Raw genomic sequence first — 72089 nt, forward strand, 5'->3', positions numbered from 1 at the left:
ACATTCAATTTAAGTCAATCTTCTGAACTTACACAGGATAAGCCTAATCTCTCAACTAAATGCTAGTTTATCAAGTATAAGAGACAGCTATCAAAAATAGGTATGAAAGGCCCTTAAATTGTGTCCTTTCCAGTCTAAGCACATTATTTTTAAATATATCACTGTTTCCAGACATAACTATCCTAGTTAGTCTCCTAGACCCTCTGAATTTGTGATGCCAGAATACAATTTAGTGATATAGGCAGACTTTGACTAGGAAAAAAAAAGGAAGGGGATATAGAATTACACAAATCTTTCCCTTAAATATAAAGCTGTAATAAGTATCTTACAGTACATTATTTATTTTAGCAGTCATATCATATTGTTTGATTCTTATATAACACATTTATTAATTGCTTTTTCTCTGATCCCCAATAATTTTCACATTACTAAAACCGATGAAACCAATTAGACCATTTCTTGTTTTATCCTGTTATGGGTTGAATTGTGCCCCCCACCAAAATATATGGAAATCCTAACCTCAGTAATTGTGAACATAACCTTATTTGGAAATAGTCATTGCAGATGCAATCAAGTCATGTTGAAATCATACTGAGTTAGGTTGGATCCTAATCAAAAAGATTGGTGTCCTTATAAAAAGGGAAGAGTCACACACACACACACACACACACACACAAGACCATTTGATAATAGAGGAAGACATTGGACTGATGCATCTACAAGTTAACGTACACCAAGGATTGCCAGCAACACCAGAAACAAAGAAAAAGGCACGGAGCAAATCCTCCTCTAAAGACTTTAGAGAGAACATAGTCCTGACTATACCTGGGTTTTGCACCTTTAGCCTCTAGAAATTCTCGATAATAAAATCTTTTGTTGTGAGCTACATAGTTTATTGTAACTTGTTACGGCAGCCATGGGAAACTAATACAGATTTTGGTACTGGGAAGTGAGGTACCTCTGTAAAAAATACCTAAAAACATAAAAGTGGCCTTGGGATAGAGTAAATGAGTAGAGGCTGGAAGAATTTTTTAGTGTTTATTTATTTATTTATTTATTTAGAGAGGAAGCGAGCAGGAGAGTGGCAGAGAGACGGAGAGGGAGAATCCCAAGCTCAGTGCAGAGACAGATGCATGGTTCGATCTCACGAACCTTGAGATCATGACCTGAGCCGAAATCAAGAGTCAGACCCTTAACTGACTGAGCTACCCAGGTGCCCTAAGGCTGGAAAATTTTTGGAGGACAAGATAGAATGTCTTAATTGCCTTGAAGAGAGTATTAATAGGAAATATGAATGCTAAAAGTCCTGGTGAGGTCTCAGATGGAAATGAGGAACATGATTTTGGAAATGCCTTTGGAAAGACTACTCTTATTATAAATTGGAAGAAAACTTGGCTGAATTGTGTACTGCTGTTGGGGGAAAGTAGAACTTGCAGGTGATTAAAGGGGATATTTAGCTGAGGGAATTTCCAACTATAGTGTGGATGGCGCAGCTTCGTTTCTCCTTGCCGCTTATAATAAAATACAAGAGTAAAGAAAGAAATTAAAGAAGAAACTATAAAGAAAATAGGAACTACTAAAGATTTGAAAGGTCACAGCCCATCCAATTGCAAAAAAAAAAAAAAAAAAAGATAGAGCATACTGTGAGAGAACACCAAGGGTAGGGCTGCACTAACTTTTGCTGAAGAGTTTAGACATGTGATTCACGGGGTCAGTTAACCATCTCCGTAGAAACACTGCAAACTTGAACTGAAAGGGGCAGAGATGGGAAGAAATGAAACCAGGGTGCTGGAATTCTAGGATTCAATAAGCAGCAAATGGCCAGTAGGACTCTTTGGTTACAAACATGTGTCAACCTTCAAGAAAAAGAAAGAATAACTCCAAGGATGACAAGAACTGATTTCACCTTGATTTAGGACTTCTAGCACTCAGAACTGTGACCCCAAAACTTTTGTTTTTTTAAGCCACCCAGTTTGTGGTAATTTCTTATGGCATTCCCAAGAAACTAATATAACCTCTCAGCAGCTTTTGACAGCGCTTAATACTATCACAAAAATCTTCACCATAACTTCTATTCCACCAAGGTTTTAACTGGTGTCCCTACATCTACTATTGCCCACTTCCAATGCACTTTCTATCTTGTGGCAAGTGTGTCCTTTTAACTGCCATCATACTAGTTATTCTAGTCATGTGATACTCCTGTATGGCTGTCTTTAAAGAAATATTTCAAAGACCCATGTGCCTTGCATCCTATGGTTCCTCCATTCTCTAGAACCTCACGGGGAAATGCATGAACAGGGAATAAAGAGTGAGAATAAGGAATCATGTACTGAAAAGTTTTATGGGCTTGACCTAGAAGTGGTGCACATTTGTCTTCTCACATTCCATGGACTAGAATCCAGTGACATCACCACACCTAGCTACAATAAAGACTGGAAAATAAAATCTAATCATATGGACTGGAGGAAGAAGGGTTTTGTAGCACTTAGAGGAGTCTCTTCTACAGCTCACTGTATTTTTTAAATGTTTATTTTTTAATTTATTTTGAGAGAGAGAGAGAGAGAGAGAGAGAGACAGAGGGAGAGAGAGAGTGGCAGAGAGAGAGGGAGAGGATCCCAAGGAGGTTCTGAATTGTCAGTGCAGAGCTCGACACAGGGCTCCAATCTCACAAACCATGAGATCATGACCTGAGCCACAGTCAAGAGTTGGACACTCATCTGACTGAGCCCCCCAGGTGCCCCAGCCCACTGTATTTTTCATTTACTATGCATTTTATTTATTCTCACACATTTGAAACACTCATTGCTTCCCCAAGTGAGACAATACCAAGTATTTCCAGTGACAATATACAATTCAAAATTCAGAAAACTCTATCAGGATTTTTCAGGTACAAGAACCTGTGCACAAAACAGACAATTTATTTCCATCCCTGACACACACACTCAGACACAGAAGCTGGGACACAATAACATCAATAATAACTTCCATATGCAATGGAAAGAATGGGAGACATCCTGATGGTCAGACCTTATTAAGACCTCTTACCCTAAGTGTAGGGGAAAATTTATTTAGATAATGATTATTCTACATGGGAAGTAATTTTTCCATTATTTTCAGGGCACCAAGTCTATTTTCTGGAAGATTCTTTCTTGCCCTCTACTCCTTACAGTTATATCACCAGCATGTGTTGGGGAAACAGGTTCCTGAGGTCTGAAGAGATGTTGCATGGTATCCCCTAATGGTAAAAACGTAGAGTTTCAAATAATAGTTTACAGCTTCTTTCAAGTATAGTCCCTTCAAAACTTAGTTGATCTCTAATCTATTTATTTCCACTCAGATCTACATCCCAGTAACTACATCTCATTTTTCTAGACATAATTCCCAAGTCTGATTCACTTGCCTTTCCTTTTCACGTGACTCCCTTCTCTCAGATTAAGGCTAGCTATCGTAAGGATACCCGAGACGACCAATCACTTTGTTGTTAAAGTAAAACCTTCACTATGATATTTGTTATTAGGCTCGGCCAATTTGTATAATGAGAAGTCTAGCTGGGACTTTGTCACTGAAGACGTTTCTGGCCTTTTCCTTCATAACCAGAGTTCTAAAACAGCTTTTTTTTTTTTTTTTTAACAATTTGAGGCCCATCATTTCTGAATTTTCTCCATTAACTTTCATCTGTCCCTGAAATCAGCTGAATCTTGAATGAATTTACCTATTCTCTGTACCACCTTTGTCAATGCAGCAAGTAGTATTCAGCACACGTTAAAATTCTAAAGCCTTCAAACTACTTTCCATAGACTATAGACTTAATAAGCATGCTATTCTGCCATCACAGTTATTGAGGGGCCTCGTTTGCCATATATTTCTTCACAGAATAACAAAATTATGTATTCCTATCAGTCTACTATATTTAATTTCTCATTGTCTTACCTTACATGACAAAGCCACTGCTATATGTCTTAAAATTTAATTTTGGTAGTACTCTACCCACCTTTTCTTACACCAAAATCTCTATCAATCGGGATTTAGTTAGGAAAACAGAAATGCATTTAATTTAGGGGTTTATTGGGGCGCCTGGGTGGCGCAGTCGGTTAAGCGTCCGACTTCAGCCAGGTCACGATCTCGCGGTCCGTGAGTTCGAGCCCCGCGTCGGGCTCTGGGCTGATGGCTCAGAGCCTGGAGCCTGTTTCCAATTCTGTGTCTCCCTCTCTCTCTGCCCCTCCCCCATTCATGCTCTGTCTCTCTCTGTCCCAAAAATAAAATAAAACGTTGAAAAAAAAAGAAAAAAAATTTTTAAAAAAATTTAGGGGTTTATGTAATTAAATATCAAGGTAAACTACATAAATCAAAAGTCTGCTTGATATTAGGGAATCAAAAAGTTGCCAGAAGCACAGAAAACTGCCAGCAGTGATCATAAATACCCTCAACATCAAAGTGGAATGGAAGTCCACAAAGCCACCTTGAAATCACCTTTCTGACAAAACCCACTTGTCTACCAGAAGGAAAAATAATAATAACTTCTATTTCTCCTCTACCTTTCAAAAGTTAAACAATCGCTGCTGAGTTGTAGATCTGATCCAGATCCTTACTGTAGGAATCCTGAAATATATAATGCTATGATATCTAGCCCCTCAAATAAAGGAAAATAATAGAATAAAATGGTCAACTTGCCAATAGTCTGAATTTCAGCTGCCAACACATTCTGAAATCTTCAATCTCCGTTCAAGATCCTCTGAGATCTGTCAATTTCTCACAGTCACTGTTTTTCAATGCTAAGCCTCAGTCATTCTATATTTCTGACCTGAAACATGCCATGTATCCCCTCAAGTATAGAATTTGCTTTTTTTTCTTTTTGGAATATTCTCTCATTCACTCTCCCATTTCTCAGCTAACTTCTACTCTTTCCTCAAATATCACATTAAATATTATTTTCTCGGCCTTTTTGTGAATCCCTAATATAGTTTAAATCACATCATTACATGTTTATATTGTACCGTGTCCTTTAAATTTCTTTATTCTTAATGTGTATCACACTTAATAAATAATTTTTTCTCTTTTCCCCCACTAAATTTGAATCTCCATAAATTTATGGACTACCTTTATCTTATTTACCATTTCCCCAGAAATGTTCTCTCATATGTTAACTAAATCTATTTTAAAATTATTTTGTTGTATTGTTTAAAATTATTATTTGTTGTATCTTTTAAAAAGATTCTTAAATGGTTAGCTTAAATTCATTATTACATTTCTTTCATATTTCAAAAGGAGAAATTAAAGTTAGTCTAGCATAACTTTTGAGTAATTATTGTTTTAAAAAATCAAGTTAAAATCAATTACCTGAAAACTAAATGCATTGTATTTTGGTACATGTCTTAGCAAAGAAATGGACAACATAGTCTGATTAAATGGCATTTATTAAATGTGTACCACTGAAGGTGTCTCTACTCATTCATTGCTGTAGAAAAGCAAAGATAAGCCAAAAAACAAACAAACAAACAAACAACAACAACAACAAACTTCCTTCAAGGGAAGTAGGATACAAATAAGAAAAATACACAAATAATTGCAATATTGAGCAATTTCATTAATTGTCATTTTATCCAACTACCATTTAGAATGGATTTTATAAGATTACTTTGTCAAGTGCATTATATTGAGGTCTGCATGTTTTGTATAAAACTTTTTTGTGGACAGTTTTTCTTCTTCTGTTGTTTTGCTGTTGTTGTTGTTGTTGTTGTTGTTGTGTTGTTATTTGGCTGTAGGTTATCTAATCAAAGAGTGGGGCTCCATCTTTAATTAACAAAACAAATATTAGTAATCCAGGACCTTTAAATAGACAGTGGTGCAGTTCTTGCCAAATGTTCATTTGAGACATCTGATACTTGAAAGAGGCTTTCTTTTGGACTGGTTAATTATCTCTTCCTCCAGATTTGGTAGGTAGGCTCAATCTGTTTTAAGTTAGGTTTTCAGGATGCAGCATATGTGGACTTCATTATCTCAGTGTCCCATAAAAAAGGTCTTCATTGAATTACTTCTCATGTTAAACTTGTAGCTTTTATAGCTGAACAATGTCCACATTTTTCATAAAAATGTGTGAAGACATCTTCCATTATGTTCTTCAGTGTCCCGAAACATAAGAAACCACATGTTAAAGTCTTCCTTCAATTATGAGCCAAGAAAATGTTTGTGTCTGAAGACAACCTTGGGAGAACCACATTTTTCCTTTTTGCTTTGACTGCCAAGATGAACAGACATAAATTCAGTGTTTATCTACAGTGATTGACTCATCACAGGTGCCTGATAATAGCAATTCTTCTCTTCCCTTAAAGTGCTTTTTTTCTTGGCAGGCCCTGGAAGGAATGTTTAACAGAATTGCTTTGCACTGTATTGAAGCTGATTCAAATTCCTTAGAAAACAACAAACCAAAAACAAAAGCTCTAAGTATAAATAGTAAATAATCAAATAAACATGATAATTACTTAATCATGTTAACCAATGCATGATGCATTAAATATCAGTAACAGCTTACCTTAGTTTTTATAACACAAAGGTAGTTACTTCATTTTTATACATTCCTCTTATTATGACAAGAAAAAAAAATCCATGTGTAATAATGTTCTGAACAGCCTTCTCTTTTTTTCTTTAAGGAAAACAATCTATTCATTCAAATTTCTTTATATATCTATATTGAATTATAAATTTTGAACAACTATGCACTAGTTAGTATATTTGAAATTGATTATAAGTGTATTAATCTTAGAGAAATAAAAATATAAGAAATGTTTATTCTAATGTAAATTATTATACCTCACCATTATATTTACCAAAAGACCAAAATTTCTCAGGACAAAGAATTATGAATCAAATGTTAATTGAAGAATTACATTATTATAGTAATGGCTATGAAGTAAATATATAAACTTTGAGAGATTAACATGTAAGAATACATTCTTAAAAAACAGTAATTTTACTGTTTCACTCATGGACCAATCTGTAGAGTTGTGCAGAGTTTTGACCACCCATAATAAAACCATAATAATCCATTTTGCTCCTCATAAGAATTTTCTTTCTATATTGCAAGAGCCATTAGAATCTTGGTCGTTTTAAAATGATTTTTAAAACATGAGGATCTATAAAACATATAATTTTGCTAAAAACAGAAAAACCCATGTTATTTGAATTACTGGTTATAATTTTGGAAAAAATTGCTTTAGTATATAAGGTAACATTTATGAAGCTTTTTATTTGGTGTTTTCTTTGTTGTTTTGAATAACAGTACAGATTGTGAAAAGCAAGCATAATAAATCATTTTCTGGTCTTTTTGAAATAATAGGGCAAACAAGAAAAAAGTTTTCTTAATATGTTTTATTCATTTGAATGCCTATGTAATTTTAGTCATCTTGTAAATTCACATATCAGTAAGAGCTGTTTTTGTCTTGCTTTTTGAAGAAAAAGAACAGATTCATGAAGTATAGCCCTGATCATTAAAAGCATTAGAATATCCTTTTAGCCAAAACCAAATAACTAATATTCCTGTCACTTCTGAGCTAGACCTTATTCATGTAACATTATTCTTATACAGTTTAACACTGGAAAGCCTGGTTATTACCAAATGAAATGTAGAGTGACCAAAGAGTGGTCATTCAGAAGTTTTATACAGCTTCGTTTCCAGTATGTGTCCATGATATATACTTTTCCCAACCAGGGACGTAGCAGGTGGAAAAAGACTTTTCATACAAACTTCAATTTAAAAATGCAGGAGTAGGGGCGCCTGGGTGGCTCAGTCGGTTCAGCCTCCAACTTTGGCTCAGGTCGTGATCTCGCGTTCCGTGAGCTCGAGCCCTGCGTCGGGCTCTGTACTGACAGCTCAGAGCCTGGAGCCTGTTTCAGATTCTGTGTCTCCCTCTCTCTCTGACCCTCCCCCGTTCATGCTCTGTCTCTCTCTGTCTCAAAAATAAATAAACGTTAAAAAAATTTAAAAATGCAGGAGTAGATATAGTAATATTAGATAAAGTTCAGCGCAAAGCAAATCACCAGAAACAAACAAACAAAGAGTGCCCAATGATAAAAGGGTCAATACACCAAGAAATTATAGCCACCCTAAATGTTTACGGGTCAAATAAGAGAACTGTAAAATACGTGAAACAATAACCATTAACACTAAAAGGAGAAACAGACAAATCCACAATTATAGTTGCATCCATCAACACCCATTTCTCAATTGGTAGAATAACTGGACAAAAATCATCAAGAGTATGAGGAAGCTCAACACCGTCAATTAGCAACACCTACCTGACATTTATAGAATACTTCATTCAGCAATAGAGGAAAGATGTGCTTTTCAAGCATCCATGAAATGTATAAAAGATAGCTGTATCCTGGATCATAAAACAAACCTTGGCAACTTGAAATTAATTAAAATCACACAGAATGTTCTCTGATCAAAATGGAATTAAAGGAATTAGTGCTAGAGAGATAACAAGATAATTTCCAAACCCTTGGAAACTAAACAACATATTTCTAAATAATCCATGTGTCAAACAGGTATTCTCAAGAGAAATTTTAAAAATTACATATTTGAATGGAACCAAAATGAAAATATATCAAAATTTGTGGACACACTAAAATAGTGCTGAATACACTATTAGATGCATACTAAAAAAGAGAAGAGTTTCAAATCAATAATTTTATCTTTCACCTCGAGAACATTAAAAAAAAAGAATAAAATAAACTCCAGCAAGTAAAAGAAATAATAAAGATAAGACTAGAACATCAACAAAATTTTTTTAAAAAATAGAGAAAACTCAATAAAACAAAAAGCTGGCTTTCGTTTTTTAAAGAAAAGATCAATAGAACTGGCAAACCTCTACAAATACTGACAAAGAACAAAAGAAGACACAAATTATAAATATCAGAAATGAAACAGAGGATATCACTACAGATGTACAAATATCAAAAGGAAAATAAAGACAAACTATGAGTAAACACAAAATTTTGACAACTTATATTAAATGGACAACTACCACAACTCACCAAATGTGAAACAGGTAGTTCAAATAGTCCTCTACCTATCAAGGAATTGAATTTGCTTTTTAAATTTTTTTAAGTTTATTTATTTATTTTGAAAGAGATGGCATGAGTGGGGCAGGGGCAGAGAGAGAGGGAGAGAGAGAGAGAATCCCAAGCAGCCTCCTCACTGTTGGTGCAGAGCCCAACATGGGACTCGAACTCACAAAACCATGAGATCATCATGGTTCATCAGTGTCATGGTATTGAATCTGCAGACATCAAAATTCAAATAAAGCATCTTTAAAATTACTCAAAAAAAATATGGTGGTATAAACCAAACAAACATGTACAGGAGTTATAAGTTGAAAATTTCAAGACTTTGATGAAACAAATCAAAGAAGATCTAAAAAATGGAGAGACATGTTATGTTCATGGACTGGAAGACTCAGCATAGTAAAGATGTCAGTTATTCCAAAATTGATATACAGGTTTCATATGATTACTATTAAAATCCCAGTGAAATTTTATATGGAAAGGGAAAGAAACTGAAATAGCTAGAAAATTTTCAAAAATACACAATAAACTAGAATAATACCAGTCTACCTAAATATACTTATTTAAAAAAAATTAGAGAGAGAGAGTGGGTGAGAGGGAAGAGGGAGAGAGAGAAAATCCCAAGCAGGCTCTACACTCAGTGAGGAGTCCAAAGTAGGGCTCGATCTCAGAATCATAAGATCATGACCTGAGCCCAAGTCAAGAGTCCAATGCTCAAGCAACTGAGCCACCCAGGTGCCTGAAATTTAAATCTTATTATATAGCTATAGTAAAGAGAGGTGTGTAGTATTGAAATAAAAATAAACACAAAGATCAATGGAATATAATAGAAAAGCCAAGGTCTGACAAAATAATGCCCAATTTATTCCTAAGAAATTTACAATAGCAATTTAATAGAGGAAAGATAATAATGTCAACAAATGGTGTGATAGCAACGGTCATCCAGAAGCAAAAAGTAAATAAGCAAGGGAAGGAAGGAAGGAAGGAAGGAAAGAAGGAAGGAAGGAAGGAAGGAAAGAAAGAAAGAAAGAAAGAAAGTTCAACCTAAGTCTCTATACTTATATATAGTATATAACTTTGTATAAAACTAAGGCAAATAGACCACAAAATTAAATGTGAAACATAAAACAACAACAAAACGTCACTGGAATCTCGGGCTAGGAAAAGAGTTCTTTTAGACTTGACAGCAAAACTAAAATCAATAAAAAGGGAAAGGAAAAAGTGGACTGAATCAAAATTAAAAACATTTTCTCTAAGTAATATATTAAGACAATACAAATACAAGGTAAATACCAGAAGAAAATATTTTCTAATCACATCTGACAAAGGACTAATACTAAAATATATAAAGAACTTTCAAACTCAACAGAAAGTGGGAAAAAAAGACATAAAGAAACATTTCATTGAAAAGGATATCAGACGGTAAAAAAGCACATGAAAAGGTCATCAACATCATTAGCAATTAAGGAAGGCTAAATTAAAATCACCATTAAAATAATGGTGATATATCACTATATACCTATCAGAATGGCTAAAAAGTAAATAAAAAAAAGAGACACCAATTGCTGATGAATTTGTGGAAAAACCACTCATATAAGATATAAGATATATTCAAGTGATATGTTCAGAGTGCTGAATGAGAGTAATCTGGTCAGTCTCTCATTTAAAAATCCTGTAGAGATTCATCCCAGGGATAGGTACAAATCAGAAATAGACTATTACCCAAACAATAAACTTTCCTCAGCTCAGCTCACTGCTATATCAAACTTGAAATGTCTATGAAGGAAGAAAACAACATTTGAATTCTTAACCATTATATTTTTTTAACTGTTTTAATACAAGGTCGAGGATTCAGTTATTAGACGTTATGATGAGCAGAAACATTTGGACAACAAAGAAAGAAAGAGTGAGAGAATCTAAAGGTCCTGATAAGTGACACAGATATTGGAGTTTTCAGATTAACAATTTAAATAATTGTTGTAAATATATTTCATAAAACAGGGAGGATAACATGGAACATGATAGACGAAAATGGAGAAATGCGTAAGATATTTAGAGTCTATCTTAAGAATCAAACAGAAAATCTACACCTGAGAAATGTATTGTCTGAAATTTAAGAACTCATTAGATGACTTCAAGAGGAGATTAGACATTACAAAAAATTATGCTAATGAAGTGAAAGACAGGACAATGGAAATGTACTTTATCTAAAGTAAAGCAGAGAGAGAAGTAATTGAAGATAAAGCTAGGTGCCTAAGAGATATGTGCATTACAGTATAGAAAGATACAATATATGCCTAACTGGAGTTCCAGAAGGAAAGAAAAAGAATAGGAAAGGAGAAAAAAATGAAGAGAGGACGGCTAAGAATATTTCAAACTCATAGTTCCAGGAAACCTAGAAAACCTTGTAAATGCATTATTTACAATCCAAAGAGAGCAAAGTTTTTTTAAGATATATCTTAGTCAAACTTCTGAAAAGAAAAAATCTTGAAAATAGCTCCTTCAAAACAAAACAAAAAACAGAAACCAGAAGAAAATGGAATGTCATATTGGCAGAAGTGAAAACTTGGTTTCCATGTCTGTTGAAAATACCCTTCAAAGATGAAAACAAAAAAAAAATGCCATTTTTAGATAAGACAAATCTGAGATAATTTGTCATTAGCAAATCTGAAAAAACAAAATTCTAAATGGAAAATGTATACATAATTGTATATTGATGGTACAAAACATTAAACCACATTCAATAGCAGTTAACACAGAAGCTATAATCTGCAGAATTGGTTGTTTTTATATTCAAATTTTCTAGAGATTATACATTCGGTTTAAAAGTGCTTGTTTGTTTAGATGGAAAATTTAAATGAAGAAAGTAAACTCCTCTATTCATAATATAAATATAAAATGAAGATCACATATAAGTCAAATAAAATACGTATATTGAGAACCAAGAAGTTTATTTACTGAAGCTGCTATTCTTGTATCTCACATAGTGTTCTTCTTATCCATAAAATCTACTGCTAAACTATAAAAGGATTGAGATTTTAAAACTATGCCTTGCACAAAATGAGTAAGCTGTAAATATTTCCTGGAGGTAGTCTTTAGAGATATGAAGTTGATGATTCCATCAGTATAATTCTAATTAATACCATATTATAAGTTAATCAAACTGAAAATGAATGAAAATGCACAAATATCAAAGGCATATAGCAGTATCAGAAGGCTTGCCTTGGAAAGTAAATTGAAAATCAACCAGGGCTCAGTCTAGTGGCATTTAGCATTCCTATCACCCATAAGCTATATGTGATATAATTATTATCAGCATTTATCCTGGAAACAGTTAATCCATTACTTAATATGTATTTGGAATTGAGTCAAGGAAAATATCAGATAGAAAGAAGTTATTTGGCGATTTGCAGTCTTTGTGAGTAACTCATGCTTGTAAACCCGGCTGTATGATTGCCTCCATTTAATCCGTCTTTTTCATTTTTAAAAAGCCACCATTTATCTTGAAAAAAATAAAATAAAATCAGCCTCTTTTTCAAAGATAGAAAATTGTATCTTAGTGTAGAGGTACATAATGCACTGATGCTGATAACAAAATGGAATAAAGAAAAATTAAAGACATTTAGAGCCTAGCTCTTACAAGATGCATTTGTGTTCCTCAAGCTGACTTTATGTAAGTGAACACAAAAGAAATAGCACCATCCAAAAGGCAAAGAAAGAATATGGCAGGAAGCCTGAGTTAGGGAAAAATGTGGAAGGAGGACGAGTGGTACTGAGCCCAAGACAGGAAAGTCATAAGCTGGCAGGGGGATCAGAACAAAATGAGCATAGAGGGACAGAGACGTGTGACTTTGGCATTGGCACACAGCACTCCGATGCTGTGTTTGGTATGTAGGTTATGTTCAGTTAGCTGTTTGTAGATTTTCAAAATTCGGAGACCATGTAAAGTTCCCACTAAGATGGATATGTGAGAGGTGCGAAACAGACTGGCAGGCTTCTATCCCACATTTTCCTTAAAATTCGCTATACACACATTACAAAAAAAAAAAAAAAAGGGAGAGTCTGAATATATTGTAGAATACAAAAGAAGCATGTGGCATGGTCATGTTGCCAGGGCCTCAGAAATGTGTTCTACAAATTCTTCCTTCAGTGATACAATAAGACCGATATGTATCATGTTCCAAATTGTTATCTGATGGAGGAATCAAGTCTTGTTTCTCCCATTATGAAAATCTACAATGAGTATTGCGGTCATTTAAAAAAAATAAATCTTTATTTATTTTTTAGACAGAGAGGGAGAGAGGGAGAGAGAGAGAGAGAGAGAGAGAGAGAGAGAGAGAGCACAAGCAGTGGAGAGGCAGAGAGAAAGGGAAACAGAGGGGATCCAAAGTGGGCTCTGGGCTGGCAGCAGAGAGCCCTATGTGGGGCTCGAACTCACAAATGGCAACATCATGACCTGAGCCAAAGTCAGATACTTAACCTACTGAGCCACCCAGGTGCCCCAGAGTATTGGGGCCATTTTTAAAAGTTGGGTTAAATGTACATTTTCCCTCAAGGTCATTACATGTTTCTTCACTCACTTTTATGCAAATGTACACAAATGAAATAAGACCATCCACAAGGCAAGAGATATTAGAGTAGAACAGATTTGGTATTAGGCAAAGAGAAATTAATGTATAAGAAAGAGGACCATGTTATTTCCCTGCTAAAAACCCAAGATACATTCATTATAATAAAATGAAAACAAATAACTTTTACTGAATACCGACTACATGCTAAGAACTCTTAAGTATTATATATGTTAACTCGTTTTAATTCTCAATCATACTTAGAGATAGGCATCAGTATTATTTCTACTGTATCGAAAAATAAATTGACGCATTGAGATGTTAAGTTATTTGTCCAGATTTACATTTCTAATAAATGGCAGAGCCAGAATCCAATCCCAGGCTCTCTGCAATTCCCAAGTGTGGCACCTATCTCTGACTTCAGAAGCTTGAACATAAAGCATCCCTCCTGGATGGTCCTATAGCACACCGTAGGCTTACTCCCATTATGTAAGATAGTTGTATCTTCCCCTTTCCACTTCTTATTCATCTTCCCACTAGAGTGTAACTTTTTACAGAATATAACTCGACATGCATTTTGTTCATCACTATATTCCCATCATCAAAATAAGCCTTGTTATTTGGAGCTCAGTGATTGTTTGCCACAAACGAATGAGGGTGTTCATATTGACAACTGACTCTGTGCTACATATAATGTTGGATCCTTCCTAATTGTCCCAGTGAGTAATGCTGAAGAAATTAATGAGTGAGAACTCAACTGAGTGGCCAAGTCACTTGCAATGTGATGTGACTAGAAATGAGCTAAAGCCACAAATTAGAATTCCTGCTGCTTTTTGATGACATTTAAAATTTTCGTTAGTAGACTTATGTCTTTAAGTTAGAAAGTGTTTCCAAAAATAATTTACCTGGGAGTACTGGATCATTATTTATCATTTGAGTTCTTTCTCTGTCCCTCCATCCCTCCTGCCCCAGTAGTCATAAAGAGAGTACATTGGTGTGGAAGTGGTTATGACACTTGGTTCTTGGCCTCATTAAATTATTCCTGTGTTCAGATGGGAGTGGGATCTCACTCCCTAGAATTTTAGAGGAGTTGCATATAATATCCCTATGCTCCTGAGGAGTCTAAAAAATACCAACTCCCATCTGGAATGATCTCTTCTCTTCTCTATCTCCTACAATCCTGTATCCCTTTATTCCTGCCTCCCTCTTTTCATGGGATTTTTCACTCCTCTCTACTAAAAGGATCATGTGCCAGTTGCTCCTGGGTTGAAACGACAAAATAAAAAAATGAGTCTGGTTCAGGGTTTGTAGATCCATTATTGGGAAGGGGAGAAGGGGGATATTTTACCACTTGGGCCCGGGGTGGGGGGGGGGAGGAAATGGGTTGGGTTCCTCTTTTGTTATCAGTCTGCTAGGACTGCTATGACAACATCCCACAGACTGGGTGGCTTAAGCACAGATACTTTTCTCTCAGTGTTTCTACAGGCTGATGGTGCAAGAGCACAGTGTCGACACGTTTGGTTTCTCCTGAAGTCTCTCTCCTTGCCTTGCAGATGGTTTTCCTCATTGTGTCCTCACATGGTCTTCTCTCTATAAGTGTGTAGTCCTACTGTCTGTCTCTTCCTTTCCTTATAAAGACACCAGTCCTGTTGGGTTAAGGTCCCACCTTTGTGACTTAATTTAACCTCAATTATACATTTTAAAGCCCTATCTCCAGCACAATCATGTCAGACTTTAATGCTTCAGCATGTGAATTTTGGGGCACACAACTCAGACCATAGTACTTTCCTTTTCATATGTGAATTCCTCCTAAAATATTTATAAATGCCTGCACCTTACAGGAAGGAGTAGAATTTCAGAGAGTTCTTGACTCTTGTGAGATGAGATGCAGAGTCCTCCTATCAATATGACTTTTACTTTTTTTTTATTTTCTGAGCTTACATTTATGCCCTTTATATACTTCATTTCAATTATTCAAAAATAATTTTTATTCTTCTCCTTCAGTGTGGTGCAATACATATTCAGGGAATAATTAATTTTGCAGGGTTGCCAAATTGTCCAGAGAATTCGTTGTATTTTTACATCAGGCCATTTCTATATTGATGTAGTAACCTTTTCCTTCTTCACTTAGTTCTGTACCCAGGGAAGCTGTTGACCTCTGGGGTATTAGTGTAAGTATTTACATACACAGAAGATCCTACCTTGTTGAGTGTTCAAACAGTCCGTTATTAAAATATGTTCTGGAAAGTTAGGATGCATATTAAACACATAAGAGAAATACTCATATATACTTTTTAAGAATATGTCACAAATATCTCAAACTGGTAGTTCGGAAATACAGCTTCCTACAAAAATTTGTTTCACACCCTGTCTTTTGTTTGGTTTTGTTTCTAACTGGCATAGAATGCTTTGGGGTGAGGATAATCCTTGCCTTTTGGTCAAGGACAAATTTCACCACATTAACCACTATTTCTACTAGCTCTATTATACCACCTTCCCAGCCACAAGAGACATGCAAGGTTTGCATTCTCTGTTTTAAAAGGCAGGCAATCTGCGACATACGAACATTTATAGAATGTAAATTATTTTTTTACTGCCAGAAACTCAGAAACATTAGGGTGGATGATTGGGTAGAAGCAACATAAGGTGAACACTAAATTTTAGACGTCTATTATTTTTATGGGGATGAATAAATTATTTGCCTATTTTAAGTATTTGTATCAAAAACCATAGACTATTAAGAAATGGCCTACATGATACAGTTTATAAAATAATAAACAATATGAATTGCCAATAATTCGATTTTAGAAGACTTCATATTAAAATTCATACTTTTTTTTAAAGATCAGAAAAACTAATAAAATTGTGGAATGAATTCCTACAATCAGCATAGCAAAGTAATGGTGTTCACTGTCCCTGTTACTTCTTATGGCTTTATTGCCTACTCAGTTTCTCAACTTTTATATATGTGACGTTACTGGTCCCCAGAGGTTTTGAATTTGTGACTACTACTTTATTTTCCCACTTAGCCTGCTGAAAAATGAAAAAAAAAAAAAACCCACATCTAACCAGTTTAAGCAAAACAAATGAGTTTATTTGCTCACATAACTGAAAAGTTCAGGGATGAGTTCTCTTAAGGAACACCAGAATGCAGAGATTCCAGGAGTTGTGTTTCAGCTCTGATACCCTTTGCTTTTCATTAGACTATTCTTTCCTTTGGCTCCGTTCTCAGTTTAAACAATATTTAACCTAAATTGTTTGCACAGCTACAGATTTCAGAGACAGGGGAACATCTCTTGCAAATATCTTCAACAGATCTCAGGGATAACTTTTATTGGCTTCAATGAAGCCATGATTAGCTTTCTGACTAAATACTGTGGCTAGTGTTTGGAGTTCTCCAATTAGGCTTTGGTCATATTCCCAGCCCTAGATTTCATGCAGCAATGGAACAACATGGACTGACTGGGGGCTGTGCTTGTGAATTAGGTCAGACAGAACAGAATATTTATTAATCTCTACTGCCTGACATTCCCATCTTTTCTTCAACTTAGGTAATCTTAAAGCATCTTTTCTTAACATGGTACAACTATACCATAAACTAATTCAGACACATTTCAAAGCCTTCTTAGTATGGGATTACCTAATATCTCATGCACTTCTTGTGTAAAACTCCTAGTCTAAGATATCTGGTAAACTAATAAGCCTTTCTCTTGTCTAGGATCAGAGTGACTGCTTATGGTCTGGAACTCAGCCTCATCATGCTCAATACACTGTTGCAGTGAGTAAGGAGGACATCTTCAGTAAAAACTTTATTTGGATAGGGAAAATAGAGAAAGGGTATATAGTATTCATCTTTCCACACCAGGCACAATGTCCTTTTTGTACACGTGGCAAAGACTCCCTGCTCTGCAGTGAAGAGAGTTCTCTGATCAACCAACCTTCCTGTTCCTGCTTCTTTTTGGAAGTTTTCACAGTTTCATTTTCCTATAATATCATATTTGAGAAAGAGATTTAGAAAAATACCTTTCTGGCAATTGTTGTGGTTTCGCCTTGCCTTCCCATTGGTACGGATTTGGATCATAGTGTCTGGGGATTGCTTTAGGAGTTAAATAATTGTAAGACTTTGTTTCCCAAACTTGGGAATTTATCAAGCAATACAACTAATTCCATTGAAACCTATGTTGGCCTCCCATAAATCTGCATTCAATCTACTCCATGGGGTAATCAACAGAGCCAAGGATCTAGAGGTTTTACTCTTTATTTTTTAAAAAAAATTTTTTTTTCAACGTTTATTTATTTATTTATTTTTGGGACAGAGAGAGCCAGAGCATGAACGGGGGAGGGGCAGAGAGAGAGGGAGACACAGAATCAGAAACAGGCTCCAGGCTCTGAGCCATCAGCCCAGAGCCTGACGCGGGGCTCGAACTCACGGACCGTGAGATCGTAACCTGGCTGAAGTAACCGACTGCGCCACCCAGGTGCCCCCGAGGTTTTACTCTTTAATCCCAGCATAGGTATTTGTTTTTTGGCAACTGCCCTTGAAAATATTTTGCTCATAACTCTTGTCTTTAGAATAATGGTTCTCCATCTTCTCTCTGGATCTCCACCTCTAAAACAATAAAGTGAACCTATCCCTGCCTCAGTGAATCCCAGTATATTTCTCTTTATTTATATTATTTTTTAAAGTGTGGATTTTTTTTTCTTTTTCTTTTCTTTTTACTTTTTTTTTTTTTTTTTTTTTTTTTTTTTTTTTTTTTTTTTACTATGCATAGGCAGTCTGTAAATCAAAAGATACTCGGGGCGTATTGATGGCCACGTCAAGCTCCGTCTTGCAGCTTTTCTTATCTCCTGTTTTCTTTTCTTTTCTTTTTTTTTTTTCTTTAGTACAGTGCTTGGGATGTGGGTTTTTCAGCACTAAAATGTACATGACTCTCTTATAATCAGATTTCTTGGAATGTTGAACCCTGGACAGAAATATATTTTCTAAGTCAAGCTGTTTTTCCTTCCTTCAATCTGCTCGAGTCAGATTATTTCGTTTGTAAGAATTTACTTAAGATCAGATATAATAATTAGCCAACTGACTTAAATATCCTTATTTTATATACATCCCAACCTACATAAACACATGGCCTGAGTTGCAGTATCCAACAATTTACCATGGGAGAAAGGTTGACCCTTTATAAACTGAGGCATACCATGTACTATCTCAGTGTCTATAATGTCATATTTTACCAAATGTCATTTGCAAAAACCTACATTCTTAATTTTTGTATTACTATATATCAGTGTTTCTATTGGACCAATTTTTCTAATTCTAACAAATTTGAAACTGAGATTTATTGTGCACTTAATGTTAAACTGACAACTTTTATGTTTTTCTTTCCTGGCTAGCACATAAAATACTGTAATATTATTCCTTACAAGTGATGTCATTTAAACATGGATAGTATTGAGTAATCAAAACCCCCTTACAAGTGACAAAAAACAACTAAGTATTAACTGGATAAGGGGATGTATTGCCAACATACTAAAAACCATGTGGGAAACACTTGTTTCCAAAGACTCGAATTATACCACTGGGAATCTTTCAAAATTCAGTTCTCAGCTCTACTTCCATTGGTTGGTTTCATTGACAGTCAATTTTTTTTTTAATTTGTAGTACAGATGTCCATCTTCTTCTGTCTTTATTACCTAACCTAAAAGATATGAATCTCTTTGGCTTGCTTTAGGTCATGGACCCCTCACTGTGTCCCTCCTCTGCATACATACAATTAGATGAAATATATTGGATGGCCAGACCTGATATATGGTTCCCATCTATGTTGCTGGACGATGATATATATCTCATTCAAATCCTTGGGCTGAAATCAGGAGGGATCTACCAAAAGTAAATAGGAAGGATAGACAATTGTCTAGTATTGACTACACTATTTTTTTCTCAAAAATAAAAAGAAAATTACATTAACAGCACAAGTTTAAAAAAAAATAACACCAACTCCTTTTAGTGTATGAAAGTAATTAGGACAGTGATTACATTATGTCTTGTAATTACTGAAAAACTGAAATGAAAAGCAATTGATTCAATTGATAAAAGCATGTTTGGGTAAGAAAAACAAATGGCTACATAAATGCACGTTACATTAGGACAGGAACAACAAAATTGACATCATAAATTTTCTTTCACAAAAGTATATTTCTTCGTGGATTAAAGTCAGTTACATTTTTTAAATACGCACCCATTCCTTCTACCACATCACTCACTCAAATCTGGGGGTATCTTGTTACAAAGACTTAATGTTGGTTTCACAACATTAAACAGGAACACCTCCTTCCCTCCACCCCTCCCCCCATTTTTGGTATTGACTACGTGCCCTAACCAACTGAGATTAACTGACTAGCTTTATTAAAAATAGGTTAGCATTCACTAATGTCAGGAAAGAGTTTAAAGTAAGATAAATACACTCTTAAGCATAAAACAGTTAATTCTACAAGGGAAAATGTTTGACAAAGTGCAGCATAGTATTTAAGCATTTTAAACAGTGTAAAAATACAGATTAGGAAATTGCTTTTGAAGTGTCTTATAATGGTCGAATTAGTTCAGGAAGAGCACTCTGCTATTAGCTGCAGTGGTTTTTGACCTCAATAGTCTGTTCTTTTAATAAAGAACCATGTAGGTCAATGTTAAAATGAATTTAAGGCATAGGGTTTCACAAATATATAACTTATGCTCGTGGTTTTCAACCCTGTTGCATATTTGAATCTCCTGGGCTCAAGCCCAACACAGGGAGATTTCTATTCAAGTAGTCTGGGGTATTTAAAGCTTCTCTGGTAATTCTAACACTCAGACAGAGTTAAATACACTGATTTTGGTGAAATTCACCATTTCATGCTTAAGAAATTCACATTTGCTAACGACAATGCATCATCTTAAGATTAGAGAGGGTAGAACTTCTGAGTAAATGAGCAATGTGTTTATTACCCATGTACAAACTTATTTTATATGACTTTCGTTAAAACACACAAGAAGATTTTCTGGTAATACATTGCTGAATGGTTATATCATTATTTTCATAATCAAATTATTTTTAGTTGGAAATACCACTTTCTTTCCAAAGGGAAAGGAACTTGAATTCAAAGAGTTCAATAAATCAGTCCCCTTTAAATTTACTGAGAACTGGGTAGCTATGGTTTATAGACATTAATTTAAAAATCAGAGATACAGTGGGAATCTGAAATTAATTGCTTTGCTTTGGGGATCACTGAGAAAAAAAGTTCTAATACATTCAGTACTTAGAAAAGACTAAGAGAGAAGTAACATGTGAGATTAATGAAATATACATAAAGGTGAACACAAAGATTATTTGAAATAAAAAGAGAGACTTATCTATATAGATACAAAATGTATCAGATAATAACAGGAGAAAATTGTGAGCAATGTTAGCCAGTATATCTTAAAATGTAGACAAACTGGAGAAATTCTTAGTAAAATGTAGATCATTCAACTTATTAAAATAAGTCAAAATTTGAATAGTCTGAAACTATTGCAAGAATTAAATTCATAATTATAAATATATTCCCAGACACCAAAGCCAGTTAAGCAAAACAAAAACAATAAATCCCCACTAGTCTCAGTTCATTTAAAAGGCAGACAAAAGAAAATGTTCATGAAAATGGAAAATTTACAGGCCAATCTCACTTATGAGCTTGGATGCAAAAATTAAAAACATTAAGATATAGAATCACCAATGTATAAAAATAGGTATATATAATGGTGAAGGTGGGTTTACACCAGAAATGCTACTATAATTTAAGATTAGATAATCTATATAGGTTATTCATTACGTTAGGACACTAACAACGAAAAATATTATAGTAATAGATTCAACAATAAAGAAAGCATTCAATAAGATCATCCGTATATGTTTTAAACTTTTTATTTTTTTTTCAACGTTTATTTATTTTTGGGACAGAGAGAGCCAGAGCATGAACGGGGGAGGGGCAGAGAGAGAGGGAGACACAGAATCAGAAACAGGCTCCAGGCTCTGAGCCATCAGCCCAGAGCCCGATGCGGGGCTCGAACTCACGGACCCCGAGATCGTGACCTGGCTGAAGTCGGACGCTTAACCGACTAAGCCACCCAGGCGCCCCCATCCGTATATGTTTTAAAAAACACTGCTATGGCACTCTAAGTTCATCTCCAAAACCTGAAGAGATGACTTCAACAAAAATGTATATGAAAATAATGTAACTATTACTACTTCTTTTGAAATGGTATTGGAGGTCATGGTCAGAAAAATAAGACAAATAATAAAAACACAAAATATCAAGCTTTTTTTAAAGGAAAAACTTATCTACATTAAATTTCAAAATAATTTATATAAATTACTAGACTTATTTGAGACTATATTGACATTGCTGAGTAAAATGCCAAAACCCAAGGACAACTGTTTTTATACACACTGATAAAAAAGAGTAATTTTAATTCAGGAAAAGATGGCAGTTGCTAGAGCAATAAGAAATAATATAAAGACCCAGTAGTAAACACAAATGTGCTTTACTTTCACGGAGAAAATTATAAAACTCTACAGTAAGAGTTTAAGACAGACATTAATGGAGAGATATACCACACTCATAGATAAAATATCACTATCATGAAGATGTCAATTCTCATACTCAATGCCCAACTAAACAAAATCCCGTGTGTGTGTGTGTGTGTGTGTGTGTGTGTCTGTGTGCACAAAGTCATAAGTCATCAAGAAGCTCCTGATGAAAAAATCCAGTGGTTTAATATGAATTATAGTATTATAGATTATTATAGAGTTATTTTAAGGCAACAGGAGACCATATTAGATAAGAAAGTATTAAGCAATGAAATAATAATAAAAATATTTTTAAAAATTTATGCATATGCATAAATTTGGCATATAAGAGATGCATCATTGAAGATTACTGGACTGATGGGCTAATGAATTACGTTTTCTGGAACAACTGGTTATCTTTATGGAAGGAAAATGGATCCTTACTTAGCACTCATGTAAAAATAACTTCATGGTGATAAAAAATGTTAAAAATAAAAACCTGGAATCCTTAGAATAAAAAATCATAATGTATTTTCATGTTATCAAAGAAGTGTTTTCAAAACAAGGTAAAAAAATCTTTCCCTAACCCTATCTCGAACCCTAATCCTAGATGTGAGGGAGAAAAAGAAAAAAAAAAGGTAGAAGTGGTATACATATAGAATGGAATATTATTCAGCCATTAAAAGAATGAAATCTTGCCATTTGCAACAACATGGATGGAGCTAGAGCGTATTATGCTAAGTGAAATAAGCCAGTTGGAGAAACACATATACATATGATTTCACTCATCTGTGGAATTTAAGAAGTAATACTAATGGGTAAAGGGATTAAAATACGTTGAACACAGGGTGTTGTATGGAAGTGTTAAATCATACATTGTAAAAATGAAACTAATGCTACACTGTATGATAACTGGAATAAAAGTAAAACCTTAAAAACAATTCTTCAAACCATAAGAGAAGGAGATGATGAGTTCAACTCTATTGAAATAAAAAAAAAAAAAACTCCAATGAATCAAAACACATTGTAAAAAGGACAAAAAGACAAGCTATACACTGGATATAATATTGGCCACACATTTAACCAAGAAATGATAAGCATAGAGATCCATCATAATTCAAATAAAAGAAAAAAAGGCAACAACAATTAAAAAAAAAATCCTCCACCAAGAGAGACAATGAATCCAATTCTAAAATGGAATTTATAAGAAGTTCATAGAATAGGAAGTACAAATATCTTATAAAATTAGAAAAATACGTACAACTACCATTTAAATTATGGAAAAGCAAATTAAATTCACAATGAGACAATATTTTACACTCACTACATTGGCAAAATTTTTGAAAAATCAGACAATTCCAGGTGTTTTGAAAAATTGGAACAATGGGAGCTCATTTAAGTGTTGGTAAAACTGGGAATTGGTGTAAGCATGTTAGAAAAATATGCAGGATTATCTGATAAGCTTGAAGATTTACAATATATGACCCAGTAATTCTTTTCCTTCACATATAGTCTATACCAGTGTTTTTTGCAACTGATGTGCATCAGATTCACCCACACAGATTGCTTAGACTGCTGGGCCCCACTGCCACCCAGAATTTCTAATTTTGCAGGTATGTAGTGGGGATGCAGAATTTGCATATCTAACAAGTTCCAAGATGATGTTGCTGGTTAGGCAGGATAACACATTTTGGGAACCAAGACTATAAAATACATTTGTATTTGTGCAAATAGAGTCATACACAAAACTGGAAACACATTTCCACCAGAAGAGTGGGTATATAAAATACACCAGAATACAGTACTGTAGTGATTGTGTTAGATGAATGGATGAATATCTGAGCTAAAACAGCAAGTAGCAGAGGAGTATATATAATATATGTACAGGGGCACCTGGGTGGCTCAGTCAGTTAAGCTCAACTTCATCTCAGGTCATGATCTCACAGTTCGTGGGTTTGAGCACCCACCCGCCCCGATCCCCCCACCCACCCACCCCTGCCCCGTCAGGCTCTGTGCTGACAGCTCAGAGCCTGGGTTCTGCTTCAGATTCTGTCTCCCTCTCTCTCTCTGCCCCTCCCCCACTCATGCTCTGTGTGTGACTCTCTCTCTCTCAAAAATAAACACTAAAAAAGTATAATATATGTATAAAATATATACACAAAAATGAATTTGTATAGATATCAAAGCATGCAAAACATATACAGACCTGTTGGTAAAACTATACATAAAACCAAGGGGAAGTTACATATTAAATTAAGAATAGTGATTATCTCTCCTAGGGAATGGGGGATATAAATGAAACTGAGCATACAGTAGTTTAAATGTATGTTTTAGGTTGGATAGTATGGAAATGAGCTATTCCTTTTTTTTGTAATTCTTTTCAATTCACTTACATTTTGAATTCCAATGTACTAAGTATTCATTAGTAAGAAAAAACAATCCTAATTGCTATTAACCTTAATTCAGGCTGCTAATCTCTACTTTCATTGTCCTTCATAACTGCTTTTTTTTTTTTCTTTTAAGACTGTCTACTTAGTGAAATTTCCTAAAACAATTTCTAGAGAGAGAGAGGTTTTTTTCTTATCTCATAAACCTCCAAAGAGTCTGAGCTTTTCAGTGTTTAGGTCTACATTTCTTTGTGGAATGATCACAAATTCTTACTGCCAGCTAGACAGACCATTTCTCTGTGACCTGCCTTGAAAACTACTCTTTCAACCAGATACTTCCAATATCCTGCTTCCTCAGCCATGAATAATTTTATAGAAATCCAAAGCCTTAATATTTTGAACTGGGATTCAAAGTTATCTAGTCTAACCATATACTTTTTGTGTGGATTTGTCTTGTAGTGACATCAGAAGATGTCATTATTGAATCATATTGAATCTCATATTGAATCATATTATTGTAGAAAATTCAATAATTAATAAAAACCATTTAAAAATATATGTAATTTCAAAACCAAAAGTAAAAGTACACTATTTGGAGAAAAAAAATGTCCTTCATTATGGATCCCCAGACTTCTATAACCTAAATACAACTTCTGGATAAAACTTTGGAAGTACACAGAGTAAGTCTGAACTAAAAATTATGTCAAAGTCTTTCAAGTATTTAAAATAGTTTTTACTTTCCTGTTAAATATCCTTCCCTCTAATCTAGGTATTGCCACATCCTTTTTTGTGTTAGTTATTTCATCTTTGGACATACTCAAATTTATCAATACATCTCTCAACTTATGAAAGTCCCACATATCATTATTATAAAATGAAATCTTAATTAATATATCCAATACTTTTAATTCATTTTAGTGAAAATATAACATTGTTAATGTGTGTTCAGGTTACCTGAAGTTAATGTCCATTAGTCTTTTGATAAAGCTTCCCAATAATTCTCTTTGTTTACATCTAAGCTTGATTCACAATGTATCTAAAAGCTTTTTTTTAACATCGAGATTTAAATTAACTTTTATTTCATCAGGTTTCTTTTATTAATCTACTATGTTAAGATACTTTTGAGATATTAGATACAATATATATCATTTCCCTCCAAACTTTCTATAACCCACACATATTACTAACTTATTTTCTAAATCCTCATCCAAAATGTTGAAAAAAGAATTTGAATTAGGATCAAGAATAAAACCTTAAACTCTTTCTTTCACATCAATATTGACCCCTTAATGAACATTTTTCTGATAAATTTATTTAAGAAATTACCATGAGTAAAATAGTTAAGTACAAATTTCATCATGTCATTCAGTAATTTGAAAGATTTTAAGCGCAGTGCATCTCTAAAGCCTTTTCACTTATCAATCTAGACATCCTATCAAAAATGTAAAAGAAGATAGTTTGATATGTCCACTTTTCATTTCAGAGAACATTTAATGACGTCTCTTAAATATTTATTTTTTAATGTCCACAAAACACTTGTAAGCCAATCTGTATAAGACCAGTAGCAACTTCATGTGTTTTTGGTGTCCAGAATCCCTCTCTTTCTATGGGATGGTTATTTGATTTCTGTATTAATTGAGTTGATACCTCTTTCATCATTTTTCTGGTAACAGAATCTTATTTTTTTTTTCACAATGGAATCCATAGTATGTGTTTTGGGAGGAATTTTCCAAGTCTCCCTTGTGACTAGCTAGTCTAACTAGCTCTTAGAATAGGCACACCACAAGAGCTGGGTCAATGTTAGGACTTTAAAAAATGAAACCATTCTGTTTCTTTTGAGGTTCCTGAGATAACAACATGTATCTTTATTGGGGTGACTAATTTGAGAGTGATGGGGGTTATCTTTTTCAGGAGGTGGAACTGTACTGTAGAAAGAAGTTATATTCAGAGATAAGCAGAACTGAGAGATACAGAAAGAGGTCTCTGATAACATTGCTTGTGTCCCAGAATCTCTCAAATCAGCTGCATACTAATGTTTCCTTGTGATATGAAGCAACCAATTCTGACAGTCTGAGTATGATATTATGTTCTTGAATTTATCCAAAACTTTTGGGTGCCTATAGCAACAGGTGGAGGGAGTCCTTATAAATAATAATATCACTGCTTTGGAAAATCAAGGGATTTGGCTATTCCTTCGCTTTATAGGCAAGTCTTCTGATTTCTAAATACCTCTTGTGTTTCTACGCTGGCTCAAAGGAGACAGTGAAGAGTTGAGTAATGCCCTTACATAAGTCAACATTTTACTCGTTTTGCATTTATTGCTGTGCAATTCTCTCTTTCCTGCTTTCTGCTTTCCTATGCATTCACAAGAATTTGCGTATGAACTTTAGGCATATGTGCCAATAGTTTACTTTGAATTCCCTAATTTTTAAGGGAAATTTATCTAAAGTAGCTTTTAAAATACTATTTGCATTTTAAAAATAAACTATAGTAATATTCATATAAAAACAATTACACACCAGCATGTTTTTCTCTCCTACTATATAACAGCATTCAAATAAAATTGGCTTATTAGTTGTCACATGATCTGTAACCTGAAAACATACTTTAAGTCTGATTATTATTATAAACTTAGTTTCATAAAGCCTGTCAAACATTTGAAAGAACTGGTTTGAATAGGGCAGAACTTGCCTTCTTATTATTCTTTTATGTTTTTTAACTTGTATTCATGGAAAATTAATCTCTAAACTTTCACATTTGCTCTGCTAAATATTTAATATTATCAATTACAAGGATTTGGTTTTTATATATGGTCCTTTGATGTGTCTTTCTCCTACAAACACTGAGAAAACTCACTGCAATTTGAAAGGCATAAGGTCTCCCTTTAGACTTTCTTCGATTAAGGCTGTTTTCTAAAGTATCCAAGACCTTTATTTAAAAAAAAAAATGGACTTCTAGGCATTCTAAGTGAGAAAACCATTTGGAAAATGAACCAATGAACTATTGCAATTTAGAGGGTGTCATCAGTCTGTGACAGTGACACCGGGAGAGGTACAAAGTTCCCACATCCATCTCAATGGACTAATTATGGTCACTTAAGTGTCAGTGTTGTTAACTTGTTTCACTGCAATGAAAAGAGCTCACTACTGTGCTTTTCTAGGGCAGTTGAACACCCACCCTAGCAGGAGATGGCATTCATTTGAAATAATGTGCAATAGGGAGAGCCTTTACGAACTAGATGTGCAGAAACTTGAATATTATTTTGATTAATTGGTTAATTGAAGTGCTGCTACTACTGTCCTTAAAATTAGAATAAAAGTAATGGTGGCCGTGTTGTCAGCTAAAAAGTGGCAGGACTCCAGCCGTGAAGTTTATAGGATTTTGTATTTTTTCTATAAAGTATCATCCACCGGCAGGGAAGACAGTTTACCTTAATAAGGTAATAAATATTTTCGCACATCTCTGTGTCTTATAGTACTACCTGATGTGAAAACCCAAAGAAGATCCAAATAAAGTAACAAGCAATGATGAATCCTTACTCCCTTTCAAAGGATATTTGCAAGTTTCATGTTTTAAATTGTGTTCATTACCATCTTCTCTAGGCTGATGTTAAGCCTTGGAGTACACACACTAAAGTGCCACCAGTAATTAGGGCAAAGAGACATTCTGAAACTAGCAGAAAATATTGAACTGCTCTTAATCAGTTGAACATTTCTATCTCAGTGCAAATACATCAAGGGCCATCATCATCTGGGATATATGTCCTAATATGTTACATGTTGTAATTAAAACATGTCTCTTTACAAAATATGTATATTGTATAGTATAACATATCACATTTATGGGATATGTTGTGATTAAACATATACTATATGTTGTAATTAAAAGAGAACACGACAACTTTAATTTGTTGATATGATGTGATTATTTTTAAACTTAAAAAGAAAAAGAAAGAAAGCTTTGTCACAAAACAAATTTCATTTTGATTTCAGGTTGACACGTTCCACCTACCAAAACCCTAAAATCAAACTATATGTTTACATTACCATAGAACAAAGCAAAACACTGTATACATCATATTTGGAAATGTGCATCCTATGTGCAAACCTCCCACTATAATTTTGTGCAAAATAGGATTACTTCTTTCAAAAGCATATTCAGTAAGGTGTTATGCTCTAATATCCTGTTAAACAAAACACTTTATTCCCAATAATTATTTTTAAAGCAATTTTAATTAAATAAAGGAGAAGTCTGGGACCATAAAACAATCTTTGCTTTGTTACTCTAAATTACTGCCTCTGAGTTTCTAATTTAAAAATAGATTAGAAATATATGAATTCAATAGACTGCCTTTTTAATCATTCATCATTCATGAGTATAATGAAACAAATGTCTGTAATTATAATCAGTTAGGCCTTTAAAATCCTAAATCTTGATATCAAAAGAACAACACTTCAAGGAGAGTCTTTTATACAAAAAAGTTTCTTTTTGGCTACTTATTCTAGGCATGTTAAGGCTACTGGATTAGTTTTCTTTTCCAAATTTCAATACAGAGAATAGGCAGGAGATTGATGGCTTTTAGAGCTACACTCAGCAACTAATACAACTACTGTCAAAAAATCAATTGATCATGTCTGTGAATAAAATCTAAGAAATGTAGTCATAGTAATATGGTAAATCTAAAAATTATGTGGAGACATATTCATATATAATATGCACTGTTTAGATACATATGCATATACAATGCCATTCTAAAGCAGTAGAATGATAAACACAAAATCCAGAATAGAGGAGAAATAAAGTTATTGGACAGGAATAAATAAGGAGTTTCAATGGCTTTGGCAATGAATTATTTCTTAACTGGGGTAGTAAGTTCACTGACAGTGACACCTTATTTTATTTTTATATGTGTCAAATACTTTATATCAGAATGTAATTATAAAATAATTTGATTGGTGGGCTTAATTACTGTCAAATATTATACTTTTAAAAATCTTATAATTTCAAAGGCTAAAAGCAATTACATTTTATTTTTCTCACACCTGTGTCTGCTAATTCTAGACTATTCTCAATGTAGTTGGTAGAATCACAAAAGAACAGGTCAAAGCAAGCAAGTTCAGTTCAAGTCTGCTTATTTCACATCTACTCACACTCCTTTGACTAAAGGCAATTTCTATGTTAAACTGAAGTCGGTGTCACTGTGTTATAAATCTTGCCTATGGTAGAGGCAGGCACTGCAAAACCACTTGACAAAGGACGTGGAGGTGTAATTTAATTATAGGGAGGGGGTGAAGGATTGGTAAAGATAATCCATCTGCTACACTATAAAAGAAAAGCCTGGTGAGTTAAAAGACAAAGACTAGAAGTTATCAGGAAAGTTCCAGAAGTTATCAGGAAAGAACAAAAAGGGTGGCAGCATTAAGAGTTCTGAAACAAGATTTCAGAGGATTCCATTATAACTTTAACTAACAGGGACATATGTCAGAATAATAAAAATAAGGTCAATAATTTAAAAACTGTAACTTTTACATATATAAATATATATGTGTATATATATATACATATATATATATATACATCAGCTTTCATATATATATATATCAGTTTTATAATTTAGGGGAAATAATATAAGAAAAAGCATATAAACAATAACATACATAACAAATAACATGTATATTTCCTGTTTGTAATTAATTATATATTTGTTCAGGTTGCTTATGTCTTCATGATTAAATCACTGTGGATTTCTGTTTCTAGTAATTTATACATTTCTTCTAGATGATTCAATTTGTTGGTATATAATTGCTCATAGTAGTCTCTTAAGATTCTTTTTATTTCTGGGACACAGATATAATCTCTCCCCTCACTTGTTCTGTCTGATGTTTTTTACTTGAGTCTTGTCTCCTTTTTCTTAGGCTACCTAAGGGTTTGTCTATTTTGTTTATCTTGTCAATAAACCAAGTCCTAGTTTTGTTGATGTTTTCTGTTACCTATTTCATTTATTTCTGCTCTAATTTTAACACTGCCTTCCTTCTTCAATACTTGTACTTCTTCTTTGGGCTTATGTTGTTCTAGTTCCTTGAGGTAAAAGGTTGCTGATATGAGATCTTTCTTATGGGTGCTTCCTACTATAAACTTTTCTCTTAGTCCTATTTTTTCTGTATCTCATATGTTTTGGCATATTGTGTTTTCATTTTTATTTGACTCAAGATACTTTCTAATTTCCTTTCTGAGTTTCTCTTTGACCCTATCGTTGTTCAAGAGTGTGTTGTTTAATTTCCACATATTTGCAAATTTTTCACTTTTCCTTATCCATTGAATTCTAGTTTCACTCCATTTTGGTTGAAAAAGATACTTGATATGATTTCAATCTTTTTTAAATTTATTAAGACTTGTCTTGTGGCCTACCTTGTGATCTATTTTGGAGAATGTTTCTTGTAATTAACACTCTTAGTGTAAGCAAACACAAGAATATCTAAATGCAGGTCTGCTATATGTCAATTATAGTAGTTAGACAATAATCACCTGATTAAAACTAAAGTTGAGATAAAAAAGAACTAGTGAAGAGATGGACACAGATTAATGAAATTTAAAACAATTTCAAAATTGGGAAAGAATCAACATAATAAGTCAGAATATACTAGAAAGGGAGATCAATATAATTACGAAAAATAGTACAATTGGCTAACGCACAAGAAAGCACTTTTGAAACATTGTTGTCTTCAGAACACTAAATAGGAATAATATGGTAAATCAAAGATAAGATTCAGGCTTGTTTTTTTTGTTTTGTTTTTTTTCCTTCACAGCCTCAACTGGAAATAGTATGCTTTATACTTTGATTTTAGTTTTGCCACTTATTAGGTTATTAACTACAGCAACAAGTTAGCTAATTAATCTCTCTGTGTCCTAATTTCTCATCTGCAAAATGGTATACATGTGTGTGTACATGCACATTTAAGAGTGAGATAGTGACGGAGATGGGGGTAGGGAGAGAGTGAGAAAGATAATGGGGTTTGGCTTAATACCCCAAAGCATTTACAACTAAGCAAACATAGGTGCATAACAAATGTTGGCTCTTAGTTGCTTAATCCAGTGGAAGAAATATCAATCCTCTAACCAGATGAATGTGTTTGAGCCTCAGATCACCTAAGTGTAAGGTGTTGGCTTTGGCAAGCCTGTGAGACTTCTTTCATAATCCATAAAAGAGTAATGTCATTACCTACACTAGAGTTGTTTTAATGAGATAATGTGTGTGGGAGTGCTTAAAAAGAAATTCTAATTCATAATCCAATTTATTCATCTTTAATCCTTCTTTAAGAATTATTTCTGACCTTTGTATGAAAATGAAATAAAACAGTTCTTATAATGAGTCTTCATTTTTTGGAGGGGATATGAATATTGACATTATAAAAAACTAATACTAGACAAGAAAAATAAATTAGTCAGGTAGATAAATTCTTTTGTATGATTTGCTACATTACAATTCACCATGTCATTTCCTTCTACTTAGAAAAATTACTTCAAAATAAAAATATGACATTAGAACAAAAACTGAATTATTAAAAAGAATAAAACAAGACTAATGCATAGTGCCATTGGTGACACAATTTGCTGAAACGTTAACTGTAATAATATCAAATGGATTGATTTGTAGTCCATAATCCAGTTATATAAGTAACAATCCATATCTTTGGAAATCGAGTTTTGTTTGCAAATAAAATAAGACTTAGGAAATAAAAATTTGATGATGTTGTACAAATTAGGTTAAACGTTTCATATACTTTAAAAAATATAAAAGGATTAGAAAAACAATTTGTTTATATGGCACAACTTCAGAATACAAGACATACAATGCTCTGGAGACTAGGGATTGGATTTATTCAATATTAAAAATGTCACTAAAGAAATCTTAACCAGAGATTTCAATTTTTTAAGAAGTGAAATAATAAAAATAAGACGTTTGAGCTTGTTGCATAGGAACATATTTTAGTTTTACATGGAAATTGAATATATAAGTTTAGAAGAGGTGAATTTTTTAGGGAGGTACAAAGGTACACCAACATTGCAACTCTCCATTATTCTCTGGGGAACTCCATTTACTTTTGAACCGTCTCAACAAATTCAACTGTGATGTCTTCAAATAATATGAAATATTCCGGGAATATTAAGTAGAAATCAGAATAAAAACTGTTTTTCTTTTATTGTACTGTATATTTTAATGATTTTGAATGTGTGACTGGAGTTTTCACTTATATTACTAGATAAGGTAAGTCTATAATACCTTAAGACGGTTAAGTATTTTATATTCCAAGTTCTGCACATTTAGTAAAGCTTATTATACTAACCATATTGACTCAGTTTAAGTGATGAAATCTGTGATAGAATGCACCCTGCTTGTTTATATCTAGGTTACAGTTTATCACCTTGTAACCTGAAATTTATTTTAACCTGAAAACTAATAGCAAAAACACTGTGATCGATTTATCTTACTCCTGATGAATGATGGCTACATTGTTCTTGAGTCATAGAAACAAGTCAGCTGATTGTTCAAAGGCACAAAAGAATTTAAGGATAATTCAGTTCATTGTTCTAATAGAAATACATTATTATGATGATTTTGTATAGTCTGTTAAATATCATTTCAAATGACTTAAAAATAAAATATCTGTATTTATGAAAAGAAACTGAAGCACAAATTTACAAAAAAAAAACATATTCCCTGGTAAATGAGCCATAGCTTTGCTTTCAAGGTCAGTGATTATTCTATCTCATTATGATTTTGTTTGGGTCAAGCAGTGTAGGTCTCCTTTATAGGTTATCCTCTCCATTCTTCACTTAAAAAAAAATCAACACCAACCACACAAACCAAACAAACCAAATCCCCTAGTAATTCTTATTTGATCAAATAAGAATTGATCAAATCCATTATTTGGATCTCATGTATATAGTTTCTGGTAGTTGTTGCATTTATAAATATGTATAAATATGTCTGATTTGTGTTTTTTATATCTACTCATAAACCAGCAGTCTTTCAATTCACATTATTTAAATAATTTTCTTTATTCATCTTTATACTGTCGGCCCTGGTCATAGTCTCTCCTTAGACAATTGGTTGCCCTAAAGAGAAAGTAAAAGTATGATCTGGAAGAGACATTTTGTGAAGTCATTATTAGCTATTAATTATTGTGTAGAAACTAACTTCTTAGATTACCCATCAAGCCAGAATTGGATACTGAATAATGTTCAGAGCCAAGTAGAACTGAATTTGTAGCCCAAATATGGCAAATGCCAGCTCTGTGGCTTGGCTGTTTGTCTTAATTTCAAGGTCTATAATAAGGGAGAAAATTGTACCTATCTTTCAGGATTATTTTAAGGATTGGTAATAAAATATGTAAACTGATATGTTTGATGCTCAGTAAATGGCAACTCTAATTAAATGTTGAGTTAGAATTTCCTTGTTTCTGGGAGTCCAAGAGAGGTCCTAGATATATTTAGGGCAAAAGTAATACATTGAGCCTAGGTGAAAACAAGATGGAGGGAGGGACTTCTAAAAGTCTTCTTTCCAAGGAGGATACTGAGTGAGACAGGCAGGAGACAAACACACCCACGTGCAAATGCACACACACACACACACACAGAGTATAAAGTATTATCACAGTCAGGTCCAGAATGAAGATGCCCAAGTCATTTGTGTGAAATTTCCTTTGCACATGACCATCTGAGTACCTGCCAAACTTCCCAAAATCAAAGATTTTACCAATCTCAACTGTGGATTCCAAAGTCTGTCTAACCACAAAGCAAAATACATACATACATACATACATACAGAAACAAACAAACAAAAAACAAATAAGCAAACACAAAGTAGAAGCAATAACAAGCTGATGAAAATGAAAGTGTTTATAGCTAGTGATCTTGTTGCTGAATGAGTTATGTAGCAAAACACTGAGTTTCAAGAAGATTTAGAGGAAGTGTTTCTTTTTTATAATGTTTATTCTAGTAGGCACATGTTTTCATATTGGAGAACCTTAACATTAAATTTCATTACTATATTACAAATTTGCTCCTATAAAGTTATCATATAAAAACTGCACAGTTTAGCCAAGTAATACAGAATGACTATTCAAGTTCAGATAAGAACACTTCATAGGTAGCTTCATAAATGACCTTTAATTATTTGGGAATCTATAACCAAACTTTTTTTTCCCCAACTACATAGAGTCATTACCTTACCTCACACTAAAAATGCAGAAAATAGATTACTAAACTGTTCATAATATATCTCAATAATTCTGTTTAAAATATACTTTTCTACTAAAATTTAATGTAGTCAATTAGAGATAATTTTAAAAGTATTTTTAAGTTCACTTATTTATTTTAAGAGAGAGGGAGAGAGTGAGACAGACCGCATAAGTGGGGGGAGGTACAGAGAGGGGGCAGATAGAGAGTCCCCTAACAAGTTCCACACTGTCAGCGGAGAGCCCAATGCTGGGTTCAAACCTATGAATCACGAGATCATGACCTGAGCCAAAATCAAGTCTTGACGTTTAACCGACGGAGCCACCCAGGCACCCCATTAGTGATAATTTTTAGATGTGTGATAGTTAATATGCACAGTGAGCCACTATGGAATTATTAATTTTCTTTAGAAATATGAATATTAAAAACAAATTTAACATATATATGCATTAATTTATATGAATATATACATATTCAGCATAAACTTGAAATTAATAACCTAAGAATTTGGGTCATCAAGACATGTTTGGAATAAGAAAATATGCCCCTGGTCAGTAACAAGAGATTTTCTTGAATTTATTCTGCACAGAATATTTAATAGTATGTTGTATGCTGATAGTACAGCAACATGCACTCATAAAATACCTAATGTGATAAGATACACAGGATAAGAAAAATGAGCACAGATTAATAGTTGCCAAGAATAGTCAAAATGTGGTTTTTATCTTTTACATTTTTATAACAATCAAAAATAATATTTGAAGTCAATTAAATAACAGCTTTTTATTAAGAACAAAACAATCAAAGGGGTGCCTGGGTGGTTCAGTCAGTTGAGAGTCAAGACCCTTGGTTTCGTCTCAGGTTGTGACTTCATTGTTTTTGACTTCAAGCCCTGAATCAGGTTCCATCCTGAAAACATGGATCCTGCTTGGGAGTCTCTCTCTCTCTCTCTCTCTCTCTCTCTCTCTCTCTCTCTCTCTTCTCAAAATAAATAAATAAACTTAAAAAATACTTATTAAAAAAAGAGCAAAACAAACAAATGTCAAAATATAACCAAAAGAAAAGAGAAACAAAAATAAAAGAACAGATGATCATCAATCAGTGTACTTTAAAATAGTACTTATCAGATCAAATGTGAATATGAATTTATACCCACATTTTTAATCTTATAAATTCATGAGTTAAGAATTACACATTATGCAATACCTAGCTTTTACAATTATGAGAGTTTTTTTTTTCACAATCAGCTCTATTATTATGCCTTTTAATTATAAAATATGGAACACTTCTTTAAACACCTATTAGAATTTCCAGAAATATTTGATTATCCAGCAATAGAAATAGGAAAATAAATATATTAGTTGGATCAGTGCAAAGGAACCATAAATTAATAAATCAAGAACTACATAAATATTTGACTATCTAAAACCTAGCCACTCCATATATACCATAGTTATTCTAAAGAAATATACTCTATGTGTATTTCAATCTCATTTTTGGTAAAATCAGTTATTTTATTATACTTCTTGTCCAAATTTTTAACATTGTAGGAAGTCATATATACCATTTATCACAGCTCCCAGTAATATTAATTTCTCTAGAAATATTTTGATAATCATTTTTCATGGTTAATGTAAGCCCATTTGTAAGTTGGAAAAACACCTTATTACCCATGCATTGGATATAAAATATAGAGATTTTCAGGCAAAATAAATGCATGTATATAAATTCATGCAAAAGTTAACTTTTATCTCAGTTAAAAATAAATAGAAGCATTCCCTTTTGAAGTCCCTTTATATTTTAAATTACTTGTTTATTTATACAATTACATAAGATATTGAATGGGTATAGATATAGGGAGTTGTGTAGAAATACTGTAAGTTAATGTTTATTAGCAATGGTTGATATTTCTTGAATACATAAAATATAGTTTTCATTGGGCCTGATCTTTGTATCTGTAATGTACAGAGGATTTTAGAGCAACTTCTCTATCTTGTGAACACAAAATGGAAATCTTAAATGATTTCAGCCAAACACCATTGAGAGATAAACTCAATGCAGCCATATTTTCATGTTCAAAAGTATGGAGAAGACATACGTCAAGTCTATCATGCTGCATCCAATGTTTACTACTAGCTTATTCCCATCAGCATGCAAACGCCTCCTAATTTTGACCATCTTAAATACATTAAATCCCATAAGCAAACCTGCTCTTGACCTCTCTCTCTTTTTTTCCTCTTATGGCTAAACTCCATGATAATCATATTTATTGTATTTGAGTCACATTGATTACAAGTTGCAGTTAGTGTATGTACTACTACAAAAGTAAAAATGCTAATTAAGCTATGATCAAAGCTTTCATATCACTTAGAATTTTCATTTTATGTATATTGAAAGAGATTTTTAGTTTTTATTTACGTACCAGTCTGAAATTTTAAACAACTGTGACAAAGCTTATGAATAAGCAGGCAGTGACAACTGCATCAGAATAGTTGCCTAGGTAGTAATAAGTATAGAATGTTATTAATTTTTAAATATACCCTAAATTCAGAGATTTAAAATGTGAAATAATATGTATCTTAGAACTGATGAAATGTAGCAGGTGTCTATATTCTGGGTTTAGGCATTGTCTTCCCGATCTCTCTTAAACCTTCTCTAATTAGGCTTTCATCTATCTCTAATTGAAAATCTTGTTATTAACTTCACCAGTGATCTTGTGATAAAAATCCAATGGGAAATTTTTGGTTCTCTTTATTCCTGTTCTATCAGCAGTATTTGACACATAAGATGCCTTCTTTTGGCTTTTGGCATTCACTTGATATCTTCAACTTCTCTTATTGCTACTAATTTCTTTGCTAGTTCCTTTCTCTTCACCTTTAAATATTGGAGCACTCCGAGATCAGTTCCTGGACCTTTTCTCTCATCTGCACTCACTCTTCTGGGGATATAACACTGCTGTGGCTTTAAAGAACTAGCTCCAACTGACAATTCCTACGTCTTTACTTTTCATTCAGACCTCTCCTCCAGAATTCCAGGATATCCACGTATGCACTTGGCACATCCATCTACATGTCTTCATGACATTTCAAAGTTAACTTGATAACTTCTCTAAATTCAACTTCTCTATATTTAGTCTCATGTCAGGAAATATCTCTCTCATCCTTCCAGTAGCAGAAACCATCAAAGCCTTCATTTCACACTTCACTTCTCTCTTCTATACTCTCCGCTTAATGTGTGAGAAATCCTTATTCGACCTACTTAAAAATAGAGTCATTGTCTGACCACTTCTCATCACCACCACCACTACCACCCTCCTCAAGCTGTGATCTTTGGTCGCCTCAATTCTCATGCTAGCCACTAGCTATTGTCCTTGTTGACATTCTTATCCCTTTAGAGTCTACTATAAACAAAATCCAGAATCATCTTTTGGAAACAAAGTCATAATCATGCTGTTCCTTATCTCAAAGCCCTCCAATGGCTTTCTACCCCACTCAGCATAAAACACTACAGGGGCCTCCAAGGCCCTTACAATCCTACTGTCACCACCATGCTATTCCTGCCTGTTTGTCTTCACCACTTTTCTTTATGCGCTTGTGTAGATTTCCTTGATCTGCTTTAAACACAGCATGTGAGCTCTGGCCTCAGGGCAGATGCATTTGGGGTTCTTTCCGTCTGCAACATTTCTGCCCCAGGAATCTGTATGGCTGTGTTTTTGTTTTTGTTTTTGTTTTTATCTTCTTTAAGTATTTATTCAAAGCCCACCTACTCAGTGAAGACCTCTCGGACCAGGCAAACCACCACCAAGATGGACTCTTCTGATACTTCTAACCTGCCTTATTTTTCTCCATCAAATTTATCAGCGTCTCATGAACAAGGTATGCTATTTTATTTTACATGTATCTCTTCTCATTGGATTGGACAGATCTTTTTATTTCCCTAGCCCTTTATTTATTGTATCATCCTAGCACCCAAAGTAATGCTTACATATTGCAGAAGCTCCATAAACATTCTTCAATAAATGAATGAAATATTTTAGTTCAATGTTAGAAATCTTAAAAATGATAGTCTTATTATTTATGTTTTTTAAATGTTTATTTATTTAGTTTGAGAGAGAAAGAGACAGCATGCACAGGGAGAGGAGGGGAAGAGAAAAAAAGGGAGAGAATGAATCCCAAGCAGGCTCCACACTGTCAGCACAGAGCCATCCTAGAGCTCAATCTCACATATGTGAGATCATGACCTGAGCCTAAATCAAATGTCAGACACTTAACCGACTGAGCCTCTCAGGTGTCACAGGTAGTCTTATTATTTAAAAAAATAATAGAGAGCAATGACCCCTGGAAAGGGAAGAGAGAGGAAGTAGACATGTCTCTATTAATCTGTAAGCATATATTTAACCTAAACCTCATGTTCAGACTAATTGGAATCCGACATTTGAAATCATAACCACCATATTTGAGGTTCATCAATCAATAGTGATGATAATTATCACCCCATTTTCTTTACTCGAGTACATCAATAGGGTATGCAGTATTAGCAAACCAGCAGATTAGGATAAAAATATCTCCCCTAACTAATTATTGGTAGATTGCTATTACCTGGCACGACAGAATGCTAAATCATCCCAATAAATCAACACTCAATCTCATTGCCTCTGATACACTATGATTCAGATTATATTGAAAAGATATGCATTTGTTACTTCCTGTAGTGTGGTTTTAATACCATAAAGCATTCAAGTACCAAATGAAGTTAACTTTTAAAAGGTAATAATCAATTTAAAGTATATATTCAGGAGACAAAAGCAATTGGAATATCTGTTTCATATGTAATAAAACCAAAGTAATGAGAGTAAAACGGAAAATAAGTCCTATTCGTATTTACCAGCACCATCGCACATTATACTTTTTTTTTTTCTGTTGGATTACTTAAGTGCTCTCACTCTGAATTTTTGGTGTTTCTATAATTACATTTTAGATAATTTTTACCTGTTTCATCAAAAGTAAATTGAGAAACATGTGCCCAAAAATGTATTTGACTTTATGTTCCATGAAATTTTAATCACAAAAAAAATGCTGACTATGACAAGAATAATACATTATTTTTCTAAAACTTTAAATAAAAAAAATGTTAAGGTTGTGGAACTCCTTTGCTGAAGAACATTGAGCTTCAGGCATACTTTTCCCTTGATCTCTACTAAGAATACAGTTAGAAAGGCAAAGAAAGATACTTGAAAGTAATTGTCTATATAATTTTCCTTAAATGTCCCTTATCATCACATATTACTCTCTTAATAATAACAATAATTAATAATAATAATAATAATAATAAAACTAGAGAATTAGCTTCCAGGTATCTACTACGAACTAGATGCTGTATGGACATTATCTCAAACACTCCAACAAATAATAGTGAAGTAGCCCTCAAAGGGTTATATTATATTGTATATAGAATATATTGCCTTCAAGGGTCTACTATTATCCTCATTTTATAAGTGAAGAAACTGAGTCTCAGAATGAATGGCAAATTGCCTCATTATCTCCAGTTCCTTAATGTTTTCTGCATCCATGAACTTTGTCTTGTGGTCGTTTCTTTGAACAAAGTGGTGAAGTATATATATATATATATATATATATATATATATATATTATTCTTCGTGGGTGACTTGTTTTGGAAAATAGAATGTGTGAAATTTTGAGTCTAGGCTTTATAAAGGACTGGTGTGTTTCCACTTCTTGCACCATTGCCATTGCAAAATAAAGTACACATCTTAGTTTGCCTGCTAGTTCACAATTAATAAGAAAAAAAACTGTGTCAGAGCTGCCCCAGCTGATACACAGACCTGCAGTGGGAAAAAGAGATGCCTAGCTATTACAGCTTGAAACAGGGATTTTCAGCTAAAGTCTGTCTAAATCAGATGAACTCTAGCTGGCCTGAAAATACATGAATTAACAATAGATGACTGTAGTTTTAAGGCATGGCATTTGGAGCAAATTTGTCAAGAAAGAATAGCATACCAATATGGTTTGCTATCAAGGAGGTTAATATTTGCTCAAAGTTTCACAGCTATTATGTCGTGGAACCAGGTTCTAAACCTAAGATGATCTTAATATATTGTTTCAATTTTTTGAGCATTATGACTCTTCTCTTATTGCCAACACTTCCAACCATCAAGAGTTAGTAATGACAAACATGAATCTACTTTAGGACCATAATCCAAGCCAAATCAATGCTCAACAGGGTGATCATACGTTCATGTCTTCCTGACACAGATCCAGTTTTCTTCTCTTTTATCCTATCATAATTATTAATAGTGCCTCTTTGTACTCTGAAAAGTTCCATTTATTATATGTTTATCCTAGTGAACACTAATAAATCTAGTGACAAGTCACTGCATGTTGTCTTCATCCTGAGAGAGAAAGAGAAAGATCTGGTTGGAGAACAAAACTATGATTGATATCAAGGATCAACAAGAGGCGGACTAGAGACAATGTGACCCTCAACATCATCTTTCTATCAACTGTGATGGGAAATTAAACTGAGGGAAGATGATCAGTTTTATACCTATCGATTTTGAGGTACCCAAGGGGTTGGGCTATTCATATAAGGATATTTTAATTGCGGATATTTTAATTTTCCTGTAGGTTTTAGTAGAAGGAGGACCCATCTGAGAATCTAGAGTGTGAAGTAAGATTGAATCCCAGCGTTAGATTAATAAACCAAATCATTTGGACCCTTCAGTTAGTCTTTATAAATCTTCATATTCCTCCATAAAACGGGGAAGAAGATACTACACTATCCAACTCATGTGACAATTAAATGAAACAGTGCTTATGGAAGTGTTATAGAGTCGGTAATGTTAATTTTAGTTTTAAACACTATATTATTGGAGTGATAAGAGCCACTGAAGTTTACTATTACAATTTATAATAATATATTTAATTCTGGTTATAGTTTGTATCACATAAACCCTTCTACTAAGGGCTATTTTAAAACTGGACAGCTTTCTTTAAAAATTGGAGAGCATTAGAGAACAACCAAGATAATCAGGACCTGAGAGGTTATTATCCTTAAAAGGAACGGAATACACAGAGGTGAGTCCAACTCTCTCTACCATTTTTCCAATTGGACAAATCTCTGTTTCCCAACTTGAAATACAGAAGCCATGAAAAAAGTGAAAGCTTACAGATTTTAGCAGCCTCACTGTGAATTCCTAAACTAGATGGTGGCCTGAGGCAAAGAAACAAAACAGAAAGTAACTGTTGAGGAGAATAAATGAACAAACAAAAACAAACAAAAAACTAAGCAGGCTCTTACAAAGATTCCCAAATTGAAGGAAAGAGAAATTGGAATTCAGGAATTATTTTAGAAAGAAGCTCTGGTAAAAGCATCAGGTTTTTTATTGTGACCCTTGACAGGTAATGTTCTGGGAGTAACACCAAGCCAGACAAACAACCTTCAGAAGACTTACAATTCTACCATTTTTGTCCCTTTGACCAAGTCAACCTGACCTGCTTTTTTTTTTCCCATTTATATATATATATTGTGGTAAAATGCACATAATATAAAATTTACTATCTTAGCCACTTTTCAGTGTGCAGTTCAGTAGTATTAAATGCATTCATACTGGCGGGCAGCTATCACCTCCATCCATCTCCATAACTCTTTTTATCTCATAAAACTGAAACTCTGCATCTATTTAACAATAACTCCCCACTCAACTTGATTTGCTTTGATTCACATTAAGGGACAAAAGAAGTTGAATCATGTCTGGCAGTAGATAATACTTTTCTCATCCTCTATAATATTACATACAAATTCTCAGCATTTAACTTACAAAATAAATAAGGCATACCACTTTGGAAAAATATTTAGCAATACTCACTAAACTTCATATGTGCAGTCCTATGGACAATAAATATCCAACAAAATTGTTTACATATGTGAGCCAGAATACATGTTCATAGATATTCAGAGTGGAATCATTAAAGCAGCCTCAACCAAACTGTAAACAACCCAAGTAATCATTAACAAAAGAATGGGTAAATAATTCTTACACATTCATATAATGGAATACTACAATGCAATGAAAATGAATGAGCTTTTTCTATATGCAACATGGATGAAACTCACAGACCTAACTCTAAGCAGCAGAAGGTAGACACAAAAGAATAGTTACTGGGTGACTCCAGTCCCATACTGCTCAGAAACAGACAAGGGTGATCTATGATAATGGAATCCAGACAGTGGAGCCACTGGGAGATAAAGAGGGAGTACGAGGGTGGCATCTGAAATTATGTTAATGTTCTATTTCTTGCCAGGGTAGTGGTCCACAAATATTTTTACTTTGTATATTTTCAAGCTGTATGTTAAAGATTTATAAATTTTTCTTTGTATGTGTTATGCTTCAAAATTGATAGAAATATGCATAGGACAGCATTTTCACTCATCCATTTGATCTACTAGATATCATTGCATAAAAACTATCTGATATTTGCACATTAGGTAAATGAAATGGAATGATGCATTTAAACACCTACAAGATGGAATTTATTGTAAAGGAGAATAAATGCTTCATAAATTCTTCATAGGAATTCAGGCATTTTTTTTGTTGTTTATTTTTAGCATTCCCCCCATTTTTCACCTTTTATTTATGACTGAACCATAACAAATCATTACTTCTCTGTTTCAAATAATTTGAAACATCCAGGGGCACCTAGCTAGCTTAGTTGGTTAAGCATCTGACTCTCGATTTCAGTCCAGGTCATGGTCTCCCGATCCATGAGATAGATCCCTGCATCCTTCTCCATGCTGGGTGTGGAGCCTGCTTAAGATTCCCTCTCTCTCTCTCTCTCTCTCTCTCTCTATCTATCTCTTTTTCTTTCCTTCTCTCACCTCTTTCGTCGCCCCCCCCCCACATTTGAGCTCTCTCTCTCTCAAAAAAAATACACACGGTGTTTACTCTTCGCTAGACACCATTTTAAGCACTTTATCTATTATTTATTTATATTATTTGATTCAATCCTTGTAACAAATATGCATTAACATATATTTTAACAACATAATATATACGTGTGTATATATAGTAATAGTATGTATGTGTATATATATTATTGAATATATATGTATCCATATATACTACATATATTTATATCTACATTAATATATTTGTCTCTCTACATAATTGTCAACAGCACAATTGTAAACATTTCTAAAACCAATTATAATGAACTATGCATTTAGCCCTCAGGTAAAAGGTGATCGTGATTTGCAAATATTCTTGCATTTCTTTTAGATTATCCTTAAGATCCTAATTTAAGTGTTTACTTTTTTGTAAAATCAGTTTATCTCTGTCAAATGATTCTCTTCAATATCACTAACATTTATAGCAATTTAAATTATTTTTTATTATTTTTTTAATGTTGATTTATTTTTAAAGGAGAGAGAGACAGAGCGTGAGTGGGGGAGGGGCAGAGAGAGAGAGGGAGACACAGGGTCGGAAGCAGGCTCCAGGCTCTAAGCTGTCAGCACAGAGCCCGACGCGGGGCTCGAACTCACAAACCGCGAGATCATGACCTGAGCAGAAGTCGGACAGTCAACCAACTGAGCCACCCAGGCTCCCCACAATTTAAATTATTTTTATACTTTTATTTTATATACATATTTACTTATTTGTGTAATGTCTATCTCTTCCAAAAGGGCTGGGGCCTTAGTTGCCTTATTCAAGTCTGTATACCTTGAGTCGAGAATAGTTTTTTTGTTTTGTATTGGTTTTGGTTTGGTTTTTGCATAAAGATGGTATTCAGAGTATTTATTAAATGAATTAATTGATTGGAAAAACATATAAAAAATAAACTTAGGTCAGCCTTTCTCCGCAAGACATAGGAATTCTAAACATAACAATAAGACTATGACAGATTAAATTTCTCAAAATAAGTCTTTATGAGTGCCTTCAAGAAATACATACTTTAGGGGCGCCTGGGTGGCTCGGTCGGTTGGGTGTCCAACTTCGGCTCAGGTCATGATCTCGCGGTCCGTGAGTTCGAGCCCCGCGTCGGGCTCTGTGCTGACCGCTCAGAGCCTGGAGCCTGTTTCAGATTCTGTGTCTCCCTCTCTCTCTCTGACCTTCCCCCATTCATGCTCTGTCTCTCTCTGTCTCAAAAATAAATAAACGTTAAAAAAAAGAAATACATACTTTAGATAATAGAGTGTGTAAGGAGATTGTCTAAATATGGTGGCATGAGTTCAGCTGCATATTCTTCAGTCTCGATTTCAGTCTATCTTTTACTGAGTCACAGTAGCTCCTCGGGACCACGATCAGCCGCATTCAAAATATGCTTTGGGCTCTTGACAAGGCAATTTGGTGGCACTTCCTCTCTTTTCCCCTTTTGTTGGGCAAATGCCTAGGAGGAACGTTGGAACACTTGAGTAGAACATAAAAGAGGGAAAACACAGAAAGGCATTGTTCCAAAGATACAGGAATAAGGAGGGTCTTGGCATAAGGTTTATAGGACCCTGTCTAATCTTCTTAGTAGTGATGGCACAAATGGAGTCGAAATGTTGACTGACCCGCCTCCCTGAAGCTGGGAGACCTATGCATTTATAGAAAGATATATATGTAAAAATTCTAAGCATTAAGAAATAAATGATTCATCTTGACAAAAAAACACTTAACACAAATGGCAACACGTTAATATCTTTAATATAGACAATTATCTTATATATTGTCCAAGGAAAGACAACTTCTACAATAGAAAAATGAACATGATTTGTTGAGTGAAGTGTAGGTAATTTACTGAAGAGCAGACCCAAAAGCGCGTAAAATTTAAGTAATTGTTCAAATTTGACAGTATTCAAGAAAATGTAAAATAACATAAATGATATGTCATTTTATGCTAATCTGAATGGCTAAAAATAATTAAGTCATTGTGGGTGTAATGTGGGTTTTACAGGTTTTGGGTGGAAAACAGTCCTTAAGCCAACTTTAATGTTAAAATAAAAATTAATTCTTAAGTCAAAATCCCATTCCAGGGATTGGAAGATATTCAATCTTCAGATTTGGGCGTGTGAACACAAATGATTGCACATGAAATGATTTTTTGTAGAAGCATTGTTTGAAATCATAAACACTAAAAGTGAGTATGCTTATTATCAGAAAAATTAATAAATATTGGTACAATTTCATAGAATATCATAATTCCATAAGAAATAATCCAGTGAAGAAATAGGCAAAAGACATGAATAGACACTTCTCCAAAGAAGACATCCAGATGGCCAACCGACACATGAAAAAACACTCAACGTCACTCATCATCAGGGAAATGCAACTCAAAGCCACAATGAGATACCACCTCACATCTGTCAGAATGGCTAACATGAACAGCTCAGGCAACAACAGATGTTGGCGAGGATGCAGAAAAAGAGGAACCCTTTTGCACTACTGGTACGAATGAAAACTGGTGCAGCCACCCTGGAAACAGTATGAAGTTTCTTCAAAAAATTAAAAGTAGAACTACCCTACGACCCAGAAAGTGCACTACTATGTTCTCCATCTCAGTCTGGACATTGCTATCATTTTGTCCTTGCTTTTGCTTTTCTTCTTTAGATTTCATATTTAATCATTAATAAATATTCTACATATCCTATGTTCAATATATATTCATAACCCGACCACTTTTCATACTTCCACTGCTACCAGACTTACAGAGTCAATAGTATGAAATATCAATTAAATAGTTATTTTTGCTCTTCCACACACACTTCAGCTCTGTCTGTAACACAATGGATGGAGATGTCAGATGTGTCTTTCTCTGTTTAATTTCCTCTCCAGGCCTCCCATCTGAATAAGTGCAAAAGTCAAAATCCTTGTATTGGTTTATATCTTGTGTCCCTCTATCTTTCCCCCTTTCCTGATTTATTTTTAGCCATGGCATTTTTATTACCATAAACCTATCTCACATTTTTCCTTTTGGTTTTTGTTAGTGTCTGCTTTCCATTCTAGGATGGAGCTTAAAGAGGATGGCATTTTTGTACATTTTGTCCTCTGATGTTAAACCATGTCGGACATATGTTTGGATATTACTAAGTATTTTTGTAGAGAATAAACAACGGAATAATATGATCTAATATATGCATCATCATAAAAATATATGTATGTGTATAAATAAACACTAAAAGTAAAATAAAAATGAATGTCTATATAGAATCTTCTATAATTTCAATATGCTTAAAAATAAAATATATTGATCTAAGGAAGGTGTGTTGTAATAATTAAGTATTTTATAGAAATATAAGAAAATAGACTAATTTGGCACTTCTGAGAGATTTTGAGCAATATGAAACATTATTTTTATCTGAAGTTTTAAAAGGTTTATGGAGCTTTCAAGTTTTAAAAAGGCTATATATAAAATAATTTTAGGATATTTTTACTATTTTAAAGTTTGCATTCAAATGCCCATCAGCTTATTCTCCATGTTCTTCATTCCTAGTAAAGTTAACCAAGGCTGATTTTGCCGATTATGAAAGTTTTAAGCAATCATCATGAACTTAACTAATAATAAAAACTTCATTTTTATGGATTTTAAACTGTAGTCTGAAACATTACCATAAACACACTTTTTAAAATTATGTTTTGGAAGCATTTCTATGTGAAACATAATTTTTTGGTTTACTTTTCAAATAGAAAGTACTAAAATTTTTAATTTAAACTGATCAATAAGTAATAGGAATATTACATAGGGCTTTCACTTCTTAAACTGACACTCAGAATTCTTTATGATTTGTAATAAGTATGAGAACAAAAAAGAGGATTAAACATTGATTCCCAATAAATTGAAAGGATTAGTGTTTTCTTTGGCCTAGAAACTTGCTGAGAAACTCAAGATAGACTGGCAGATTTTAAAATGGTAATTGATATCTTAAAAACACAAAACGTTATAAGTTTAAAAATGAAGGCTTGTAGATGAAAAAAAAAAAGACAAAATAGCTCCTCTTTAATACCATCTTTCAAATAGCTGAATAAGTAATGCACATTTTTTAAATGAGAATTGCTGATGTAGTGACAATACGGTTTCTACTGAAATGAACTATTTACTTACTCAATTCAAGATAGAACTTGATTCATTGCAAAGCATTTTGAGGCTTTTTCAGAATGAAAAACTGTGGCAGCTGTAAGAATTTTATCTATATACAAATACATAATTTAGGAAAAAATCACCTATGTGCACAAGGGTTTTACTTTCTTTTCTTGGTATTATTAAGTCATGTTAAATATGGGCTTGATATAGAATTACTTGCACTACCAAATCATAGTCAATTCTACAAGTCACTTAGTAAATTAATGGATTCTTATAGTGACGTCTGCTTAATAAACGAGCACTACCGCATGGCTTTATTTACTTGTAGGCAAACTGATGAGAAACTATCACAAAATTTCTGGTCATTAAGAATGGGAATTTTCAAGAAAAAAAACATGACCTGATAGATTTTCAGAAGGCCTTGATTTGAATCCCAGCTTCATCATTCCACACGTGCATGGTTTTGAACAAATCATTTATCATGCCTGAGTATCAGGTTTCCCTTCTGAATTAATAAGAATAACCATGTCTAATTTAAAAAGTCTTGGGACATTTCATGTCAAAACTCAACATGAAAAGCAGATTGTTTATGGTAATGGGTATTATAATAAAGGACGATACTTAGAAATATGTAAGACCGTTGAGTAAATTATTCATGAAGTAAAGACGCAAATTGTTCAGAGTAATGGTCCATCTGTCCTTGGTTTACACGGTGATGGGTATCATTGATAATTTAAAGAATATTTTTAGAGATTTAGGAGAAACGATTATTTTTTGATTTTGGGTTTTTTTTTTTTCCTTTTGGTTTAGAACCCTAAGGCTATGTCTAGACTATGTCCAGCACTCAGATGGAGATTGGAAAAACTATATGTGTATCTTTCCTCCTAGTTTGGGGCATTTTAAGGATTCCACAGATTTCAGTTGCTTCTTCAACTAGTGCCAGTCAACCATTTCAAGTGAATTTTTCACTCAGACTGGTTGATTTTCTGGCCCATTAGGACAGCTGATTCAATTCAACTGAGTTTATATAGCTTAATCCCCCATGCATGCTGATTGTCCTACCAAGTGGCAGCAGGCCACAGTCACAGGTAATCTTTCATAGAACTCTCTCATCTCCATTTGATATTTCTTTGCTTTTAATATGAGATTGGGGGTGAGATTGCTTTGAGGCCTGCAGTCCTTGGATTGCATCATTGATTCAGATGCTGAAAATGATAGCTGGGAAACCAACAGATTTAATTTTTTGCTTTTCATAAAGGCATATCTCTGTTAATGGAGAGCTGGTTCAAGTTCCACTGGTAGATTCCATTTCCAGGAATTTAAGTTATGGGGCTGCATGTTTTGGATTTTTTTAAAGTTACGTTTAAAGAAAATACTGAGTTTAAGAAGACATTAGAGGCCTAAAAGGTCAAGAGAGCTATATGTGGATAAATAAGTTTAGTGATCTACTGTTTCTAAGTATGTCCATTAAAAAAATCTGATTAGGGAAATACTATCTCCAGGATATCTGTTATCTTTGTATGTTTTTATAGACCATAGTAAAGTGTTTGCATTTTATGCTAAGGGCAATAAGAAATCATAAGCAGGAGAGTTACATAACCTTAATTACATTTTTAGAAGATTATCGGGCTACTGTGTGAAGGATGATTTGAAAGAGACAAGAATGGAAACAGAAGGTTAGTTAACCCACTATTGCACCGATCCAGGTAAGAGAGGAAGGGGTTTTGACTGAGACTGGGAGCAACAGAAAAGGTGAAAATACTTACATTCTACATATAGCTTGGGAGAAGAAGCTGAAAGATGACATTAATAGATTTGTTGCAGAGGGTCAAGAACAAAGAAAAATTATGTTTCAGTGGTCAGTTTTTTGAGATGTATAGAAAAAAAGCAAAATCCATAAGAGATGGAAAAGACGACCAGAAGCAGATTTGGGGATAAAGGAATAAACATTCTCTTCAGAACATGTTAATTTTAGAACAATTTATACTTGGGACAACCAAGTGGAGATGTTGCTGCTGATTGGATATATAAGTCTGCATTTCAAGGAAGAGTCTAGGCTTCAGTTTTCTAACTGCAAGTTAAGTATTATAAGCCACGAGTTTGGATAAAAATTACAGAGGGGAGTGGGGATGGTATGGCTGAATTCAATTCCTTCTATTTGAAGTGGTATAGGATGGTTTCTTTTTGTCTGCTTGAACCGACTGGTAAAAATAATATATATAATACTTATATATACACACTTTATATGTTGCATGTATATTTTGTATAAAATCTTGATCATTATATATTTTAACATATATATTTTATCTATACTCACAACAAATCACACTGTTCATGTAGTTGTCCACGTTAATGAAGGATGGCTTTACTCCAAGTTTTATATAAATGGTTATCAGATATACTGGAATCAGAGCTTTCAGGCATATTTTTGTCCTCTCATTGATTTTTAATATTATTCTCTCTTTTATTGCTGTGATTTTCATGTTACTTATGATGTTTTAATGGTGATACAGAAGCTCTCTGTATCACTGCTTTATACTTTTTAGATATTTCCCCTAGCATTCTTGATAAAACTGTATTACCCTGTTCTGAGCTTCTTTCCTTAAAGAAACTTTTACATGATTTCCCTCTACCATCTAAACTGGAGCTTACTTTTTTTCTTTTCCTCATAGCTTGTTCCCTCTGAGTTTATAAAACTTTACTACCTGGATAATCTTCCTTTCCCAGCCTGTTTCCTGTGATCTGGTTCACATTTATCTTAGCCCTACTGCAACTAATGTTTACTTCATATTTATGGCTAACTCAACCTTGCCTCTCTCTTCAGATTAACACTGATACATATTATCAAATTTCTACACCTCAAGCACTCATTTCAAGTTTGAGAAGCTTTCCTAAGAGAACTTTAAAACAGGGGTATGTTCTTTTTTTGCTTGTAAACTTTTTTTTCAACGTTTATTTATTTTTGGGACAGAGAGAGACAGAGCATGAACGGGGGAGGGGCAGAGAGAGAGGGAGACACAGAATCAGAAACAGGCTCCAGGCTCTGAGCCATCAGCCCAGAGCCTGACGCGGGGCTCGAACTCACGGACCGTGAGATCGTGACCTGGCTGAAGTCAGACGCTTAACCGACTGCGCCACCCAGGCTCCCCTGTTTGTAAACTTTTAAGAATTTTTTTTTAACCTATGGCTGTTAACCAAACATTATTGCATTTATTACTACGAATGGAGTAGTGACTAATCTCTTCCAGGGTAGAATTAGAACCTATTATTAGACACTACAGGAAGATAATTCCAGCATAAGAACAGAAGTGTTGAAAGATAAAATGAACTGTCTTTACAAGTAATGAGTTTTGCAACCCTGCAGTATGGGTCAAGATCAGTAGGAATACTGTTTGACGTATGTATTGTAAAGGAAAACTGACTATCAGGAAACAGGCAGCATTATGATTAAGACCACAGTTTTGAGAGAGAGAGACAGATAGACAGAAGGACTTATATTTAAGTCCAAGTCAAGAAATTTTATAGCTTTGTGATCTTGAGCTAGATACTTGACATCTCTAGGCTTCAAATTCTCCTACTGAAAAATGAAGTTAATGACCTTTGTGGGTGTTTTGAGGCTTGAATGAAATTCAGTGAACAGCTGTAAAATAATTATCACAATGACTACACATAGTTAGCTCTGAAAAAAAAAGTAGCTATTATTATTAATGGATCAAATTGGTTGATTTCATAGACCCTTCCAATTATGAAGGTCTGTGATTACATAATTCTATTAGAACAGCAAGTTCCTCCAGACTTGAAATTATATTTTAGGACATGGAAGAAATAAATGCAGAGATTATTAAACCATTAGAAAAAGAATTATGAGGGATGTTAATGGCTCGCTCTGTGATTTATGTAAAGAGGCAACACTTTATCTATATGAATATCTAGATTTAGACCTCTTTATGTGGATATAAACACCCATGATAGTTTTACATATTAATGTGTAAAACCAAGGTGGAAGAAAAAAAATTTCATGATGTTATACCTTAGATTTATCAAATAAATATGAGGAATTTGGGGATATACGTTAAATACAGAGTATTATCAAAAAGCAAATGATAAAAATTAGTAGAGTTAACACTATTTAATTTACTTGTCTTCAACATAATGCAACACTAAGAATTCAACAAACTCTGTATGGTTGATCTTCATAACTACATTAGACATGCATGCCGTCCTCATTTTTACATATGAAGAAACTGAGGTTTTAGAAAGTTAAGCAAGTTTCCAACGTGAAAAGCTTTAACAAATGGATGTGTTCAAATAAATTCAGGTCTCAGCTTTCAATGTCTAGCCTTGATCTTAATGCCTTTATACTTGTATACAAAAGTGTTGGCTCCATTTCAGTATTTTATAGATAAAAGGTTAATAATTTAAGGCACTGAAAAGTCATTATCATTATACAGTTTAGAATTTAGTGCTGTCTCTGACTTTCAGATTATACCTTCCAGCTTACCTCGCAGGAGTTTGATATGGGGGAGCCTGGGTGGCTCATTCAGTTAAGCATCTGACTCTAGATTTCAGCTCAGGTTATGATCTCACAGTTTGTGAGTTTGAGTCCTGCATCAGGCTCTATGCTGGCAGTGTAGAGCCTGCTTGGGATTCTCTCTCTCCCTCTCTCTGCCCCTCACCAGTCTGCTCTCTCTCTAAGTAAATAAAGAAAAACAGAATTTAAAAAAAAAGTTTGATGTGAACAAAAGGTACAATGCGTGAGACCTACTACTGATGATTTTTCGCAATTGGTCTTTCTCAGACAACATTGCTCCCCGCACCTGACAACTCCCCTCCATCACACACACACTTAACCCTGCTCATTTTCCCTTGTAAATGTTCTAGATGGGCTATAGGATGAAGATACTTGAGATGCGCAGAAATGCCAAACCAAATACAAGTATGCCTGTAAATTGTCTCTTTATTATTATTTTTTTAGTAAGCTTTTTGTTTCAGAATAGTTTTAGAGTTTCAGAAATGTTGCAAAGAGACTTCTATGTCTCACACCCAGCTCCTCCTCCTATCATCTTATGTTAGTTTGGGCAATTGTCCTAACCAATTAACCAAGAGTAATAAATTGTTATCAACTAAGTTTCATACTTTGTTCAATTTTTACTTAATATCATCCTTCCGTTTCAGATACCATCCAGGATACCACATTCAATCTAGCCATCATATTGCCTTAACTCCTAAACTCTAACAGTTTGTCATGCTTTCCTTGTTTTCAATGACCTGGACTGTTTTGAAAAATATGGGCAAATCTTTTGTAGGTTGTTCCTCATCTGGGGTTTGTATTTCTCATGATTACCCTGGGTTATGGGTTTTAGTGGGAAAGTCCACAGTGGTAAAATGCCAGTTTCATCATATCACATGAAGGGTTCAGCGGCCAGTGTTAGTGTTATCACTATTGACCTTGACCAAATCACCCAGCTGCGGTAGTATCTGCAAAGTTTCTCTACAATAAAATTATTCTTTTTTCCTTCTTTCCATAATGTGCTCTTAGGAAGGAAGTCACTATGTGCATGCCAGCCCATATGTAAGGGGTTCTTTGGAATGGAAGAATTGTCTATTCTTTCCAGTACCTCGAGTTTTCACAGCCAAATTTTATAGAAGATATGTATTTTTACCACATTTTGGCCCATGAATGTATGGTGACATTCATACCCCCAGATCTTACAGCATTTTAAACAAAAGGATGTGTGAGGTAAGTCTCAAATTGCGTTAAAAATGTAATTGGCAAATGTCATGATTGCTTGGACATGTTATGAAAATTGCTTAGAATCCACAGAGTCATGCTCTGTGAGCTATTCTGTCAGTGTGTGCTTTTCTGGAACACATTTCCATAATGCCTTTAATGTTTAGCTCTTGATGTTACCTGCTTTTGTACAACTAATTAAAAATATTTGGAAACAGTTGGAAAATGTAATAGAGAATGAAGCAAAATGAGTGAGACAAGCCATTATAATGGGGGAAAAAAAAAGATATCCCAGTATAAAAGTCAATCATGTGTTAAGAACCATAATATTTTTGATAATCAATAATTGGTTGTTTTAAGCATCTCGGTTTCCAATATGATTTTTTTTACATATATAGTATTTTATGACACATTTCTTTCATATCTAGATTCATGACTGGCATAAACATTATTTTTTAAGGAAAGCTGACTTCCTATTAGCATATTTTCACAGAACATTTAATTCTTATGAATGGATTACCAAAGTAAGTGGTCTGTGTACTGGGTATAATGTCAGTCTCTAGTGGTCTTCTAAAAGAGAATATATAGCCATGTGTAAACAGTACTCTGGTAAATACCAAAAGGAGTTAGTTCCAAAGTTGTTAATGAGGGGATTCTTTCTGACATGTGAAGCAAATACTGGTCTCTCACCCTAGACATGCTGATTTTTAAAGTCAACCTGGGGTACAGGGTTCCAGGATGAATATTATTCAAGTTTAGAAAACTTTAGTAATTACCACCAAACAGTGTCCTAGGCTAACACCAGACAAAGGGCCTAAGAAATATACATCCTCAACCATCATTCCTCAGCAAAAGCAGGTCATTACAGACACTTTGGGGGAGTCGAACAATGAACTTTGAAAACATGGCCATTGATATTGTTTTAATTAACATGTGTGACTTTTAGTGGTTTCATATGAAACCAGTCTTTCCAAACTGAGTTTTATAAGAAAATAACCATAGTAGTAAGGCCTTGCATCGTATGAGTCAGTCTACTGATGTACACAGTTCTTCAAATCTGCCACACCTGATTTCTGTTTTTTTCTCAGACTGCTTTCCCTGACCTAAATACCCTTTTCCCTCTCTTGACCAAGAAACTCTATCAGCTCTTGTCTCAAAAATGATTTTCTCTGTGGAGTAGGTTTGACTTGTCCATTTACTATGACCAAACTCTGGAAATATTGTTATCACTGGACTTATAACATAAACTTGCACCTATTTCAAATGCTCTGCTTATATTTCTCTTTATGATATGTAAGGAAAGTTTATTTTGCATATTTAGTAACCTCTATACTTCCTGGAACAAAGTATATGCTTAATACATATCTATTAAATCAATGCACCATAACAATAATGCTAACACAATTTTTACATTATACTTATTTATTATATTTTAATTGATTTTTTTTTTGCCATGATCCCTCTAACTAGCTGGACAATACCTACATCAGCAACTTTATGCTTGATTACATTTAAATTCCTGCAGAGTTATTTTTATAAATATAAATTCATATGGAGGGGCGCCTGGGTGGCTCAGTTGGTTAAGCACCCGACCTTGACTCAGGTCATGATTTCGCAGTTCGTGAGTTTGAGCCTGGCCTCGGGCTCTGTGCTAACAGCTCAGAGCCTGAAGCCTGTTTCAGATTCTTTCTCCCTCTCTCTCTACCCCTCCCCTACTCTCTCTCTCTCTCTCTCTCCCTCTCTCAAAAATAAACATGAAAAAAAAAATTTTAATCCATATGGAATGACACTTCAAATAGTTCTTTAAAATAAATAGCATAATGACCAATTGTTACATTATTTTTCCAGTCACTTATGAATTACATTATTAAATTAAGAAAAGCAAATCTTCCCTGAGCCTCTTAAATAATTTCTTTAAACTGTGGAGCAAAAGGAGTGATATACACTGTGACATCTGAACCTGGTGTAGCTAGTAGAGCTGCAAATGTTATTCATAGTCATATAAATATCTAATCCCTGTGAATCTTGCCAAGCTATTTGCCTCAATGATTTACTTCAATAGTGAATTACAGATTGATTCTGAGTCATATTAAAGGTATTTCTGTTAAAATGTAGATTTTAGTTCCCCCAATGTCATCTTATCCTCATATTTTAGTACTTATTGAAAAGAAACGTTCCAAAGAAGATTTTTGCTGAGGCACTCATTATTTTTTGAGCCTATTAAAGCTGTGTCTTGCTGCTATTGTATTCCTAAACAAACACACAATCTATTTGTCCACTTTTAATTTAACAATTGAACACCTTGTCAGTCATTCGTTAGTATTTTCTGATAAAGTACCTGAGATAAATATAGCCAAGTATGAGAATTCCATTGACTTATGTGATTTCATGTTAATAGTTTTCATATTATTCCACATGCTCAAATTAATACCTACAAGTGTCCTATTGGCTACTTTAAATGCTCTTGCACATTGCGCAGCTTTCTCATTGAACTATCCATAATGACTTCTAAATGCTTTCCCTAAGAGGTTCAGGCTATTTCAGACCCCATCAGTGTGCATGGAAAGTGTAAATTATGTTCCCCAATATGCATTACCTTGCACTTATCTGCACTAAATTTAATCTGTCATCACATTGCCCAATCACCCAGTTTAATTAGATCCTTCTGGATTTCCTCATAATCCTGCGTGTTTTTCCACTAACCTAAATAATTTTTGGTGATCAGCAGAAATTTCACACCTCACTGTCTACCATATCCTCTGGATCACTCAGAGTTGAACTGCCCTTCGCCTACTAACAGCATCTTCAGCACCCTGCTATGAAGTTGCTTCCTCTGGAGAAATACACACTCTTCATTTCAAATAGCTTAATCCATATTTATCTGTAAGAAAATTCTACCAGTTTTATGTGAGCTGTCAATACATTTTTAGTGAATTTCAAATGTAAAAGGTCTTTCTGCAAGTATATATTGAATTTTTTTTATCATTTTAGAATATTGTGTAAGTGCTGCATTGGGAGAAGATACAGAATTAATAGAAGAGTAAACGAGTTCTAAGACTTCTCCCAAATGTCAGCATATCACATGTTTACAGCACTGCTGGAAGGAGATGAGAAAATTAAGACTCACTGAATCGTTAGCAATCGTTGATGCCATATATGCTTGGCATTGCCCTCTGCACTTCATGTGGACAAACTCAAACACTGAGAACAGCTTTAATTATCACATGATTTCAAATAGGGAAACTGAAGTTCAGAGATGACAATTTCAAGTGCAAAGTCATAAATATTCCCACTGGACCATAAAGTCTCCCAAGGGTTTATAATACAGTCACTAAATTAATTTATCATTTGTGCTCTCTTATTTTCTTTAACTCTTTTGGAGAAGTTTATAGACTCCTTACATATAAGCAAAAGGGTGCATTTAATTTTATGATTTGTCTTGTGGCATTATACTGGGCTTTTCTGGGTATTTATTTTTAGGAAGTGTTTGCTGATGAATTTATATTTATATGTTTCATAAATTGTTTATCAAATCATTCCCTATATTAACAGATACTATGTTTTTGAAGTGAATGTCCTTTTAAACTTATGTGGTATGAGGGGTGCCTGGGTGGCTCAGTCGGTTACGCCTCTGACTTCGGCTCAGGTCATGATGTCAGGGTTCGTAAGCTTGAACCCCTCATTGGGCTCTGCATCAATACCATGGAGCCTGTTTGGGATTCTCTGTCTCTCCCCCGCTCATGCTCACTTTCTCTCTCTCTCAAAATAAATAAATACACTTTAAAGAATTAAATAAACTTAGGTGGCATTAAAATAACACATTTAGTAATTACCTATATTTATATAGTATATGATTAATCAAGACTCTTGGTGGGGTGAAAATCAAACTTGAATTATCTAGTGTAGAAACGTTTTTATCGTCTTACTCAAATAACAAGGAAGGTCATTAATGTAGAGGAAAGTTTAATTTAACTGACTAAGTCACCCAGGTGCCCCCTCCCTCTATCTTTTGACTCAACTCTCCCCCACATCTTTTCATGTCCAGGTACCACATGGTAGCAAACTGATTGCCTGGAGCTCTAAGCTTCATGGTTTAAGCCTGCTGGTAGAAAGCTGGATATCTTTTCTTTCAACAACCTGCACAAAAGAGTCATTGTAAACTATTTTCTCTGATTGGGTCATGTGCCCAACCCTCAACAGTGTCCTTTTTTAACCCCCAGCTTTATTGATATATAATTAACATATAACATTATGTAAGTTTAAGGTGTACAATGTGATGATTTGGAACATGTATATATTGTGAAATTATTACCGCAATAAGGTCAGTTAACATAGTCAACACTTCACATAGTTATCATTTGTCTGTGTGTGTGTGTGTGTGTGTGTGTGCAGTGAGAACATTCAAGATCTACTCTTTACCACCTTTCATGTATGCAATACAGTATTGTTAACTATGGTCATATGTAATCTGAGCCAGGCCTAAATCATACCTCCATTTTGAATGCTACAATTAGAATCAACTATAACATGAGAACACAGAACAAAAGTGGAGGACATGGGCATGTTTGCTCTGAACAATTATAAACCGTCTTTCTAACTACCATCACTGGCCCTGAAAAGTGTAGGAATATTATAATAAATATATCTCTTTAGTCTATACTTTGTCCAGTTTTCCCAACATTACTTGCAGAACTCTTGTATCCTACAAATTCTCTCAACTTAAAGTTTTCCCTCTGGGTTCTAACTCTTCATACCCAGTATCACTCAACTAACACATTTACATAACACTGTACCTAAATTAAACTTTCATGTATGGAAGCTCAGATGTTCAGCCACACAAAAACATTTAAGATAGGTTGTCTTCACATGAGTCAGGGAAAATTTCAGCCTCTGAATTGATAAATTACTAGATTTATTCCTGCATTTTGTACACCCTGAGCCTAGATGAGAACATAGTTCTTCTTAACTCAAACCCTGTATTCTTTCCGCTAACATTTTGCCTTATCCGTTCCATATCCATATAAGCTTTTATTCTCCCATTTAGAGCAGACACTGGTCCAGCTTTTTGCTTGCTAATTACCAAGTCTGTCATAGATCAATTAACATAATTGTCCATGCCCCCACCATATGTCTACCTCAATATTTAACTACTCCTCTATTATTGAATATAAGGTAATGTCCCAATTTTTGTTCCCACAAATAACAGAGCCATGAAGGTCTTTGTACATAAATCTTTGCTCGCATCACCTGAGGAAAAATTACTTGAGAGGGAATGGCTGGTTTAAAGAGTATGAGCATTTTAAAGGTTTTTGAAACATAATGCCAAATTGCTTTTCAGGAAGGTTGTACCAATTTATGTTCCTGCCAGAAGTGAATGAAAACTGCAGTTTTAATTTGCTTTGGGGTGGGGTTGGGACTGGGAATTAATAGTATCACAGTTTGACAGCACTTCAGGGGAATTTTACTCCCTCACCTCTGTGTTAATCTCATGACTACATGTTTTTTTTTTTTTTTTATGATAAGGAAAATATAAAATCAGGGGCTTCTAACTCAAAACAACAAAGAACTTTTCTGGGTCCCTCATAGATTAGCTAAAGGAAAGAGTAGAATAAAAGGCAAGATCAGATTAGATACAGAGGCGAACTAAAAAATGGGATTGTTATTTAACCGAATGTTATTACAAGCTTCTTTCCTATTTTGCCCACGACCCATCCTTTTCACTGAACAAAATGCACATGAACGATTCCATCAAAGTAGATTGTGCATTTGCTGAGACTGGACCTGGGCCTATAGAATGTCCACTGCCCCTAGGTTGGCTTTCTGTATCAGTGCAGGAAGTGTAGGAAAAAAAAAAGCAACCTCAGCTTAAAACATTCCCCCAACTCTGGGTGTACTAGGTATGCCATCTGAGATGCGTTAGTTTAGCTTAAAAAGCTGAATTCTTAGAATCCCCTACACATTTATTTTAATACACCTAGGACGACCCTCACAATAAGCTCATATTTCTGAAAGTATTGTCTCTGGACTACCAGAGTTCTAATCAACTGGGGTGATTCGTTGCAAATTCCTAGAAACTGGGGACTGACTGAAACAGAATTTCTGAGCATGCATTCAAGAATCTGAATTTTTAATAAGTGGTGCTTCTCATACTTTAATGTACATACAAACCTCTTAGATATCTTGTTAAATGCAGATTATGACTCAATTTTTCTGAAGTGGGGCCAAAGATTCAGCATTTCTAAGAGGCTTCTAAATGGGGCTAATTAATGTTCCTGAGCCATGGGTCACACATTGAGTAGTAAAATGATGGGAGTTTCAGAACCACAGTTTCAATCCATTACCTACTTTCAAGTTTCAATCCATTACCTACTTTCAACTTCAGTCACTTTATATGATAAGCCAATTAGGAGGAATTGGGTTAAAAACAGGTGATACTATAAGTTAAACTTGAGCAGACAGGCCACTGGCAAGATAGCAATAAAGCATGTAGCTCCAGTTATGAAGGCCTCTAAAATTTGTATAAACTAAGACAGAAGGAAAGTATTAAGACATTTTGGTCAGTTTTATAATCTAGGTCAGGTATTAAAATTCATAAAACTTACTCAAGGTCATTTTTATACAAATTTTTAATCTTCCACATCTAATGTTATGACATATCTTAGTCTTACTGACTCTCCAATTTTCTTCTTGATGTGGACCTTTTGCCATTTATGGTTTTTTCTTTGTTGGAGTAAATCTAAATCTAAATCTAAATCTAAATCTAAATGGTATTATGAAGCAAATTCTAGCCCTGTTTATGGATACTACTTTGGTTCTTTTTTTGTTAAGTTTTATTATTTATTTATTTTGAGAGAGAGAGAAAGTGTGAGTGGGGAGGGGCAGAAAGAGAAGAGAGAGCCAGAATCTCAAGCAGACTCCACACCATCAGTGCAGAGCCCCATGCAGGGCTTGAACCCAGGAACTGTGAACTCATGACCTGAGCAGAATGAGCCATCCAGGAGACCCTAGCTTTATTTATGTATTTATGTATGTATGTGTGTATGTATGTATTTAGCAGAAATGAGGTAGTTTCCTAGACCCTTCATTTTTCACAAGAGAATGATTACCCTACCTAAAATTGTACTGATTAATAAAGTGTATCATTATATGGTCAAATGCAAGATGGGCTACATGAGCTCCAGTTACCTAAATGAAGTATGATTTCAAATTCACTGTAATTCAGTTTTTAAAAATTGGCTGAGGGAAACAAGATCTTTGATGGATTTTATGATGGATATGTTATCCATCCATTACTCTAGTAAGAATGTATTCTAAGGAATTCTTGGATGCTCTGAATAAATTGGGTTTTGAACAGATACATGTAGGAAATCTGTGCGTATATATTGCATAGCTTTTCCAGGAGGTCTATTGGCACTGAAGGGGAGCAGAATACAACCACCCCAAACTATGCCTCTTTGGCATTATTTTGAGCTGATTTTTAAAAGAAACAGCTGACACAGGAAAAGCTCTAAAAACTGACAAGTTATCCTTTTGTAAGAGACATTTACATGTATGAGGAAATGTACAATCTCCATCTGTTAGGGTGTCTCCTTCTCTGTACCAGGAAGAGAAAGACTCTAAATGTCTAACATCCTTATCAGTAGAGAAGGCAATGACTTAAATTTGCCTGACAACCATAACTTTGTTTACTGTGCTTTTCCTGGTAACCTCTCATAACTGACTCCTCACCTGCAGTATCTTCTTTTGTCTTTAGCTGGAGATGTTATTTAAGATGGCAGCTTGAAATCTTTTGAGAGTTATTCAGGTTTCCTAGGCATGTCCCATATATAGGTGGTATATATGTTATTAAAATTCTGTTTATTTTTCTCCTACTAATCTTTATTATTTTTATTATTACAGGTGCATCCCAGGCAAGAACATAGAAGGGTAGAGGGAAAATTATTTTATCTTCCCAACAGCACATTAGCACATAAAGGCACTGAGAATTTAGCAATCAGCAAAATAAAGAAATTATTTCTAGATACTGTAAATATTATTCCAGGCTTTAAAAAAATTTTACCTTGGTGTTAAGTCAAATTATCCAAAATCTGGGTACTTGCTCTTAATCATATTATGTTCTGGCTAACAGGTATTGAATCCCATCAATTAACCAGGCTGTGTTCACAGGATTTTATTGTATTATTTCATCTACTTTCCCCAGTAAAACTATAGAGTAAAGTTTCCTTTCCCATTTTATAGATAAAAAATGAGATTTTTAAAATCTCATGCATTAAAAATATATTTGTAAAATCAAACGTATTACTGTCATTTGTTTTTACTTGCTTGTTTAGTTGGGTGCCATCAGACTATTTTGTGTTAGTATATATATTTGTAAATAGTCTATGAATGTAAATGGTAAATATTCAATGAATTACCTCATGTCTCTCTACCCACTATAGGGGCCACAGGCAGGATGCTCCAAGATAAGCCACTTCGGTATGAAGATTATTTTGAGTTAAAAAGCGATAAAAACCCAACAGTTTCAGGAAAACCTCTTTACTCACTCCCCTCAACTATCTAAAACTAATTCAGATAGAGAACTTGCTCTAGGAAGAGAGCTAGTATCATAGATAACTACATTGTGATATAAACTAGGTAGAGTACACAGGGAGGACCTTGCAAGTTCTGTTTGATCAAAATCCTCTGTCCCAGTGTTTCCCAGTGACCCAGGAAATATTTGTTTACCAAATATTGACTCTTTTTCATGTTCTTGTGAATTGTGTTCCTTCCCTTTGAACTCGCAGACCCCTACCTCCTTCTCCTTATTTCAGAATGACAACTATACCTCATTTTGCCTGTCTTTGGAATTCCCATGTCTGTATAGATTCCCTGTACATATGCTATTAAATTTTATTTTCTCCTGTTAATCATTCTGATGTCAATTTGATTCTTACTCTGACTAAAAGGATCTTAAAAGGGACAGGAATATTTCCTGCCTGATACCAGTTTCTAGGAGGAGGCTTTAAATAAATCAACTCTGACTTCCATATCAGTAAGAATAATGCTTCTCCTGAATAACTATTTTTATTTTTATCTTATGAAAACAAGGCAGGACCCTGATTGTGTTTCCATTTTCCACGTTGGTTCTGGAAGAATTAGAGCTAACAAGCGAATAGTACTTCATATGCTGTTCTACAAATACTCTTAGAATATCCAGTCTTTTTGCATTGTCAGAACAATGATGAATAGAGGAAAACAGAACACTTTGGTTTGCATAAAACTGTAGTCACCAAATTATGGCTAAAGGAATAGAAGTTGCTGAAAGGCTTTCGTATTCATAGACTTTAGAATTGCAGCAGTCATAAAACTTTTTAGCTTGAGGGCACCTGGGTGATTATGCATCTGACTTTTCTGCTCAGGTCGTGATCTCATAGTTCATGAGTTCGAGCCCTGCATCGGGCTCCATGATGACAGTGTGGAGCCTGCTTGGGATTCTCTTTGCCCTCCTCTGCTCGCTCTTTCTCTGTCTCTCTCAAGATAAATGAATATAAACTTAAAAAAATCTTTTTAGCCTGGGGCACCTGTGTGGCTCAGTCAGTTGAGCATTCAACTTCAGCTCAGGTCATGATCTCGTGGTCTGTGAGTTTGAGCCCCCCTGTGCTGACACCTCAGAGCCTGGAGCCTGCTTTGGATTCTGTGTCTCTCTCTCTCTCTCTGCCCCTCCCCTGCTCATACTCTGTCTCTCTTTCTGTCAAAAATAAAACTTGAAAAAAAAATTTTTTTAAATCTTTTTAGCCTGAATACTTTATTTCATAAAAGGAGACAATGGATTATTTCTTTTATTTTATATAAATAAAAGACAGCAACATGACAGCAAAATCAAGTCTGTTTATATATCTTTTCCCTAAACAATATTATTTATTTTTCTGCTCTCAGACAATAATGTATGACCCCACAAATATTATTTATTTTTCAGGCAATGTGGTATGTTCTGGATTGATGGTAGAACTCAGAAATGACAGGGTCTGTCTCTGCTCGAAAGGTGTTTACAGTGTTTTGGTGGATATAACCAAGTAAATCAACAGCAATGGGTAGTAAAAAATAGCTGAAAAATGTAACACCTTAATCACTGTCACCAGAATTCGTTTCAGGCAACTCTGGGGGGCTATTTTGTTTTGTTTTGTTTTTTCAGAAAAATAAGGAAGCTTCATGAGGTAGAAGAGAAAATAAAAACACAGCAGAAGAAACTATTGTTTGCTCATCACTGGAAGTAAATATGAATGTGGGAAGTGGGAAGAAAAGAAGTGAAGAGATGAGAAAAGAAATAGAAACATGACTAGACTTTATTAAATAGGGAAAAGTCTGAGAGATTTTTGAGGAAACCAGTTTTGAACAATGACTTGAACTCTTTCTCTTGTTCAATTCTAAATCCCTCTGTGTCAGTTAAGACTCTTGTATAGGCATAAGCCCAAGCTAATTTTTGCAAAATAAAAGGAATGTATCAGCTCACATATGTGAATAGCCTAGCGATAGACTTCAAATAGGATCTGACATCGGGGAATAAGCAATGTAACTAATACCATTTTCTTCTTTCCAGTTGGTAGTGTTCCTTCCTTTGGCCTGTGTTTTTGGTCTTTGTTTTTTTTTCCTATTCCTTCACGGTGACAAGATGTGTGTAGCAGGAGCTGCCTCAGTGTCTCATATTCAGATCCAGTGGGGAAGAAGAACCCATTCTTTGTAGTTCTCAATGTGAAAAACTGACATGAGTGGAGCCATCTTAAAACTGAGCCAGAGTGGCCACCACAGAGAAACTGCCTTGCCTGTCTGTTTGAACTGGGACAAAACCTTGGGACTGGGGAAAACGATAGTTGTTGTAATCAATTACTTCAGAAGGGACAGGGCATCCTGATCCCACGACTGATGGTGTTGGACTCTCTGAAAAGAGAATCAGGGGGTGCCTAGGTGGTTCAGTCAGTTGAGCGACCGACTTCAGCTCACGTCATGATCTCACGATTTGTGAGTTCGAGCCCCGAGTGGGGCTCTGTGCTGGCAGCTCAGACCCTGGAACCTGCTTCTGATTCTGTCTCCCTCTTTCTCTGCCCCTCCCCCACTCATGCTCTGTCTCTCTCTGTCTCAGAAATAAACATAAAAAAATTAAAAATTTAAAAAAAGAGAATCAGAATTCAATCAATGTATAATGCAGAGTAGTTTAGCTTGTTAAAACCTCATTTCTTTTCTCCCCATTCTTTTCCTTAGAAAAACCTCACGCTTCCACATTACAAGCTGGACACTATTTGAGTTTCCACCTGAATCTGTTCTCCCTGAATCGCTATTCCTTGATCCCAAATATACACTCATTTACCTCTCATTGATTTTCAGGTTGACACCATATGTTAGCACCCACTCTGACCATCCATCTCTGAAGTTATCACTCTAACGGAGGGATTTTAATGCTTTGATATACCAAAGAAACCAAATGTAAATGAGTGCTTTAAGTTTATTTTTTAAATGAGAATATTGCTTGAAAATGTACAAAGACTGCAACATAAGGACTTCTGGCCTAACTTTAGTGCTCAAATATTTACAGTGGTGATTCAGACACATTATTATATTGACGTTTATAGGAGGAAAACTACATAAAATGGTATCTGTATAGAATCTTATTAAGAGAGTGTTTTTTTTTTTTAATTTTTTTTTTAATTTTTTTTTTCAACATTTATTTATTTTTGGGACAGAGAGAGACAGAGCATGAACGGGGGAGGGGCAGAGAGAGAGGGAGACACAGAATCGGAAACAGGCTCCAGGCTCTGAGCCATCAGCCCAGAGCCCGACGCGGGGCTAGAACTCACGGACCGCGAGATCGTGACCCGGCTGAAGTCAGACGCTTAACCGACTGTGCCACCCAGGCGCCCCAAGAGAGTGTTTTTTTAAATTTTAGACCAGTTTTAGATTTACAGAAAAATTGTGATGACAATGAAAAGAATTCCTATACACCCTAACACCCAGTTTCCTATATCATTAACATCTTACTTTAGTATGATACATTTATCACAATTAATAAAACAACATTATTATTAACCAAAATCCTCACTCTAGCTTTTATATATTTTTTCTGTTCCAGGATCCCACCCAGAATATATTAAGTTTAGTAACTGTCTCCTAAGGGCCTTCTTGGCTGTGACACTTTGTCAAGCTTCTTGTTTTTAATGACTTTGACGGTTTTGAGAAGTACTAGTCATTTTATTTGTTTTTTTTTAATCCCAGTCTCAATTGGGATTTGTCTTACGTTTTCCTCATGAGTCGACTGGGGTTGTATGTTTTTGGCAAGAAGATCCCAAAAGTAAACTGCCCTTTTCATCATGTCTTATCAAGTGTACATACTATCAGCATAATCTGTATTTCCAAGGTAGTGTTCGGGATTTTTCTACACATTGTATACTTTGGATTATAATCTACTACTACTTTATTTTGCTGATCAAATTGTTCAGCGTTAGGCATTGGGAGCTCTATTAGTGGGCCCCTGCATTCCTTTGACATATGCCTATCATTGTGTGTGTGTGTGTGTGTGTGTGTGTGTGTGTAGTGTGTTTTAGCACCTATTTACCTTCCGGTTAAGAGGAGCAGAACACTTGAGCCCATAATATACTACTTTGGCATATGGATTATTTTGAGCTGAAAGCCACCAAGACCCATCAGATTCAACAAAAACTTTTACCTCTCCCTTAACTACCTAAAATAATTTAAATGGGGGAGCAGAGGCAACTCTCAGAGAGACCTATTGTCAGACATAACTTTTGTCTGAATGACTATTTGTATGACAGGGTAAATATCTAACTACCAAACATCTGTTTTTCTTTTTTTTTCTTTTTCGCCTTCATAAATTCTTATTTAAAATTTTGGAAGTGTTTTTGGGTTATCCATTCATTTGTTAATTTATCCAACAAACATTTATTGAGAACCTATAGTGTAATAAGTACATAGAAGTGTAAGAAACAGGGAAAGAGAGACAAGTAAGGATATCAATTTTCCTTTATTAAGTCTTGCTGTCCATGGTGATAGCTTTCAAACTGAACACATTATGAAACCTTTGAAAAAAACTAAACTTGTCTCTTAATACACTAATCTTTAGAAGGCATGGTGAAATTTAAGAAAGAAGGAACAAAGTCTGTTTTTCTTACTGTCTTGTGAATTGTCCCCCTCTTCTTTGAAGACTCATGCCAGTATCCCATTCCTTAGCTCAAAATGGCAGATAAGCCTCAATTGCCCCACTTTCTCCAAAAACTGTACTCTTAAAAATGGAAACATAGCGAACTTAATGTTATGTATATTCTACCACAATAAGCCAAACAGACAACAAACTAGCCATCACATTGTCCTCCATGATTTCAGGCTTATAATAAACACTCATCTGTTGAGCCCTTCACTCGCAGTAAACAAATTTGTTTCAGCTAGTCTTTGGAGAGTAGCAAAAGAAAAAAAAAACTGGCAGTGCCACTGGAGAGTGTGGTAAGAGGAAGTATGCATTCTCCTGTGTGGAATAAGTACACATGAAATTCTGTTGGACAGAATGGACACCATTGAAGCTACTCTTCCTGAGAGCATCTTGCTGCTGACCCTCCTAAACCATTCTGTTCAAAAGGATACCTAGTTGATGACAAGGGATTATTTGTGTCACAATGCAAGTTGAGCTATTGTGGGAGTTCCATGCTGAGGATATGCAAAAATATATATACCTTAAGACCCCTCCCTAAGTATGCCAGGCATAGAGCTTGCTTTTGGACTCAGCCTTAGAAGTAAGGAAGCAACAACCAGCAGAAATCTTGGTGATATTTTCAACATACTTTAAGTGAGACATCAATAAAGAATTTGCTACTCTCCCAATAAAATTTTGAATTGTGACGCATCTTTTCCACTATAAATCTTTATTAAAGTTCATTTTAATAAATAAAACTACTTGAAAACATGCTTAGTTGTTAAGAATATGCAGAAAATATATGGATAAATAGCCTAATTATATCCTAAATCCTTCTGTAGTTTAGGAATGTCATTTTTAAAAAATTTTTAATGTTTATTCTTGAGAGAGAGAGAGAGAAAGAGAGAGAGAAAGGCAGAGCATGGGAGGGGGAAGGGCAGAGAGAGAGGGAGCCCCAGAATCCTAAGCAGGATCCAGGCTCTGAGATATCAGCCCAATGCTGGGCTCGAACTCACAAACCGTGAGATCATGACCTAAGCCAATGTTGGATGCTTAACTAACTGAGTCACCCCAGCGCCCTTAGGAATGTTGTTTTTAATTAGCCATTTCCAGACACGACTACACGGTGAGAATCCATGTCATAATGCCAGTTGTAGTTAGATAGGGTTAAATGTGATTTCCAACACTGGTGATTTCAACTGGAACCTTAATCTTAATTTCCTTTGGTGCCATTGGTTGGTAAAGACACCGTAATGTGGTTGTGCCAAAAGGAAAGATTTAACCACTAACCTTACTCAGGGTTTTGCCAACCTTAGCTAACAAGCTCTCTGGCTTTAGGGCTAGGTGTCTTCTCATTACCCCTCTTGGGGGAAGTTCCAACTTCCTTCCTGCCAGAGTTTTTACATATTCTTCTCTTTGGATTTTTTTCTCTTAGTTCTTAAACTTTGTTCTATTAACTTTTAATGTTTTTTTTCAAACTCAAGACAATCATAATGTATTTAAAGAAGACGTTTCCTAGTCTCTCTAAATACGTTAGAATTTCTTTTCTTTTTTTTTTTAATTTTTTTTTTCAATGTTTATGTATTTTTGGGACAGAGAGAGAGCATGAGCAGGGGAGGGGCAGAGAGAGAGGGAGACACAGAATCGGAAGCAGGCTCCAGGCTCTGAGCCATCAGCCCAGAGCCCTACGCGGGGCTCGAACTCACGGACCGCGAGATCGTGACCTGGCTGAAGTCGGACGCTTAACCGACTGCGCCACCCAGGCGCCCCAATACGTTAGAATTTCTAATTTACAATCTTGTAGCACAATGCATTGCTTCGTCTCATCTCTTTCTCCCAGTATAACTTTACTTTTGTGTGATTTATTGATAAGTATACGTCACCACACCAGACTGTGAATTTGGGGCATGCAGAGAAAGCGTCTGTTTTTTTATCATTATTATATCCACATTGAACAGCGTAGTAACTGACAATAAATATTGCTGGATGAATGAGCTCCTAGATGAATGGTTAAAATGGGACTCTGGTGAGTATCAGTGTGGAGATTAGAAACACTTACCAATCACATGCACTGTAACCAGTATGTAGTAGAATCTCCATAAATGTATACTGTTTGATAGATGTGGCTCTCTACCAATATCTGCTCTAATATCCTTTTGGAATGTGATTAAAATATTAATTGGATGGTGTTTTTTCTCACACTGTTTTATTATCATCACCTTACCAAGAAGTCTAAGTTTGAGAAAAACAAATGATTCTCTGGTACTCCAAAGTAAGTGCAAAACTGAGTTGTATTGAATTAAATTAAAGGATAATGTTTGTGGTTTTCTCTCTCTTTCTCTCTCTCTCCCTTTCCCTCTTTCTTTTTAAGTAGAAATGTTTCCTCATTTGACTCTTCTAAAGAAGATATGGGTTTTATGAAATGTTTAAGATCAATGTCATTATTCTTTCACCCTGGTTTTCATTCTTATTTTCTTGACACCCACTATAAAACAGGTGAAATTAAAGAAAGTATGCTAAATCTGGATCCTATCTGCTTTTAGAAGTCTTGAATAGATGCAAAAAAATGTACTTTCAATGTCATGTTTTGATCTGAATGCAACATTTTTCACTTTTACAAGCAGTTTAGTATAGGAACTAGTTTTTCTAAACCCGATTCTCTAACGCATAAAATTTTTGGTTTAATATTCATTCACCCTAATACTAAAATATAATCAAATAAACATCATTCTTTTTACCACAAACTTTAAATAATACGAAGTATATTCATCAGATACTTTCATAGCCATAGTGAAAGTGTCTGACAGTTTTGCAAGTAAAATATAATGTTGCATATAAATTATATTACAGCTTGTTTTATTTGAAATATTCATAATATTCATTTTGTAAATACAATATTCAGTACAAGAAAATGACAATATTGTAATTGAACTTCTATAAAAAATCTTGCCTCTGAAAATTTTATATGAAATCAATCTTGCTTGAATTTTACTGGGGGTTAGAGAGACTCATTTACTCATCCTTTTTCTTATTCTGGGAAGTGTATTATGTAAAAGATTACTGTCACTTCGTGATTTCACTTTAATCAATAACCCGGGTAAAAGTACATAGCACAATTATAAACAAATATCCTTTATCTTTTACAGACTTTATCATGCTATTAGTAAGCCCACACAAATGTATGCACTCCAACATTATTAGACTGTTATATAGTTGCATCTGAAATAAATGAAGAGTTTATAACATAAACACTGTAGGAAATACTGCAACGTGTTCCCAAAATTTTGATGTAAGCTTTAACTTTGAGGAATAGGTGTTAATACATTATATGCTTTCATCATTAATGATACCATAGATGGTTGTCTTTATAAATAGAATAATAGACTGATATAAATTTGGAGCAAGAGATGATCTAGGAGAAATGTGATTAAAATGTGCTAGATCATTAAGAGAGAACCAAATTAAATAGGATTTTCAATATTTTCTTCCCTTGACATTAACTACTCCTTTTGGTCCAGAAACACAACTTCTGGGTGATAAATCTATAAAAAAAAATCCCTATCTGATTGGCAGGTATTAATTTTTCTTGATTCAGCAAGTAGGACAATACCAGCAATATATTGCTCTTGAATTTATTTGCAGTTTTTCTAAAGGATATGTCTTAAAAATACCAAACAAGTTGGATTTTTAGAAATTAAAGTTAACTTACATTGTTAGATTTTCTTTCTTAGAAAGTTTTCAAAAATATCAGGATTCAAGATATTCTAGCATTTCATTTTTTTTTCTAAACTGTTATAACTAAAATGTCAAGACGACAAGATGAGCAAAATTGTTCCATAGAAATTTCTAAACATTTAAATTATCTTCCCAAAATAAATGGAAATTTTGAATACATCTATTTAGTTAGGAAGAATATAATATTGTGGGACTTGAAACACACAGAGAGATAATATCTATTACTGAGGCTTCTGAAAATCATTTGTGATTTCATAACATATGTGGGATTTATTGCAATTCCAAACCACAAAGAATTGGAGGCCAGAAGTCATGAAATAAGATAATCACGTGCAACATGACTTGATATTATCTATACTCTTTGAGATCAAGGAGTTATTACCTTCCTAGAGTGAAGTTGATTTCCTGTCCCAATCAACTTACCTGTATACATGAAAGTAAAATGGAAGACACTGGGGTATGTAATAACAAGACTAGAGATACAGATTATTTCTAAACCACCCTTTATTTGTTTATAAACATTTGAAGCTTATGACGAAGGGAAGAGAGTGTTTACAAACTGTATCCTGAATGATGCTCATACTCCAGATACTTAATACAAAGATACAAGGGATTTTTTTATGCTGTGTTATAAATCAAGCCCCACTACAAGAATTGCTTTGTGTCCAGTAGGAAAAGACGTCCTTACTCAATAAGGGAGATAAGACCTCATGATACTCAGTGAGAAGGGAGGAAGGATCTTGCAATCATAGAATAGCAAACTTGATAAAAGCTATTCAAAAGAAGTGCAGAGAACTGATATTTGAAAGAGATAAAGTTTTCTAGTAAATGCTAATGTTTTGTTATTTAATTGAGAATTTAGTTTTTCTTTCTCTGATTACTAACACATAGAATATATGTAAGTGTTGATTTCTTCATCATTTATCTTCATTCTTGTTAACAGAGAACTTGAAATACACAAAGAATACAATTATCTAGAGTGTTATTTTTCTGTTATGATCTTCTTAGCATGTAGATTAAACACAAAATTAACTTACTGAAATGTGTAGTATCATAGAATGGTAAACCAGGCAAGACACTAGGGCTCATTAGTTGAAACACCTTTTTATACAGACGAGAAAATACAGTCTCTGTAACTGAAATGAATAACGCTAACAGTGCTTATGAGAGTAAATCAGTTTACCTGAAGTGAATTTGTTTTTATTTAACTATGAAATGGAGTATTAATCACTGGCTAATGTAATAAGGTTTTCAATATAAAACTAAAAATAGACATACAAGTTTAGCTCTTATTATATTATTGATATGTTAATAATTGAACAATTTTTTTCAAAATAGAAATTCTTGATTGATAGAAGCTCCTTTTCTCTGCCTATATTGTATATTGATAGCTAATCAAATGAATGTGTTTAGAATACAATTAAAAGTAACACAATATGTAAATATTAATTCCACCTAAACAAATAACACTAAAATCCTTGATACAACATTTGTAAACCTAGTAAGCATAACCAGTGGAGAAAAATATTAGAAATAATCA

The sequence above is a fragment of the Prionailurus bengalensis genome, chromosome C1 (assembly GCF_016509475.1).
Source record: "Prionailurus bengalensis isolate Pbe53 chromosome C1, Fcat_Pben_1.1_paternal_pri, whole genome shotgun sequence".
In the NCBI taxonomy this organism is placed as follows: domain Eukaryota; kingdom Metazoa; phylum Chordata; class Mammalia; order Carnivora; family Felidae; genus Prionailurus; species Prionailurus bengalensis.